General features: G+C 44.2%; 2 protein-coding genes and 2 pseudogenes across 2 annotated transcripts; 2 read left to right on the plus strand and 2 right to left on the minus strand.

The window, feature by feature from the left end:
- The first annotated feature begins 3,952 nt into the window (after positions 1–3,952).
- Positions 3,953–7,352, plus strand: LOC133366865 (vomeronasal type-2 receptor 26-like). The gene is made up of 2 exons (XM_061590403.1): positions 3,953–4,070; positions 6,451–7,352. Exon 2 carries the CDS (start codon positions 6,453–6,455, stop codon positions 7,350–7,352), a length of 900 nt encoding a protein of 299 aa, XP_061446387.1. The 5' UTR covers positions 3,953–4,070; positions 6,451–6,452.
- A 1,918-nt stretch (positions 7,353–9,270) lies between these two features.
- On the minus strand, positions 9,271–18,996 carry LOC133366866 (Ig heavy chain V region 914-like; annotated as a pseudogene).
- Positions 18,997–19,661: 665 nt separating this feature from the next.
- Positions 19,662–27,445, plus strand: LOC133367296 (vomeronasal type-2 receptor 26-like). Its single transcript, XM_061591396.1, has 4 exons — positions 19,662–20,471; positions 21,858–22,088; positions 23,258–23,384; positions 26,544–27,445. The coding sequence occupies exons 1-4, from the start codon at positions 19,662–19,664 to the stop codon at positions 27,443–27,445; spliced, it is 2,070 nt and encodes a 689-aa protein (XP_061447380.1).
- Positions 27,446–29,538: 2,093 nt separating this feature from the next.
- LOC133366867 (immunoglobulin heavy variable 4-38-2-like) lies at positions 29,539–32,905 on the minus strand (annotated as a pseudogene).
- Positions 32,906–72,089: the final 39,184 nt, after the last annotated feature.

Here is a 72,089-nt window from a genome sequence, read left to right on the forward strand (position 1 = left end):
AAATCCTGAAAATACAGAAAAGTCATCATTTAGAAAAGTGTGGATTATGACAACCCAGATTGACTTCCTATCAACAGGCATTCAAAGAGACTGGGATTTTCAGATGTTCCAAGGAGCCATTTCCTTCACGATTCACTCAAAAGAGGTTCCAGAGTTTGAGGAATTTCTTCATTTCATAAAACCTGACTGGGGAAAGGAAAATGATTTTCTCAAGGTCTTCTGGGAACAAGCATTTGACTGTTCATTTCCAGATCTGAAGGTGGCAGTGCAGGTCGATGGAACATGTAGTGGAGAGGAGAGGCTAGATAGTCTGCCAAGGCCTCTCTTTGAAATGGGCATGACCGGGCACAGCTACAGTATCTATAATGCCGTCTATGCTGTGGCTCATGCTTTGCATGACATTTACTCAACTAGATCCAAGCACAGAGCCGTGGTGGGCAGCACAAGATCTGAACTTCACGATCTCCACCCTTGGCAGGTAATGTCTGTACAACAAAATATGTGTATTGCTATTGTCATGTACAGATTACTACAAAGCAAAACTAAAATCCTTTATAAATATTGTAGCATGAAGTTGTACATTGTATTCATTGTCAAAGGTTTTTTCCCCTCCTTTAATTGGATCCCGGTGGAAAATTCAGTCTATCACTGCATAGAATGCTTCATTTTTCGATGACAAGATAGCTGAGTTTTAATGCTTGGCTTTATTTAAAGGCAAGTTGTAGTTTGACAAAGGAGCTTTTCTACAACATTTGTGCTGGATTGGACCGGGAGGCAAAAGCCTCAAGTGAAGTTGGAGATAGGGTGAATCTTTGGGGAGGGGAGGAATCTTTGGGGGGTGGATTAGCTGCATACAGTTTTGAAATGGCAAGGGTGTTTTTCTGATGGCACCATTAAAAAGCCAAGCTGCCAAGGCATGATAAAATGACGCCCCAGCTGCCATTTTGAAAATGGAGTGTGTGGAGAGGAAGGGAAAAGGGAGATATGCTATGTGATTATGACGCATCATTCTTGGAGCCCCAGTAGATGGGGAGGGAGGTTTGAGAAGAAAACCAAACCAGCACACTTTTCATTCCTTGACCACTGAAAGTTGCCAATATTCACACACAAACATTCAGAAGTCATCAGACCCTATGCAAAGTTTGCAGCAGAGTTCTTTGACCAGTCCTAGGCGAAACTACATGAACAATATTTGTGTGGGAAGGACTTTGCAGTCCTTAGTGTGAAATCTCCAAGATCTTGTATGATTTATTTATATACAGCATTTATAAGTAGCCCTGTTATAACCACAGCCTCAATCACAAAAGTCCTCTGGGTGGTTTATAGCTTCAAATAAAGCAGACAAGTTTTTTGTTTTTTTTAAAATCCTAACAGGAGTAAGGTGGGTCCTGAAAACATACATCTCAGTTGCAAATCGTAAATAAATTTATTTCGGTCGAGGACCAGCCAGTACAGATAGACGACGTAATCATAAAATACATTATTATAAAAACTTTTAAAATCTTTAGGCCCACTTTTTCCTGCGTGCAATGGCAGCTACACAGAACTTGGCCACCATATGAGTAACCTGTGGATCCTGATGCATCGCAGTTGCTGAAGGCCAGCGTAAAGAGGTGCGTCTTTAGCATTTACCAAAAACCATATAGCAGAGCTGCCAGACACACCTCTGTAGGGAGGGAATTCCACAGGAGCTGCCACAGAGGAAGCTTTCTCCTGGACTACCATCCCCCAAAATTCTGAGGGTGGTGGAATTACTACAAAGCCCCCCTCAGCTGATCTTAACACCTGAGAGGGTCTGTAGGAAGGAGATGGTCTTTGAGATAGTAGCTACCCAGACCATGTTGCTAATCTGGGTTTGCTCAATGCAGAGGAGGAACTTGGAAATTATCATCGTTCACATTTCACAGTACAAACGGAAGCACCAGCTGTCACAGCCAGAAAAGTCCCTTAGAGTTCTTTGGAATCGTTCTAAACCCATTGGGGTGGACAATTCTAGTATAATTACATTGGGGTGGACCATCCCTACAAAAGGATAAGACCACTGTAAGCCTAAACCTAAGTATGAAGTGATCCACTGGTGAGTATCATCACAAAAAATGTCCTGCTATTACTACTACTACTACTAATTGTAACAATAACAATAAAACCAAGACCAACTCCATCAACTCAAGCAGAGAGGTAAGTGGGATAGGTGGATCACCACAAATTTTCTAATGTATTCCCAGTGCCCAGAAGCCCAGCACTCAAATGGACAGGTAGCCTGGAGGGGGAGATGGATCTAGACCATAGTACCCCCTGTTCCCTGACCCTTAAAGGAGGACTTTCCCCACTAAGTTTTCTGTAATACAGGCCAGGTCAACCTCCTCATCCACATCATCCACAGTGAAACCAGGAATGAGGGAGATTATATAAAATAGGCTGCTATAAAATACCAAAACACTCACCCATATGTTTCAATGGATAGTGCTCAAGGCTGAAAAGAAATACATGACTTAGGCTGCAATCCTACACACAAGTACCTGGGAGTTAGCACCACTGAACTCAGTGGAACATACTTCTGAGTAGATATGTATAGGATTGTGCTATTACTTCTTAATGAGAGAGAATGGGCATAACTCCTCTTCCTTTTACCTGGCTTATAAAATCTCCAGTGTCATTTCTTCCACTACCCATGGATGTGTGTGTGTGTGTTCCCCCTGTTTCAAAACATTTTGTTCCTTGTCCTCTTTCAATCAGCTCCATCTGTTTCTTCAAAACATTTCTTTCAACAATTCAGCAGGAGAAATTGTGTCCTTTAATGGTAACAGAGAAGTGGGAGGTGGATTTGACATAATGAACTTGATCACATTTCCAAACAAGTCCTTCCAGAGAGTGAAAGTTGGAAGAGTGGAGGAAACCAACACTCTTGAAGGAAATGGATTCAGCCTTAATGAAGATATAATTGTGTGGCACAGAGGTTTTAACCAGGTGGGAGTTTTCATGTGTTCTTGGGAGGTGATGTTTTCTCTAGATAATTGGTATTCAACTGTTGGGCCAAGTCCACTACCACGTCATGGTCAAATCTAAACTGAGTTGCAACAGAAGCAATACTACCATACAAAAATATAGTTAAATAAATAAATGAAGAAATGGGTTCTCAAATGCATGTTTGAGTTAAAGGTGGGTCCCAGATTTGAGAAGGTTGAAAACTAGTATTACAGATGGATCATTCAGGTGAAAGGAATTTCCTTGTCTTCCTATTCAAAAGCTAATCTGATCAGACTCTGTAAAAGCATGTACTACTTGTTGTTGTTGCTGTTAAGTGCCTTCAAGTCGATTACGACTTATGGCGACCCTGTGAATCAGCGACCTCCAAGAGCATCTGTCATGAACCACCCTGTTCAGATCTTGTAAGTTCAGGTCTGTAGCTTCCTTTATGGAATCAATCCATCTCTTGTTTGGCCTGCCTCTTTTTCTACTCCCTGCTGTTTTTCCCAGCATGACTGTCTTTTCTAATGAATCATGTACTACTTAGCATATTCAAAAAGTAGATGTAAGTACTCAGTATTTCTCTTCCTATTTTGTACGTTGCATTTTCTGCACATGTGATAAATATTTACCATGCTTTGCTGCCCTGGACTCCTTTGGGAGGAAGGGTGGGATATAAATTTAAATAATAAATAATATTAAAGTACAGTAGAGCTATGGAATAATCCATATAAGATTTCTTCAAGAAACACACACACAATACATCTATATAAGTATCTATATCTACAGAGAGATATTTATCACAGTGACTAACACAACAGATATTAATTTTAATAGCAAAAATGTTTAATAGCAAAATGTTCCATCAACCTTCTTCAACTGCTCTGCTTTGAATCAAAAGACAGATAGAAAAGTAGATAGATGTGGTTGCACATATATTTGTTCCATCCAAAAATCCCTTCCTGTCTTTGGATAGGTGCTGCCTGTTTCTGTGTGTAATGAGCACTGCCACCCTGGCTATCAGAAGAAAAAGAGAGAAGGGGGAAAATTTTGCTGTTATGACTGTGCCCCATGCCCAGAAGGGAAGATTTCAAAACAGAATGGTAGGTGATGCAGAAATCGTCTCGTCCTCCCCATCCCCACAAGCATGATTCAGATGTTTGTACAAAATGATCTACTGCTAGTGATAAATTCCTATAGCATGCATGTGACCGCTTGGTCAGCATACTGTCATGAGACTGAAATCACCTGAATGACCTCTTTCTTGTAAATGCACACGATTGAGGGGTCTCATGCTTTCCTTTTAGCCCTGTGGCTGTTCAGAGTCCTTTTTTGACAGATGTTGAGCTCACCTAATCTTACATAGTCTCCAGCAGCAACTCATCTAAACAGGCAGGCCAAAGTGGAAATCCCACCGAAAACTTCCTTAGGACTTCCTGATACTTAGGGGATGTATCAGGAAAAATAGTGGGAGGTCCAAAGTGGAAGAATGTTGTACTCTTTGTTGACAACACATTTTTTTCTTGTATATACAAGTTGCACATAAGTCTCTGGCCATAGCCAGTGGATCAGAATTACCAACACAATATAATAATAAAGGCTATTACACAATACCTTATGTAATATAAACTATTCAGGATTTCAGTTGTGCTATCTAGATAACCAGGTATCTTAACACACACGTATAGAAAAGAATGAATATACTAATTTCTCCTCCACAGTGGCTAAGTCAAGCTTCAGATTTCCAGCAGCGAGCTAAGCAGAAATCTGTTGGACCAGTCTGAAAGACTGATGCTGGCTGCAGAAAATCCTCCTCCTTCCATAAGAATCTTGTCAAGTTCTTCTTCTTATCAGAGGCTGTCTCTCCATGCCACCTGCTAGAGACAGCAAGTGGGACTAGCCAACCAGTTCATCAACAACTAGTCGACTGAACCAGAAGCAGGTGTTCCGATGGTCCTTCCAGGATCTCCATATAAGGCAATGCTAACTGGACCCCATCCCAGACTGAGTTATCTCTAATAATTCAGACTAGAACCAGAAAGCTGCTGACCACCCAGACTTGCTGGAGGGGGAGAGTGGAGAGGAAACTTTTTAGCAAAACTCTTGTCTTTTACTTTTACTTAAGCAAACCCCTCTAAGACAGAGAAGAAATACCATATGATATACTTATACGGTATGCATACAATAACTCTGAATGCACAGGGACAGCCCACAACAGGATTTTACTCATGACACAACAACCTACAGAATATCACTGAGCAGAGACCTGAAAACAGTCATTTACTGCCATCACCCTAACACTGCGGAACACTCTTCCCTCTGCCAGAGATGATATTCTCAATATCAATATTTAATGTGGACATGCTGTGGACAACCTGGATGAATCTCCCAGAACACTGGTGGTTCACGGACCACAGTTTGGGAACCTCTCTCCTAGAGCATCCTGTTGGGTGGGGCGGCATTGGGGAAAGCCTAGTTGGAGCAGGGGATTTTCTCCTGCTTTCCTCTCTCTCCTAGAATCCTTGCTTTTGGCAGATCCCAAAGTCAGTTTCTGGGGAAAGTAGTGACATCAGAGATGGAGAGATCTGTTCTCCCCCTCCATTTTTACACCTCAACATTGTTTATAATTGACTATCGCCTCCTTGTACCTCATTCATTCATTGGTGATCACTCGTGGCTGAGTAAGGTTGTCTTCCAGAGTAACGTCTTTAACAGTGGGTCAGTAAGTGACTGTGGAGGCCAATTCTGGATCCACACAGCCTCCCACAGTGAGGACATAGGTTGCCAGATGGAAGATGGTCACGATGAGGATTTGCTTGACGTGCCTTCTGCTTAGCTCTTTGGTTCCTTTTGCCCTGTACTCGTGCTTCTTCAAAGTCCATAGCACCTTTGATAATGGTCAACCTCCAATTGGGACACTCATGGGCCAAGGCTTCCCAGTTCTCGATGCTCATGTTACATTTTTTTAGATTAGCTTTGAGAACATCTTTAAACCTCTTTTGCTGTCCACCAATATTCCATTTTCCATCCTTAAGTTGGGAGTAAGGTAGCTGCTTTGGAAGACTCCTTGTACCTAGGTTCATCCATCTACAAGGGGCAACACTAAGCCTGAAAATTCTGCCAAATAATAACAAAAGTTGTATGTGTTTCCTGATTTTCCCATTAGAGGAGCCACAAGTATTATTATTATTGTTATTATTGTTATTATTGTTATTATTGTTATTATTGTTGTTATTATTATTATTATTATTATTATTATTATTGATGGTGGTGGTGGTGGTGGTGGTAGTAGTGTCAGAATAATTATTTTGCACATCCCTAACTCAATCGGAATATATACAGCAGCCCAATAATGATAATGAACATATTTTTGATTGACATATTATTCAAATTCATTTTCACAGAAGCTTATGTGAGCAAGGTGAGGTAATAATTATTCAGAAATGAACTGGCATGGAAATGGAACCTCTTTTTATTTTTCAGATATGGATGACTGTTTCAAATGTGAAGAAGATCAATATCCAAATGATGACAGAGATAGCTGCATCCCCAAAATGAGAAACTTCCTTTCTTATGAAGAACCTTTAGGGATTGGTTTAGCCACAGTTGCTTTAGTGTTTTCCCTAATCACAGCTTTGGTGCTAGGAACTTTTATTAAGCACAATGATACCCCCATTGTCAAAGCCAACAACCGGGAACTCACCTACACTCTTCTCCTCTCCCTCCTCCTCTGCTTCCTCTCTTCCTTGCTCTTTCTTGGCCAGCCTGGGAAAGTGACCTGCCTTCTCCAACAGCCCACTTTCGGCATCATCTTCTCAGTGGCTGTTTCTTGTGTGTTGGCAAAAACCATTATTGTAGTTCTAGCTTTCATAGCCACAAAGCCAGGATCTAGGTTGACAAAATGGGTGGGTAAAAGACTGGCACAATCCATTGTCCTTTCATGCTCCCTTATCCAAGCAAGTATTTGTGTTGTGTGGCTGGTAATCTCTCCTCCATTCCCTCATTTGGACATGCATTCAGAAACTGAAGAAATCATTGTGAAATGTAATGAAGGCTCAGTCGCCATATTTTATTGTGTCCTGGGCTACATGGGCCTCCTGGCCATCATCTGCTTCATTGTGGCATTCCTAGCCCGGAAGTTACCAGACAGTTTTAATGAAGCCAAATTTATTACCTTCAGCATGTTGGCATTTTGCAGTGTATGGATCTCCTTTGTTCCAACCTACTTGAGCTCAAGAGGAAAAGACATGGTAGCTGTGGAGATCTTCTCCATCTTGGCCTCAAGTGCTGGGTTACTGGGTTGCATCTTTGCCCCTAAATGCTACATCATTGTGCTCAGACATGAGATGAACAATAGAGAACAACTAACAAGGAAAAAGAATTGAATAATCTGTTTGTTTCCTCCAATTAATTTAGGACATAGATATCTTCTCATCAAATTTCTCTTCTCACTCCAATTCCCCACCAGCCCACATTGCCAATTGCTATGATGGATCGTTAGAATTTAAGTGCTGCATTATTCTATGCTACAGGAGCCACTTTATAGTAAAATATAAGGAAACTATAGTATATTATAGCTTAGAATTAGATGAATGACAAAGAAATTAAACAAAGTAAAGGGATGGAGATGAAATGGAGCTCAACAGAAGGGAAGAATAATTTGGAGGAAAATCTATACAGCAGCTTCATGGATATCAGGCCCTTGAGAATAAGTTCCAAAGCAGCAATTCCTTCTGATGGATTATGCAAATGATTTAAGCCACATAATACAGAAAATGTTTATCCCCTCCTCTCCCCCCATCATTCAGGACCAAACTGGGCATCATGCTGATACGCAGTTGCCAGACACTCTTACCATCCTGTTTCATCCCAATAAATTCTGGTGATATCATTCATTTCAATGTTTCCTTCCTCTACATGACTGGTTGCTAACTGTGGTCTGATGGAGAAACTTTTACTGAAGTTGTTCCTAGGTTTCTTCTACAACTAGGTAATACTAAGTAGGTGTGAATCAATGGGACCCACTATGAGCCTGAGCAATATCTTGATTGGGCCTCAGACACTGCGCACCCAAAGCATAATATCTCAGGGATGACACCAATATTCCTGTCTCTAATTGTGGCAGAATTATGCCTTCTTCTGAGCCATCACACATGGGATGGTCTTCTCTGATCCTGTCCTCGTAATATGAAAATGTAGGAAATGTCCATACTGTTGTGACTTCCCACCTGAAAATTAGTGGCCCCACCCCGTTTCTGAAATATTGTATTTCCTTCACCTCAGTTCTCTCACACACGTACCCAACTAGTCATCTCATTATTTCCGTCATCTTCACCCTCAACTTCGGGGACATTTATTAGGAGTACACACCAATTCAGTGTTGAGGTTAAATAATATTCCCCATTCATGATGTACATAGTTTGGAGAAAGGAAGGATACTCAACACTGAGGGTATAATTTGAGTCAAGGGACTTCACAATTGAGTGTGAGATGCTATATTTAACCCCAGCCTTGCGATCTATCAAGTAAAAATGAGAGTGGTTCTGAGCTGGGACAGAGTGCTTTCCCCCATTCCCCTGAGTCAAACTGGACTGTGGAGTACCCTCGCAAAGGGAGCCCAGTTATCTCCTCCTTTTTTACTCTTTAGGCAAACAGTTAAGATATTCTTGTACCAGATTTTTACACCCTGCTGCCACTAATGGTTTTTACTGTTGCCTGGGTTTTGAACTCTGTATTTCATCGTGTTTTGATTGTGCACATTTATCCCAGGTTTAACTGTGCAGTCAGATATGGCTTTGGGACAGTGAGTATCTCTCAACTTAATCTACCGCACTGGGTCATTGTGAGGATTAAATAGGGTGTGTGTGTGTGTGAGAAAGAATCATGCATACCATCTTGAACCCCTTGGAAGAAAGGTGAGATATTAATGCAATCAAACAATAATAGTTCCATGTTAGCTGTAACTGTATACAATTTATTCTAAAATCCTAGAGAGCTGTTTCTTGCATTTTCATACACAAAGTGTGGCACACTGAGATGGGGTTAATCCACAATGGGGATGCAATCCTCCCTGTGGTCTCTCACTTCTTCAGGCATCATTAGGAACTCTTTTATTTCAGAGTGATTCCAGGTCTGGCTTCCAGGCATGTTTAATGCTTTAAATACAACAGTGCTGTAATATGGCATGACTTTCACTTACACTCTGCTGAGCTTCAAGCATCTAAGCTTCACAAATTTGTCTATGGTGTTCTTCTCATTTTAGTTATGTTTGCTGCCCCCTCGCCACAAGCAGGAGAAGTGCAATCAAGCCGATTCAAGTTTTTGTCCATTGACAGCTAGCTTTTCAGTCACTGTGTCTCTGGCACAGTAGTACAGGGCTGAGTCTTCAACCTTCAGGCCATTCATTTGCAAGAAAAGTGTGCTGATAGAATTATCCCTGTGTTGTCTCCCAAATGGGTCCATTGCCCGGTGCACAGTACAGCCAAATGACCACACCCAGGTTGAAGGGTCCAACAAGCTTTATTTCGTTCTGGCCAGAAAGAGGTGCAAGGCGATAATTCGCGAAACAAGCACACCCCTTATGGGGGTGCTGCACTTTTATACATTGCAAGCAAAAATTCATGGCACATTCTAATTGGCCCCTTAGTGCCAACCTGTCACATTTCCATTGGTCGATCTTCTGACTATGCCCACCATCTCTTATGCACACTGCACATTAATTTCTCCACCCATATCTGCATTCCAGGTTAGCCATTACAACAGCAGCTTCCAAGCACGTATTTTACTGATAAGCTTCAGCAAGCATGTAACTTCTCTAGGCCTTATAAAATTTAGTTTCTTCTTCTTCTTTTTGTTAAAAATGCTGGCCCTGAGTCATCATGTGGAAATGGTAAATCGACCCTTAACAGAGTCAGCATAGTGTGTAATAGTTGTAGCAATCTAGGCAATCCATTCCAGTCCCTTCCCAGGAGTCTGTCGCACCCAGTTCACTGAATAGCTGCTGAAAGTGAATCCAGAAGCTTGACAGGAGAGGTGGATGGACTCTCCAGGCCTTTTTACACTCCCTCTAGACTCAACCAGCTGGATCTCTGATTGGACACCTAGAAAGAAAGAGAGGTGACAAAGCTCATTTTCCCATTAACCCCTCAAATGTGATGTGCTCTCCAGCTATATCCCTGACAAAGAACAATTACCTTTGATGGCTACTGATTATAATAACAAAAATAGGAGCCAAAACATCATTTTCCCCCTTGGGACCTTTGAGAGATTTTGAGTGGCAAGTGGCACAGTGTACAAGTGCCGTGTCTGGGTGTAACTGTGGGCTGGGGGGAGCACATGTCCAATTTAAATAGGAGCTGTCCCTGCGTTTACATACATCTCTGGATAAAAGAGCCACACAGAAGAATGTAGACTGTAGTGGTAGTGGCATTTCTCTCATTCTGGAGTTTGCCTGATTTGGGGCAATCCATTTGGGGCACGCTTTGAAACAGGGAAGGAGGCATCTCAAAGTGCTCGGTGCCATTTCAGTGGGGAGGGGAGAGGGTGGACTATGGCACATGTGCATTTTAACATACAATACAATTTGCAATGTACATAACGTATACTGGGGGGAAATACAATGCACATGAAGTATACTGGGGAAAAGAAGACAGAGAAAGAGAGAGAGAGAGAGAGAGAGGAAGGGAGAAAAGGACAATAATGCATCAATATAGAGCGAGCATGTTTTAAAAAGGGGGAAATAAAATGAGATGGTCTTTATAGGACATAATTATATCTTAACTAACCCCAAAAGCAGACAAAAAAGGAGAGAAAAGAAAACAGGGAGGAAAAAATCCCCTTAATGTTCTTTTTATTATTTATTTATTAAATTTACATCCTGCCCTTCCTCCCAGAAGGAGCCAAGGAGTACAGGAAAAGGGTTGAGCTTTGTCCCCCCTCCTTGTTCCTAAAAAAGGTGTCCATTCTTGTTCAGATTTGTTATCCATTTCCCCCCCTTTCTGAGTGGGATGCCCCCCTTTTCCTTTTAAATAAACTTTTATAGGCTATCAGCTCTGTCATCATCTCTGGTGGATCTCTGGCTTTTCCCAAGTTAGCATCCTATCCAGAGGTTCTCTAGGAAGGAAAGGTGGGTTGCTGCAATGGCCAGAACTCTGCTCCTGATAAAGTGTTGCTGGAGCCGCTGCTTGCTTTTTAATGTATGATGAGGATGAGGATTACATTTCTATTCTACTTTTGCTCCAAGGAGCTGAAGGTGGCATACATGATTCTCCCCTTCCTCATTTCATCCCCCACAACAACCCTGTGAGGTAGGCTAGACTGAGAGATGGTAACTGGTTCAAGGTCACCTAGTGAGCTTCATGGTGGAGTGAGGATTGGAACCCTGGCAACTACACCATGGCGGTGTAGAGTTGTTGTTTTTGAGAGTGAAGAAGCTCCTCCCCACCACTGTAAGCCCATTATAAAGGCCTTCCCTCAAAACGGGTTCAACTGCCCAGGACCAGCAACAGAGGGTGACCCTGTTGGGCCCTGACTGAGGGCCCCTGGGTCCAAAGGGGCCCCTCCTTAGGGTGAGTGAAAAGAAAGAGTCAGGAGATTTGGCATCAACAATTGGTGCTGAGATAGCCCTTTGATCTTTCCAACAGCACCAGCAACCAGACATGGGCAATTCTGCCAAAAGCCAGCGTGTATTTCATTGCAGCCCAAGGCCACTGCCCCTGTCTTGTTACCAGTATATATTAGCTAATAAGTGGATCCTAAAGCAGCCTCTGACTCATAACCAGTCCTGGCACTCTTTTCTGAAGTAGAACTAGAAAGTCCACACAATCCAGGAAAAACAACAACAACCTGGCACTGAGATGCCATCATGTCCTTGTGCATCATTCCCAGGAGTGGAATAATGGAGACTGGCTGCAAGAAGTATGCAAGAAGAAGGCCCAGATCTCTTCTCAATCATCTCAGAGTGCAGGACATGGAATAATGGGCTCAAATTGCAGGAAGCTAGATTTCAACTGAACATCAGGAACAACTTCTTAACTGTTACAGTGATACAACAGTGAAACTAATTACCTAGAAAGATGGTGGACTCTCCAACACTGGAGGTATTCAAGAGGCAGCTGGACAGCCACCTGTGTGGTATGCTTTAAGTTGGATTCCTGCATTGAGCAGGGGATTGGACTAGATGGCCTTATAGGCCCCTTCCAACTCTACTGTTCTATGATTCTATGAAACAGAACATTTTCCTTCTTATGGCTCGCTAAGGTTTGTGGTTGGCATGTGTATCCCTCATGAAAGGCCTGCCCGACTTATGGTCTATCAGTTCCAGCACAGCCCTCTGACACATGTAAAAGCCCACCTGAGCTCCAGATGTTGTTGGGCTCCAACATTCTTCAACCACAGCCAGCATGGCCAATGGACAGGGATGATTAGAGATGGAGTCCATATCTAGAGCGTCACAAGATGATGAAGACGATCCAAGAGGATCTCTTCAGATTGGGGAAATGGATCTTAAGGTGGGAATTATGATGAAATGTCAGTGAAATGTTCAGTGTTAATGAATTTGAAGGTACGTGAGATCCCTAAAAGTTGGCCTTACTCCTTATATACCCAACTGATCACTGTGCTCTGCAGGAGAGGGTCTGCTGAGGATACCATCTCACCCGGAGGCCCATTCTATGGCTGCATTCACCCCATACGTTGAAAGCACTATTCTTCCACTTTAAACAGCCAGAGTGCTTTAACAATCAGCTATTCTTCCCAAGGAACTCTGGGAACTGGAACTCTGTGAGGAGAACAAGGGTTTCTTAACAACTCTCAGCACCCTTATCTATCTATCTATCTATCTATCTATCTATCTATCTATCTATCTATCTATCTATCTATCTATCTATCTATCTATCTATCTATCTATCTATCTATCTATCTATCTATCTATCTATCTATCTATCTATCTATCTATCTATTGATTGATATTCCACCCTTCCTCCCCCCAGCAGGAGCCCAGGGTGGCACAATCTACACTTTCCAGGATTCATTGGGGGAAACCATGGCTGTTTAAAATGGAATAACAGCACTTTAAACATATGGGGTGAATGTAGCACATATGCCACAGCAATTACACCTACTCCTTGGAACTCCCTCCCATTAAATATCCGACAGGTGCTGTCTTTATTATGTTTTCATTGCCTATTGAAGACCTTCCATTTCTAACATGCCTTTTAAGTGGGGATCTTTATATCCCAGTCTGTATTAGTACTGGACTTGAAATTGTTTTATTGTTCACATTTTCTATTGTTAATCCCTTTGGGATGTTTCATGGGAAGTAATTCATAAATGAAATAATAAATAAATAAATACAAGTGGGATTTAGTGCACCATGCACGTGCACACACACACACACACACACTCTCATCTTGATCCAGATAAGACTCCTTGTACCTGCAGTAATCTCCAGTTAAAAAGCTATTCATACTTTTTTAAAAAACTACATAAGGACCAGAGCTCAGTGACAGAGCATCTGCTTTGCATGCAGAAGGTCCCAAGTTCAGTCCCCAGCATCTTCAGATAGAGCTGGGAGATTCCTGCCTGAAGCCCTGGACAACTACTGCCAGTCAGTGTACGCAATACTGAGCTATGGACCAATGTTCTGACTCAGGATTTATTTATTTTATTTATTTTATTTAATTTATATACCGCCCTAAGCCCGAAGGCTCTCCGGGCAGTGTACATAAAAGATAAAACAAGCACAGTGTATAAGTACAATAAATACAATAAATCAAGAACCAAAAACAAACAATAAAAGAACCAAACAACGTCCAAAATACAAGATAATAGTGAAATACTGTTAAAATACACTTTAAAATGCCTGGGAATATAAAAAGGTTTTCACCTGGCGCCGGAAAGATAGTAGCGTCAGTGCCAGGTGCACCTCATCGGGGAAACTGTTCCACAGTTCAGGGGCCACCACTGAAAAGGCCCTAGTTCTAGTCACCACCCTCCGAGCTTCTCGATGGGATGGCACTCGGAGGAGGGCCTTAGATGTTGAGCGCAGTGTACGGGTAGGTTCATATTGGGAGAGGCGTTCCACCAGGTATTGCAGTCCCATGCCGTGTAGGGCTTTATAGGTCAAAACCAGCACTTTGAATCTAGCCCGGAAACAAATAGGAAGCCAGTGCAGACGGGCCAGAACAGGTGTTATATGAGCGGACCTTCTGGTCCACGTCAGCAATCTGGCCGCTGCATTCTGGACTATCTGTAGTTTCCGAACAGTCTTCAAGGGCAGCCCAACGTAGAGCGCATTGCAGTAGTCCAATCTAGAAGTTACCAGAGCATGAACAACTGAGGCGAGGTCGTCACTGTCCAGATAGGGACGTAGCTGGGCTACCAATCGAAGATGGTAAAAAGCATTCTGTGCCACCGAGGCCACCTGGGCCTCAAGAGACAAGGAAGGATCGAAAAGAACTCCCAAACTACGAACCCGTTCCTTCAAGGGGAGTGTAACCCCATCAAGAACAGGATGAACATCCACCATCTGGGCAGAGAAGGCACTCACCAACAGCGTCTCAGTCTTGTCTGGATTGAGCTTCAGTCTGTTAGCTCCCATCCAGTCCATTATCGCAGCCAGGCAACGGTTTAGCACGTTAACAGCCTCAACTGAAGAAGATGAAAAGGAGAAATAGAGCTGCGTGTCATCAGCGTACTGATGACAACGCACCCCAAAACTCCTGATGACCGCACCCAGCGGCTTCATGTAGATGTTAAAAAGCATGGGGGACAGTACCGATCCCTGCAGGACTCCACAATGGGGGGTCCAAGGTATCGAGCAATGTTCCCCAAGCACTACCTTCTGGTGGCGACCCACCAAGTAGGAGCGGAGCCACTGCCAAGCAGTACCCCCAACTCCCAACTCCGTGAGTCTTCCCAGAAGGATACCATGGTAGATGGTATCAAAAGCAGCTGAGAGATCAGAGTCACACTCCCCCTGTCCCTCTCCCGACAAAGGTCATCATACAGGGCGACCAAGGCTGTTTCAGTGCCAAAACCGGGCCTAAAACCGGATTGAAATGGATCAAGATAATCAGTGTCATCCAAGAGCCCCTGGAGCTGGCCGGCAACCACCCGTTCCAGCACCTTGCCCAAGAACGGAACATTCGCCACAGGTCTATAGTTGTTCAGGTTATCTGGGTCCAAAGAGGGTTTCTTCAGGAGCGGTCTCACTACCGCCTCTTTTAGGCAGTCAGGGACCACTCCCTCTCTCAAAAAGGCATTTATTATCTCCTTGGCCCAGCCGGCGGTTCCGGTCCTGCCGGCTTTCACCAGCCAAGAGGGGCAAGGGTCCAGCACAGACGTGGTCGCCTGCACCAGTCCAAGGATCCTGTCAACATCCTCAAGCTGCACAGACTGAAACTCATCCAATAAATAAGGACAAGACCGTGTTCTGGATGCTTCATTAGATCCCACTGCCATAATATTGGAGTCTAAGTCCCGGCGAATGCATGCGATCTTATCCTGGAAGTGCCTCGTGAACTCATCACAGCGGGCTACAGATGAATCTATGATGTCCCGAGGGCCAGAATGTAAAAGCCCTCGTACGATTTTAAAGAGCTCCGCCGGGCGGGAGAGAGATGCCTTAATTGTGGCAGCAAAATATCTCTTTTTTGCTGCCCTCACCGCTACTATATACCGCTTAGAAGAGGCACTCACCAAGGCATAATTGCATTCGTCAGGAGTTCGCCTCCATCTGCACTCAAGCCTCCTCCTCTCTTGCTTCATCACTCTCAGCTCCACGGTATACCATGGAGCTGTATGAGCTCTACATAGGAGGGGGCGCATGGGAGCGATCGTGTCAACCGCCCGGGTCATCTCCGTATTCCACAATACGACCAGGGCTTCGACAGGAGCGCCAGTCTTCTCAGTCGGGAAATCCCCCAGAGCCCTTTGGAAACCCTCAGGATCCATTAGTCTCCAGGGGCAGACCAATTTAATAGGTCCCCCACCCTTGCAGAGGGAAAGGGTCGCTGTGAGCCTAAACTTCAGCAAGTGGTGATCTGTCCATGACAATGGGGTAGATGAAAAAACCCCAACCACCAGATCACCATCTCCATGCCCAGTGGCGAAGATCAAATCAAGAGTATGTCCCGACACATGCGATGGGCCAGTAACAACCTGAGACAGCCCCATGGTTGTCATGGAGGCCATGAAGTCCTGAGCCGCCCCAGATAAAGCAGTCTCGGCATTTACGTTGAAGTCCCCCAGTACCAATAGTCTAGGGGACTGCAACAATATCTCCGAGACTACCTCTGTCAGCTCAGTTAGGGAATTTGTTGGGCAGCAGGGCGGGCGGTACACCAACAAAATTCCCAGTCTGTCTCTCTGGGCCAGCACAAGGTGGAGACACTCCAAACCAGTCGTCACCTGGACAGGGTGCTTGGTGAGTGAGAAAGAACTCCTATAGACCACAGCAACCCCACCTCCCTGTCCTTCGGTTCTACCATGATGCTGAACCACATACCCAGGTGGGCAGAGCTGGGAAAGAGCAACTCCTCCCTGATCGCCCACCCTAAGTTTATCTCCACACACACACCTCACCCAGGAAATAATTATTCTCTACAAACTCCTAGTTCTGCTGATCTGCTAGTTCTCCCAGCCCTGACTTTAGGTCCTAATTTTCCTACTGGTGATCATTCACCCTGAAATGCTGGAACCCATCTCACCCCACAAAGGAGCAAAGGAGACATCTGGCCAGGTTTGAAAAAGGGAGGAGGAGGAGGAGGAGGAGGAAAGACATGTTTGCTACTACAAATAATAATAGTCAGAGCTCCAGGTTTGCAGAGGTAATTTTCTCCCACTGCAATTATCCAAAGCACTGTAATTTGTCCACATGTCTCAAACCACCAGTGTTTTTTTTAAAAAAAACTAATTAGTGAGGATATAGTACACAGACATAAAATTCGTGCTGGGAGTAAAGACTGGACTGGGCTCTGTCAGTCTGATCCCTTTCAGTTCTCATCTCTCTCCTCCCCACATTTTATTTGGTAGAATTTGAGTGTGTGTTGACAATCTTGGCTAGCGTTCAAGGCATGTGTTTGTAGTACTGTATTGGCAGATCCAGGCACCATCCTTTGCAACCTCTTCAAGTCAGTCTCTTGTTGTGGATATACAAAGGGGAGCCTGGATCCAGATAGAATATCTGCTGCCAGGCAGAGTGTTGTGGGTAGTGATGTTCCTGCTTTTCCTGCTTTCTCTTCTGTACAAAGCAGATACCATAAATTGCCCTGAGATTGATCCCCTCCCTGTTCCACATGAATTGTACCAGCCAGGTGGCCTCCTTATTGGTGGGATTTTTTCTCAGGTCTTGTATGTTTCTCATCAGGTATCCTTTAAGGAGCATCCTTCTCAGAAGCTGTTCGATGTTCCAAAGTAAGGATACCCTTCATTTGCATCGTAGGAGCTGGCCAGATCACAAGCCTTAGGAACTGATAATACAAGTGACAGGATGTTCAAAGAAAGCAGAAGTAGGCATGTTTCACCCATGGGACACACCTTCTCAGTTGCTTTCTGAGTGTTATGCAATCATCTATGCTTACCTTAACTATGATCTTTGTTCTATTACAAGAGCTGCCCCTGTTTTGGAAGGCTGGGGGGAGAGATTTACTTAATTTATTTATTTTCACATTGCACCATATTTGCATGTAGATGCATTCTAGGTTTGTGGCGAGTGAATGAAAAAGGAAAATCTGACAGATGAAAGCCAATGTATTTTTTTTCTTTAAAAAAAAGTCAACAGTTTGAGAGTTTGCAAAAAAAAAAATATGAGAGCTTATAAAATTGAAATGGGGTGTGACCTGTGGGAAAAAAATAACATTAATGTTCCAAACAACATTGAAGTTGCGGAGAGAGAGTGAGAGATGTATGCTCCCACATTCTGACAGGACTCCAGGAAAGGGGGTGAACTTGACTGAAGCCCCATCTGCACTCAACATTTAAAGAGTGTCATACCACTTTAAACAGGCATGATGTTCCCCAAAGAATCCTGGGAACTGTAGTTTGTTAAGGGTGCTGAGAGGAGAAACTCCTATTCCCCTCACAGAGCTACAATTCTCAGAGTGGCTTAACTGCCATTTCCTTTTCCCAGGCAGCTATGGGAACTGTAGCTGTGTGAGGGAAATAGGGATCTCTTAACAATCTCAGTGCCCTTAACAAACTACAGTTCTCAGGAGACTTTGGAGGAAGCCATGAGTGTTTAAAGTGGTATGATACTGCTTTAAATGTATAGTGAGAGGAGAGTGCCAGACAGACCTGCAGAGTTTTCCACCTGGAGGAAAGGACTTTTCATCATGATCACTGCATCAAAGAAGGTGTTCTTTAGAGTAGAAGAATCAATAACAAATTTGAAAAAAAGATCTGTACTCTGAATTATTTTGTTACAGAAATTATCACGATTGCAGTTTGTGGTATAGCAGCTTCATGCTTTGCGCAGTTACATTCTGAAATAACTATTTGCAGTGTGGTGACAAAATTCTACCAGCACATTCTGGCCTTGGTGTTTGCAATTCATGAGGTCAATGAGAACTCCAAGATCTTGCCCAATGTCACACTCGGGTTCCACATCTATGACAGCTACCATGATGAAAGGATGACCTATCGGACCATTCTGGACCTGCTCTTCAAATTGGATAGATTTGTCCCAAACTACAAATGTGACACCCAGAAAAACCTCATAGCTGTTGTCGGGGGACTTAGCTCCACTACCTCCTTCCATATTGCAGACATCTTAGGTCTCTACAAGGTCCCCCAGGTAGGATTTGGGTATGGGCCTGGGAGGTTTCCACAGAATGAAACTCTTTGTGATTTTATGGTTCAAAAGGAGGAAGGGTTTTAACTGGCAGATAGATAGTTGGATAGAAAAAAAAATACCAGAGATTGCATTATTTTATTTTATTTTATTTATTTATATTTTAAAAAAACTATTACCTCCCACTTACACAAAATATCAAGGAGGTGCACAATAATATATGCAAACACAATAAAACATAAAATATTATTTGTTGTTATGTGCCTTCAAGTGGATCACGACTTATGGCGACCCTATGAATCAGCGACCTCCAATAGTATCTGTCATGAATGACCCTGTTCAGATCTTGTAAGTTCAGGTCTGTGGCTTCCTTTATGGAATCAATCCATCTCTTGCTTCACCTTCCTCTTTTTCTGCTTCCTTCCATTTTTCCCAGCATTATCATCTTTTCTAGGGAATCTTCTCATGATGTGTCCAAAGTATGATAACCTCAGTTTCACCATTTTAGCTTCTAGCGATAGTTCTGGTTTAATTTGTCCTAACACCCAATTATTTGTCTTTTTTGCAGTCCATGGTATGCGTAAAGCTCTCCTCCAACACCACATTTCAAATGAGTTGATTTTTCTCTTATCTGCTTTTTTCACTGTCCAACTTTTATTTATTTATTTATTTATTTATTATTAGATCTATATCCCGCCCTTCCTCCCAGCAGGAGCCCAGGGCGGCAAACAATTTTCATGTCCATATATAGAGATCGGGAATACCTTGGTCTGAATGATCCTGACTTTAGCATTAAGTGATAGATCAAAAGACTCTGCAAAACGTTCCCATTTTCTTTTAGTTCACATATGGCTCCTATGCGCCGCCAGAGGTCCATACGATTCACATCCCTTCTTTCTACCATATGGTGCCAAATGAAGGTCTCCAGTATGTGGCAATTGTACGTTTGCTTCGACATTTTGGATGGATGTGGGTTGGGCTCTTTGCTGTGGATGACGACAGTGGAGAACACTTTTTGAAGGCTCTGGAGCCACTGCTTTCCCAAAATAGAATATGTTCAGCCTTTGCAGAAAGAATCCCAGAACAAGCCCATTTGAATGTTCAGGATGTGAATAAAATTGACAATATAGTCTCAAAACTTTATGTACCTTTCACAGATAATAAAACCAAAACCTTTATCATCTATGGAGAACCTTTAGTCATGATATGGCTGAAAACATTCACTTTCCTAGGATTTCCTGAAAATAAGGACAATACATCATTTACAAAGGTGTGGATTATGACCAGTGAGATTGATTTCATAGAAACAGGCCTTCAAAGAGGCTGGGGTTTTCAGCTGTTTGAAGGTGCCATTTCTTTCACAATTCACTCAAAAGATCTTCCAGGGTTCAAGGAATTTCTTCAGGTCATAAAACCTGGTTGGATACAAGGAGATGACTTTTTCAAGGACTTCTGGGAGCAAGCATTTGACTGTTTTCTTTCAGATCCCCAAGAGCTGGCCAAGACTGATGATGGAACATGTACTAGGAAAGAGAGGCTTGAGAGCCTTCCTGCATCGGCTTTTGAAATGAGCATGACTGGCCACAGCTACAGTATATACAACGCAGTCTATGCTATAGCTCATGCTTTGCATGCCATGGACTCATCTAGAGCTAAACTCAGAGCAATGATGGTGGTTAAAAGCCTTGAACTTCTTGATCTCCTGCCTTGGCAGGTAATGTCTCCACAATACAATTTTTGGTTTTCTAGTGAACACATTAATACACGGTGCTACTACATCTACGGCTTTCTCATCCCATGAATTGGGTAAAAACTCATTGCAAACTCATTGTTAACATTTTGCAGGCTTACCTTTCCTTTTAGAACCGGACCATGAAAAGCATTGCAGTCTTCCACTACTGTATCTTCTGCTATGGGGTGGGGAGTCTTTTCAGCCTGAGGGTCACCTTCCTTTGAGGGCAACCATCTTGAGAGGCATAATTAGGTGGAACAGATGTGTCGATATAACAGGGCACATTCCGGTCATGCAAAAGTCAGAGGGTTCCACACACTTCCTCCAGGCTTGTAAGAGACATTGCCATAATTCAGGGAAATATTCTAGTAAGGCAAAAGCACTCAGGCATGGCATGAGGTAGGGTGATTGAGGGGTATGGCTTGGGGAGAGTCCCAACAGAGAGGATTGGAGGGCTGTATTTGGCCTCCAAAACTGAATCTCTCCATCCCTGTTTTATGATGTCAAAACAGCACAACTTCCATACTGAGTTTTTCTTAGATGCATATAAATAGGGACATAGGAAGCTGCCTTATACTGAGTCAGACCATTGGTCCACCGAGTTCAGTACTGTCTGCACTGACTGGCAGTGGCTCTCCAGAATTTCAGATAAGGGACATTTCCAGCCATACCAGGAGATGCTGGGGAGTAAACCTGGGATGTACCAACTGAACTACTTCCTTAGTTAATACATATTAGCAAAGAAATCTTCCAATAATTTGCTTTTTTTCCAGAAAACTCTGGATACCTTTTTTTTAACAAACCCTCCACTATGCCATTTGAAACCTGATTGAGCAAGTTTATTTGATTTATTTGTGGTTAAACAAAACAGAAGAAATATGCCAAGTTGATTTGATGTGCAGTATAAATATAGGGAGCCAGTGTAGTGCAGTGGTTTTGTTAGACTACGACCTGGGAGACCAGGGTTCGAATCCCCACACATCCATGAAGCTCACTGGGTGACCTGGGGCCAGTCCCTGCCTCTCAGCCTCAGAGGAAGGCAATGGTAAACCACTTCTGAATACCGTTTACCATGAAAACCCTATTTGTAGGGTCGCCATAAGTCGGGATCGACTTGAAGGCCGCCCATTTCCATTTCCTAAATAAATGTCACGAACTCCTCACACTGTGAGTACCCGAAATAGATGAACTGAAATATTTTTTAAAGGGCAAGAATCACTGTGTATTTTTAATTTGTTATATTCAGACATATGCAAAGTTTTATACAGAAATTATTTTTATTGGAATAAAATCAAATTGCATAGCACAATACCTTCAGCATTCCAATATGTTCTTTTGCCCTTTTGTATATTTCCCTCTTCCAACTAGCTCCACCTGTTTCTTCAGGTCATTTCATTTAACAACTCTGCTGGAGAAACAGTATCTTTTAATGATAAAAGGGAAATGGGAGGTGGATTTGACATCACGAACGTGGTCACATTTCCAAATAAATCCTTCCAGAGAGTAAAAATTGGAAGAGTGGAGGATCCCAACACCCTTGAAGGAAAAGGATTCTTCATCAACGAAGACATGATTGTGTGGCACACAGGATTCAACCAGGTATAGGGCCCAGAGGCATTCTGGGAAAATGAAGAATTTGGACAGCTGCATCTTTGCTCAGCACTTTGCTTTTGTGAGTTGTATCCAGTGTGGAGCACTGTTTTCCTGATAGGTGATGTACGTTCTGTAGATTTCTGTTTTATTTATAAACAGATCTCATTCTGCGTGTTCAGGCTTTATAATTAAGCCAATGCTAGCTAGTGCAGTCAAAAACTACAAGTAACATTGAACAGCAGTACTTTCTCGTTTCCTCACAACATTTCATTTTTTTGGGGGGGGGATGTATTTTCTATACATGAGTAGTTACTATTTATCATACATTGCTTAAATCAGAGGTAGTTAACCTGGAACCATCCAGATTTAACTCCCATCATAACTTACCATTAGTCATGATGGCTGGGGCTAAAATTTGGGGAGAAATTTCTTTCACTTTGCATTTAAAGGTGAGCCTACCAAATCTGCATTTTTTTTAAACAATATGCAAAATGAAACACAGCTGTCCTTTGAAATTTGCATTTCTCTGAATTTTAAAATGCAGCTCTCTAGACAAGAAATGTGTACAAAAGTGCATATACTAGGGTAAATAATGCGTAAAAACACATTAGTGAAAATGACATGGAAAAATGTATTAGGTGCAGTAAGTGAAAATAACATTCAGAGATGCATTAGATTAGTAAAAATTGCTTTGCAAAAATATGTATATCAGGCAAAATTGCATAAAATATGTTTATAGGGAAAAATCATACTAAAAGGCTGATGAATTTTCATGATTTTTTTTTTAAAAGCAAATTGCTGCATAAATGTGGGGAACTGAATTTAAAACAGAAAAATGAGAAACCTGAAGAGCTGGAATTAACAGTTCGATCCATCCCTCGGTGGGGCTGATAGCAGCTGAAGTCTAACAACATATAAAAGGTACCACATTGGGTACCACAGGCTTAAATATTGAAGGGATCTGCAGTAAACAGATCAGATTTCTTCACAGACCACCAGTTGACTATCCCTGTTCCTGTGGAATATGGTACTAGGCTGAGAAGTCAAGTTCTTTACTTACATATTAGCAATTCAAGAATAGGCATCAGTAACTAGATAGGTGAATAAATAGCTTATATAACAGAAGATGTATGTATTTCTCCCATAAAAAACACAATTTCCCTGGGTATGAATAGGTGCTTCCCGTTTCTGTGTGTAATGAACAGTGCTACCCTGGTCATCAGAAGAAAAGGAAGGAAGGAGAAAAATTTTGCTGCTATGATTGTGTTCCTTGCCCAGAAGGGAAAATTTCAAACCAGATGGGTAAGTGATATAGTACTCCAGTTTTTCCCTCACACAACTTTTGCATGTGCATGCATCTAATGACCATTTGCGAGTTGCCATGGTGTGCATGTGACCATTTGGCTAGCTTGTTAGGCTATCATGCCACTTTACTTGGAATCATGGCATGCAAAAAAGCTGATTTCCTTCCTTTCCAGTTACTTGCAAAAGGCAACCTTTATAAACGAAAAGTGCAGTTGCAAAGGCTTTGTGATATACTTAAAATAAATGAGGATGATGCAGCTAACACAAACACAGTGGGCAATATTAATAGTCATGGTGTGAGAATATTATAATGCATTTTCAACTGACCCCCTACACTTCTGGAACCAGCAGGTGGAAATCAGCATGAGAAACAACTTCAGGGTAAGATTTTTCCATAAATGAGATATGACTGGTCTAGAGTGCCTCCACCTTGTGCTGGGTCAAGGAGACAGAATGGGAATCCTGTTGGTGTACCGCCCACCTTGCTGCCCAACAGCTTCCCTAGCTGAGCTGACAGAGATAGTCTCGGAGGTATTGCTGAGGTCCCCCAAACTTGTGGTGTTGGGGGACATCAACATTCATGCCGAGACTGTTTTATCTGGGGCGGCTCAGGACTTCATGGCCTCCATGACAACCATGGGGCTGTCTCAATTTGTTACTGGCCCAACGCATGTATCGGGTCACACTCTTGATTTGATCTTCGCCACTGGTCATGGAAATGGTGATCTGGAGGTGGGGTGTTTTTCATCTACTCCATTGTCATGGACAGATCACCGCCTGCTGAGTTTTAGACTTACGACGACTCTTTCCCTCTGCAAGGGTGGGGGACCTATTAAGTTGGTCCACTCTCAGAGGCTTATGGATCCTATTGGTTTTCAGACGGCTCTGGGAGTTTTTCCAGCTGATAGTACTGGTGCTCCTGTCAAGGCCTTGGTAGAACTGTGGAATACGGAGATGGCCCGGGCTATTGACACGATTGCTCCCGCGCGCCCTCTTCGATGCAGAGCTCATACAGCTCCGTGGTATACCCCGGAGCTGAGAGTGATGAAGCAAGAGAGAAGGAGGCTGGAGTGCAGATGGAGACGAACTCCAGACGGATGCAGTTATGCTTTGGTAAGTGCCTCTACTAAGTCGTATATAAAAGCGGTAAGGGCGGCGAAGAAGTTTCACTTCGCTGCCTCTATCAGGACATCTTTCTGCCGCCCTGCAGAGTTTTTTAGGGTTGTACGAGGACTCTTACATTCTGGTCCTCGAGATACTATTGAAACATCTGAAGCTCGCTGTAACGACATCGCAGGGCACTTCCAAAATAAAATCGCATGCATCCGTAGGGACCTAGACTCCGATGTTATGACAGACGAATCCATTGAAGTGTCCAGAACACGGTCTTGTCTTTCATTATTGAATGAGTTTCAGTTGGTGCAGCTTGAGGAAGTGGACAAGGTACTTGGATTGGTGCGGGCGACCACGTCTGCTCTAGATCCTTGTCCATCTTGGCTAGTGAAGGCTAGCAGGACTACTACCACCGGCTGGGCCAAGGAAGTGATAAATGCCTCCTTGAGTGAGGGAGTAGTCCCTAGTAGCCTCAAGGAGGCAGTAGTAAGACCTCTCTTAAAGAAACCTTCCTTAGACCCAGATGACCTGAACAACTATAGACCGGTGGCGAATGTCCCCTTTTTGGGCAAGGTTCCGGAGCGGGTGGTTGCCGGTCAGCTCCAGGTGCTCTTGGATGAGACCGATTATCTGGATCTGTTTCAATCCGGTTTTAGGCCTGGTTTTGGCACTGAAACAGCCTTGGTCGCCCTGTATGATGACCTTTGTCGGGAGAGGGACAGAAGGAGTGTGACTCTGTTGATTCTCCTTGATCTCTCAGCGGCGTTTGATACCATCGACCATGGTATCCTTCTAGGGAGACTCGCGGAGTTGGGAGTTGGAGGCACTGCTTGGCAGTGGTTCCGCTCCTACTTGGCGGATCGTCACCAGAAGGTAGTACTTGGGGAACATTGCTCGACTCCTTGGACTCTCCATTGTGGAGTCCCTCAGGGGTCGGTTTTGTCCCCCATGCTTTTTAACATCTACATGCAGCCTCTGGGTGCCGTCATCAGGAGTTTTGGAGTGCGTTGCCACCAGTACGCTGATGACACGCAGCTCTATTTCTCCTTTTCATCTTCTACAGGTGAGTCTGTGGATGTGCTCAATCACTGCCTGACCGCGATAATGGACTGGATGAGAGCTAATAAACTGAGACTCAATCCAGACAAGACTGAGACACTGTTGGTGAATGCCTTCCCTGCCCAGATGGTGGATGCTTACGCTGTTCTAGATGGGGTTACACTCCCCTTGAAGGAACAGGTTCGTAGTCTTGTGGTTCTTTTCGATCCTTCCTTGTCTCTGGAGGCACAAGTGGCCACGGTGGCAAGGAATGCATTTTACCACCTTCGGTTGGTAGCCCAGCTACGCCCCTATCTGGACAGGGATGACCTCGCCTCAGTTGTTCATGCTCTGGTAACTTCTAGGTTGGATTACTGTAATGCGCTCTACGTAGGGCTGCCTTTGAAGACAGTTCGGAAGCTTCAGCTAGTGCAAAACGCAGCAGCCAGACTGCTGACGAGGACCAGCCGGTCAGCACATATAACACTTGTTCTGGCCCGTTTGCACTGGCTACCTATTTGCTTCTGAGCCAGATTCAAGGTGCTGGTTTTGACCTATAAAGCCTTACACGGCGTGGGACCGCAGTATCTTGTGGAACGCCTCTCCCGCTATGAACCGACCCGGTCAATTCGCTCAGCGTCTAAGGCCCTCCTCCGGGTACCAACCCATCGGGAAGCCCGGAGGACAGTTACTCGATCTAGGGCCTTTTCTGTAGTGGCCCCCGAATTGTGGAATAGCCTCCCCGAAGAAATACGCCTGGTGCCGACGCTTCTATCTTTTCGGCGCCAGGTTAAGACCTGGCTATGCTCCCAGGCATTTTAATGCGTTTAATGTTACAATTTTAAATCTCTTTGTTTCAGTTTATTTATTGTGATATTTTGTATTTCTGTACTTTTAATCTTTTGTACACCGCCCAGAGAGCTATTTGCTATGGGCGGTTTAAAAATGAAATAAAATAAATAAATAAATAAATGGACTGAAATGGAACTTATTTCAATTTCTCAGATATTGATGACTGTTTCAGATGCCCAGAAGATCATTTTCCAAACAAGAACAAAAATGGATGTATCCCCAAAACTGCAAATTTTCTGTCTTGTGAAGAACCTTTGGGAATCACTTTAGCCTCAGTTGCTTTTGCTTTTTCCCTGATCACAGCCTTGGTCCTGGGGATTTTTATTAAGCACAAAGAGACCCCCATTGTCAAAGCCAACAACCGGGACCTCACCTACACTCTTCTTGTTTCCCTCCTGCTCTGCTTCCTCTCATCTTTCCTATTTATTGGACAACCTGGGAAACTGACCTGCCTTCTCCGACAACCAATTTTTGGCATCATCTTCTCAATGGCTGTTTCTTGTGTGCTGGCAAAGACTATCACTGTGGTTGTAGCTTTCATGGTCACCAAACCAGAGTCCAGCATGAGGAAGTGGGTGGGGAAAAGACTGAGCAATTCCGTTGTCATTTCCTGCTCCATGATTCAAGTAGGCATGTGTGCAGTTTGGCTAGCAACCTCTCCCCCATTCCCTGAGTTAGATATGTACTTGGTAACAGAGGAAATCATTGTGCAATGTAATGAAGGGTCAGTCGCCATGTTCTACTGTGTCCTGGGCTACATGGGCCTCTTGGGCATAATGAGCTTCATTGTAGCATTCCTAGCCCGCAAATTACCAGATAGCTTTAATGAAGCCAAGTTCATTACCTTCAGCATGTTGCTCTTTTGCAGTGTGTGGGTCTCCTTTGTTCCAACCTATCTGAGCTCAAGAGGGAAATACATGGTGGCTGTGGAGGTCTTCTCCATCTTAGCCTCCAGTGCTGGGTTACTGGGTTGCATCTTTGCCCCTAAATGCTACATCATTTTGCTGAGGCCTGAGTTGAACAACAGGAAGCAACTAATATGGAAAAAGAAATAATAGATCTACCTGCTATATTGTCATGTGGGCATATCATGGATTTTAGAAGCAAGAGATTACTATAACACTCACTGCAAATATTTGTTTTAAATTCACCACATATCTACCCCCACAGTTTCTGTTGCTGGCCCAACTCTAATTTCAAATGCTTTGATTTGGATTCCTGCATTGCACAGGGGGTTGGACTTGATGGCCTTATAGGCCCCTTCCAACTCTACTATTCTATGATTCTATGATGCACCTCACCAACTGTCTCCCTCAGCTGCCATCAGTTCTGGGTCTTGCAATGGATTTGGGGGGCATTTAAGAACTTTTCTCCCAGGCATTCTAACAGCATGTGCTGAGCTCTGACCCCAGGTCTTTTAACTTGTCTATCTGTGCTTCAGGGTTTTAAGCTTTGCATGGTTTTAAAATTGTATATTTGCTTTAATGCTCAATGTTTTTAATTTTTGTAAACCGCCCAGAGAGCTTTGGCTATGGGGCGGTATATAAATGTATTAAATAAATAAATTTAAATTTGATAATCAGGGAAGATTACAGTATAATAGAGATGGCACAGGATGGAGTGAGCAAACAGTGAAACAAAAAAGGATGGTGAAGAGAAATGAGCTATTTATAATGGAGAACTGTCATGGTCCTAGAATCCTTGGCAACAGTCTAACAAGGATGGCAAGCCCTGCAGATGAGATGCACCCCTATTATGAACCATGTTGAGCTATAGAAGCTGGAACCTTCATCTCCTCCCTGAACTCTGAGGATACACTTTTTCCAAAGGACTTAAATGTTTGGTTCATAGGTTTCTCAGAGGATCAGGAGAGCCCTAAGGAGACATCCCCACAGTTTGAAATTCCAGGGGCTACAAAAGAAGGCACTGACCCTTTACCTGTCCAGATGCAGCATATAGGGTGTGGAGCCTCTAGTCCAGCCTTTCCCAGCTAGTGGGCCACCAGGTGTTGTTGGACCACAACTCCCATCAGCCTCAGCCAGCATTGCCAATGGTCAGGAAAGATGGGAATTTTGGTCCAACAACATCTGGTGGCCCACTAGTTGGGAAAGGCTGAGACAACTTGTACATTCTGCTTTACCTGCAGGATCACTAAATATAACCCACAACTTGATCCTTCTCAAAGGCTCGTACTGGATGTTATGAGAATGTATGGCTGCTATAGGCAGTGTTTCTTCTTGCTTCATCCCAATAAACTCTAGAGAAACAAAATGCATGATGTGACATCATTGCAAAAGGTGGGCCAAAACTTCATTCTTATTTCTGCAGGTCCATTCATGCGCTATGATGAATATGGGGCTTTCTGAAGCTTTCATAGGGGTGGGGAGAATTTCCCTGAATTACCCAGCCACCTTGGCTGTTCTGGCTGGGGCTGATGGGAGATATAGCTGAACCCAGAATACAGTTGCCAGGTTCAAGGCCTGAGACTGATCCTGTATCTTTAGGAGAAGAGAAAGTCAGCCAAGTGCAGGTGTTCTTGCAACACTGTAATGGGAAAAACCACAAGGTGAAATTCTCCCTTCCCCCTGCACAACTTTTAAAGATAGAAAAGACCTCTTGGAGGTTGGGCCTGGCAACCAAGAGGTCTTCTGTATCTTTAACAGTTGTGTAAGGGGAAGGGGGAATTCCACCTTGTGGTTTTTCCTGTTACAGTGTTGCAAGAACACCTGCACTTGGCTAACTTTCTCTTCTCCTAAAGATACAGGATCAGTCTCAGGCCATGAACCTGGCAACCCTAATAGGAACCCTTTGCTGCAATACAGAGCAGACTGGAGCTGAGCCAAAGAAACAAAGAAAAACTGGCAGATACTGACCACCAATAACAATTGTATAATTTGATTTCATTCCTCAGTACATCTCTTCCGCCTTTTATGCATCATTGAGATTATGCTGTGAGTTTCTAGTTTGTGGTTCTCTTCTGCCCCCTCTGGTGGCTTCTCACCAAATTTAATGCAGTGAAAGGTTTTTGTATGAGGTTTAGTTGGATCTCTCTCACTGTGTCTCTTGCACAGTAATACATGGCTGTGTCTTCAGTTTTCAGGCTGTTCATCTGCAGATAGAAGTTGGAGCTGTCCTTGGAAGCTGTGAATCACCCTTGGATTTCAGAGGAATAATATTCGCTCCCAGGGACATGGTAGTGAACAAGCCATTCCAATCCTTTGCCAGGTTTTTGCCGGATCCAGTCCATCCAGTGGCTGTTAACATTAAATCCAGTGACAGCACAGGTCAATTTATGGGATTCTCCAGGTGTCTTCACTACCGGATCTGACTGGGGCAAAACTATCTCTGTGAGAGAACCTGGAATAGGAAGAGGAAAAAATAGGAAGGGAAAAAATAGAAAAATAAACATCCCACAGTTATCATAAGGAATACCCATTTAGCAAGGGAAAGAATAAGGTATAAGGCTGAACGCACATGAGAAGGAGGCAGCCAGTGCAGTGATAATTGGCAAGAAAGACAACATAGTGTTGGAGTGGGCTGGATTTCAAAGAGACTTCAGGTGCTGTGCCAGGAAGTCTGTGCAAGGTAAGAAGGTTTGAGCATTTAAGTAGGAAGCGGAAGTGTTCATCACTTTGCATGAACACATCAGCATATGAGGTGGACAGTATTAATATGGAACGACAACCCTGGACAATCAAAAGAACCCCTCGTATCAGTTATGTTGCAAAGAGGAAGCTTTAGAATTTGTCCACAGCTTGTTTATTTATTTATTATTTTATTTAGACCGCACCCTTCCTTCCAGAAGGAGCCCAGGGTGGCAAACAGAAACACAAAAACGCTTTAAAACATCATAAAAAGACCTTAAAATACATTAAAACAAAACAACGTTAAAAACATTTAAAAAAAAAACTTTAAAAGCATCTTTTTTAAAAAAGGGTTAAAAACATATTAAAAGACATATTAAAAGCAATTCTAACACAGATGCAGACTGGGATAGGTCTCAACTTAAAAGGCTTGTTGGAAGAGGAAAGTCTTCAAAAGGAGCCGAAAAGATAGCAGAGAGAAGATAGCAAAGAGAGCCTAATATTTAACTTGTGACTTGGCAAATTGGCTTGCATCATCTGAAGCAACTGAGTGTGCCGATTCTGTTCTGGAGTCCTTTGGTTCGCCAGTGTGAAAGCTGCCTTGTACTGAGTCAGACTATTGGACGATCCACCTCAGTATTCTCTACACTGACTGGCAGTGAATGTCCAGAGCAGAGCTTGGAAAAGTTACTTTTTTGAACTACAACTCCCATCAGCCCCAGCCAGCATGGCCACTGGATTGGGCTGATGGGAGTTGTAGTTCAAAAAAGTAACTTTTCCAAGCTCTGGTCCAGAGTTTCAGACAGGGGTCTCTCCCAGACCTGCTTGGAGATGCTGGGGATTGAACCTTTTGCATGCAAAGCACATGCGCTACTACTGAGCTACACCCCTTTCCCTAAATTATACATTATACATCCAAGGGCAAAATCCAGACAATCCAGCCTTCCTAGTCAGTGGATGTTTTCTATGCAGATTTTTAAACCCCAGTTGATCTATATTTGGTGCTAACACTTTATATTTTCAAGTCCATATTTAAAATTTCTTAGTTGTGCACATAAAAAGAGATGTAACTAAATATTGTAGTCATGCCAGCCATTGCCCTTGACAAATAGGTTAAATATTTTTAAACAGGGAAAGGGAATAGGTTATGGACTAAAGATCAACATGAAGAACAAGGGTAACAGAATGGTCCAGGAAGAAGATGGGTTTGACAGCACTAGAATATTGCTTGTTCTTTCACTTTGAAGGCTTCCAACAGCTATTAACCATGATTGCTGAATTGAGCCTCCAGGTTCAAAGGCAGTATACCTTTGAATACTAGAAGATGGAAATGTACAATGGATTGTTCACTTCAGGCTGTTTGTTAGCTCCTGGTATCTTTCTGTCCAATGGTAGAAAGAAAACACTGGGCAAAGTGGGCCATCTGTCAGATCCAGCCAGGCTCTTATGTCTCTCCCCACCACCACCACAGAAAATAGCCAACCCATTTTGCCTTAACTTGCACCTTTGTCTTAGCTTAGAGGACTCCCCAGAGCTCCAAGACCATCTGGTATTAACCAAGGGGTCCTGTTGAGTCCCTTATGCTTCAACTAGGGACTCATCTACATGGGATCTTTTTCTTTTTCTTTTTGGTAGGAAATACACTGCATTTCCCTTCATAATATATTTGCAACATCCGCAGTTCTTGCTGAATGTTAGCTGCCAATCGGTTTTCTCCATTCACAGAAGTAGGCATTCCTCTGGGGAGGATTAGTCCCACTTTTTTACTTGTGGCCCCATCCTCTAATTATACATTTCCATTTTCTTTTAAATAAATAAATAAATAATAAGGAACTTAGGAAACCACCTTGTCCTGAGTCAGACCATTGGTCTACCGGGCTCCATATTGTCTACACTGACTGGCAGTTGTTCTCTAAGATTTCAGGCAGGAGCTTTCCCCAGCCCAACCTGGGGGTTCCAGGGACAGAACATGGGGCCTTCTGTGTGCAAACAAGATGCTCTGCCACTGAGTTTATGGCTCTTCCCCATGACTTTGAATAGAGCATCCATAGGTTTTACGAGAAAACGGTGGGCATCTTCTTGAGAAGTTAAACTGTTAGGAGGACAGGACACCCTTCGCTGTCTCAGACAACTGAGGAAATAATCAACCTCACAGCTGCAACCGTGCTAAGCTGTCCTTCATGTTCTGAAAATCAATGATGCCCCTTTGTGAGGAGCAGAAGGAGGGGAGTTTTATGAAGAGAGAAGTGCCATCTTTTTTTTGTAAACCACTTAGAGACTTTCTACAATCAAGCAATCTATAAATTTTGTTAAATTAAAACAAACAAACAAACAAATAAATAAATAAATAAATGTGTGTTCAGAGTCAGTTTCCACTTTTTGTACATAGTTCACGTTGTCCTCATCTCACTGTGCATTCTCGGGCACAGAAATACACAGCCGAGTCTGCAGCTGTCAGGGACTTCAGCTGCAGGAAGTACTCGTTCTTGGAGTTGTCTGAAGAAATGGTTGCCCGGCTCCTCAGAGAAGGGTTGTAAACTCTTCCTCCATCATAGGGGTATATTACTGCAATCCATTCTGTCTCTTTCCCAGGAACTTGGCGGATCCAGTGCCATTTATAATATTGAGTAGAGATGGAGAAACCCGTCACTTTACAGATCAGGTTGAGATTCTCTCCTGGCCTCATCATCCCTGGCCCAGATGATGCAAGCTGAACGTCTGAGAAGACCCCTTGGAAACAGAGAGTATTTCAAAGTGAATTTGACATCATTGAACCACCACATAAAATAAGCCAATATTTCTCCACTTGCTATAGAATATAGACTTACATTTTGGAAAGAGCATTGAAGAAAACAAGAAGAATAAGCACTTCATAGTTTTAATGAAGAAATGCTCTAGGTAGGCAGGAAAGAGAAGACTTTAGATTGGAAAGCAAGTGAAGATGTTATATTGAGGGAGTCTCTTTTGAAGAAGGCCCCTCAAGACAAATGACAGCCTTTTGATTTGTATGAGTCCTTCCTCCAGTGATGTAGAATATATAAAGAGTGAGACTGTGTAAGCTCCCACCCAGTCCAAATTGGGGCCCAGTTTGGTGATTTGGATCAGTCCTCAATTTGGTTTGGATTGCTCCAGACCCAATTTGACTCGATCCAGACACCAGATCCGAATCGAGATCCAGAAATCCTAATTTCCAGTCCTCCCATTCACTTGTATTGAGAAACCAAAATGGCCAAATCTTGTTTGTGTTTTTTTCCCCCACATGTGTGCCTGACGTTTGGAGACATAGGATCCCCTCCAGAGGGCATTAACTCTGCCACATTTTAGACAAGTAGGTCCAAGCTTTTTTCTTCTAGTCACCTTTTAATTTTTGCTCTCCAATTAAATTAGATGGTAAAAGACTGTGTCTTCCTTGTGTGCTAACTGTACACAGTGTACTCACAAAACTTACACAAACATACATAGAAATAAAATGCAAACCCTCAGAAACCAGGGCCATTTTTTTGTGTCTATAAGGGAAATGACACTGCAGAACTAAGTCACAGATGGCAAACTTTTAGTTGTATTTATTCATATTTCTTTTGGAATAAGTGTGGGACCAGGATTGGTTGGGAAAGGAAAGAAAGGAATTGGAAAACAAACAGGTATATAGAAAGGCTGGGTACTAGATAAGTTACAAAATGCCACCAAATTCTTTCTGAAGCTCAGAGAACTTACAAAAGAGTGAAGAAAGTGGAAAAGAACAGCAATGTTATTGGCTCATCGTCGTCGTCCCCAAACACTTGGATTGGGAGTGTTGGGTGAGATTCTAGCCCTGGATTGGAAGAGAGAACTGTCAATGAGCAAAGTCCAGCTCCCCTCCTCTCTCCACCCTGGTGCTCACATTACATGGTTATATTTGCATGTTTTGCAACAGTCTGGCTTTTTCAGAGAGCGTTTTGAGCTCTGGATCATTCCCAATCAATTTGTGTTGATCTGGCCCAATCTGCGGCTTTCTTGACACGATCTGGATGAAGCTTGAATTGTCCTAATTTGGTCCAGGATTTGTCCAGATCAGTTGCACCGCCATAATAAAGAGGCTGTTAGAAACTGGCTTGGGATCAGGATTCGCTGATTTTTTTTTTGTCTTCCAGATTAAAAAAAAAAAAACAGGATCAGAAGGAGCAAAGGTGTAAAATAAAACTCACCTGAAATGTTGGGGGGGGGAGCTTAGTGGGATTGATATGGTGGTGACAGATCTTTTTTCTTTCTTTCTTGTAGCTTAAAGATGCTACTTGTGACAGTGACCAAATCACAGCTGCCCCCGCCCCCGAAAAAACCATACACACTGAATTATGTTGTAGGTGTGATCATTCCAGAGGCAGTCTGTTGTGGGTGAGGATATGGGGGAAGCCATTTCCATAAGTGGTATTTTTAAAGTATGAAAAAAGAGAGAAACAATGCTTCTGCTGCTGCCAATAACACCCGAGGGCACCCTTCCTCACACATGAAATTAGCCAATTTTCAAACAACCACCAACCCACCCCTGCAAAGCCAGCCCACACCCCAATACACTCCCACTTTTTCAGGAATCTCTCATTCTCTCCTCAGTTCAAGTGAAAAGGAAATTCAAACACACATGGATGGAAAAGATGCTCTGCTACTGGGTTATGGCCCTTCCCTGTGACTTTGAATAGACCATCCTTGGGTTTTTATAGAGAACCATGGGGATTCTCTTGAGAAGTCGAACTGTTGGAGGAACAGTTCACCATTACCTGTCACAAACCACTCAGGAACTAATCTGCCTCACTACTGCAACTTTGCTGAGCTGCACATTTGCTTTCTTACATGGTCTTAAAAGTCAATCAATCAATCAATCAATCAATTATTTATTTATTTATATCCTACCCTTCCTCCCAGCAAGAGCCCAGGGCAGCAAACAAAAGCACTAAAAACACTTTAAAACATCACAAAAACAGACATTAAAATACATTAAAACAAAACAACTTTAAAAACATTTTTTTAAAAAAGCTTTGAAGACTTTTTTTAAAGCATATTAGAAAGCGATTCCAACACAGAAGCAGACTGGATAACGTCTCAACTTAAAAGTCTTGTTGAAAGAGGAAAGTCTTCAATAGGCACCAAAAAGATAACAGAGATGGCTCCTGTCTAATATTTCAGGGGAGGGAGTTCCACAGGGTAGGTGCTGCCACACTAAAGGTCTGTTTCCTATGTTGTGCAGAACGGACCTCCTGATAAGATGGTATCTGCAGGAGGCCCTCACCCACAGAGCGCAGTGATTGACTGGGTCTATAAGGGGTAAGACGCTCTTTCAGGTATCCTGGTACCAAGCTGTACACCAAAACTAGAACCTTGAACTTGGCCCTGTAGCAAATGGGCAGCCTGTGCAATTCTTTCAGCAGCGGGGTGACATGTTGGCGATATCCTGTTCCAGTGAGCAGTCTCGCTGCCACATTGCACCAGCTGCAACTTCCGGACCAACCTCAAGGGCAGTCCCACATAGAGTGCATTACAGTAATCCAGCCTGGAGGTTACCAGTGAATGGACAACAGTGGTCATGCTATCCTGGTCCAGAAATGGCTGCAGCTGTCTTACCAGCCGAAGCTGGTAGAAGGTACTCCTAGCCACGGAGGTCCCCTGGGCCTCTATCGACAAAGATGGATCCAGGAACACCTCATACTATGGATCTGCTCTTTCAGAGGAAGTACAACCCCATCCAAAGCAGGCAACTGACCAATTATCCGAACTCGGGAACCACCAACCCACAGCGCCTCCATCTTGCTAGGATTCAGACTCAGTTTATTGGCCCTCATTCAGCCCACCACCAAGTTCAGGCAGCAGTCCAGGGCTTGCATGGCCTCTCCCAATTCAGATGTTACAGAGAAATAGAGCTGGGTATTGTCAGCATACTGCTGACATCTGGCCCCATATCTCCTGATGACTGTTCCTGACCTGCAGAGTAGAGTGAATAACTGGACATATAAGGGGTAAGATGGTCTTTCAGGTATCATGGTCCCAAGTTGTATAGGGATTGGTACACCAAAACCACCATCTTGAATTTAGCCCGGTAGGTAATTGTTTCAGGGTAGTAAGTTGGTGATATCCTGCCCCAGTGACCAGTTGCACTGCCGCATTTTGCACCAGCTTCAGCTTCTGGACCAGCCTCAAGGGTAGCCCCAGGGAATTCTTGAAAGAAAAGAAATTTTGGGGGTATCTTGGAAGCCCCATGTGGAGAATATAGGAATTGGGGACGGTGGGATGGGGGAGAATTCACTGTGATCTGGCCTGGTGGGCTGGAACAGGATGATCCTGGGATAACTCCCAACAGGCTGGGCCTGGGCCAAAGACTAGATATTATTATTATTAATATCTATTCTATAACACATATCCTTGTTATGTCTGCTCTGCTCTGTCAGTTTCTGATTTGTGGTTCTCTTCTGCCCCCTCCTGTAACTCTTTGCTAAAGTTAATGCTATGAAGGGCTTTTGTTTGAAGTCTACTGGGATCTCTCTCACTATGTCTGTTGCACAGTAATACATGGCTGTTCATTTGCAGATAGAAACTGGTGCCGCCTTCAGAGGCTGAAAATTGGCCTCAGATTGCAGAGGAATAATAACTGTTCCCAGCATGAGTATCAAAATAGTTCACAAGCCATTCCAATCCTTTGCCAGGTTTCTGTCTGAGCCAGGCCATCCAGAAGATACTAAGATCATATCCCACAGTGGCATAGCTCAGTTTATGTGATTTTCCATTTTTTTTCCACCACTGGATCTGACTCAGTCACAAACAGGTGTGAGAAAGTATTATTAAAGCTAGATTAACTAAGCACATAGAAGAACAAGCCTTGCTGAAGCAGAGCCAGCATGGCTTCTGCAAGGGAAAGTCCTGTCTCAGTAACCTATTAGAATTCTTTGAGAGTGTCAACAAGCATATAGATAGAGGTGATCCAGTGGACATAGTGTACTTAGACTTTCAAAAAGCGTTTGACAAGGTACCTCACCAAAGGCTTCTGAGGAAGCTTAGCAGTCATGGAATAAGAGGAGAGGTCCTCTTGTGGATCAGGAATTGGTTAAGAAGCAGAAAGCAGAGAGTAGGAATCAACGGACAGTTCTCCCAATGGAGGGCTGTAGAAAGTGGAGTCCCTCAAGGATCGGTATTGGGACCTGTACTTTTCAACTTGTTCATTAATGACCTAGAATTAGGAGTGAGCAGTGAAGTGGCCAAGTTTGCTGACGACACTAAATTGTTCAGGGTTGTTAAAACAAAAAGGGATTGCGAAGAGCTCCAAAAAGACCTCTCCAAACTGAGTGAATGGGCAGAAAAATGGCAAATATAATTCAATATAAATAAGTGTAAAATTATGCATATTGGAGCAAAAAATCTTCATTTCACATATACGCTCATGGGGTCTGAACTGGCGGTGACTGACCAGGAGAGAGACCTCGGGGTTGTAGTGGACAGCACGATGAAAATGTCGACCCAGTGTGCGGCAGCTGTGAAAAAGGCAAATTCCATGCTAGCGATAATTAGGAAAGGTATTGAAAATAAAACAGCTGATATCATAATGCCGTTGTATAAATCTATGGTGCGGCCGCATTTGGAATACTGTGTACAGTTCTGGTCGCCTCATCTCAAAAAGGATATTATAGAGTTGGAAAAGGTTCAGAAGAGGGCAACCAGAATGATCAAGGGGATGGACCGACTCCCTTACGAGGAAAGGTTGCAGCATTTGGGGCTTTTTAGTTTAGAGAAAAGGCGGGTCAGAGGAGACATGATAGAAGTGTATAAAATTATGCATGGCATTGAGAAAGTGGATAGAGAAAAGTTCTTCTCCCTCTCTCATAATACTAGAACTCGTGGACATTCAAAGAAGCTGAATGTTGGAAGATTCAGGACAGACAAAAGGAAGTACTTCTTTACTCAGCGCATAGTTAAACTATGGAATTTTCTCCCACAAGATGCAGTAATGGCCACCAGCTTGGATGGCTTTAAAAGAAGATTAGACAAATTCATGGAGGACAGGGCTATCAATGGCTACTAGCCATGATGGCTGTGCTCTGTCACCCTAGTCAGAGGCAGCATGCTTCTGAAAACCAGTTGCCGGAAGCCTCAGGAGGGGAGAGTGTTCTTGCACTCGGGTCCTGCTTGCGGGCTTCCCCCAGGCACCTGGTTGGCCACTGTGAGAACAGGATGCTGGACTAGATGGGCCACTGGCCTGATCCAGCAGGCTCTTCTTATGTTCTTATGTTCTAGAGCATACCTAGTAGGAGAAGAGAAACAACAACCAGAAATTGGTAACACTATTTAACACATGGACATTAAATACAATGTCAGAAGGAATTAAATTATAATACCCAGCACACATGAGGAGGAGAGAGCCAGTGCAATGTTTATTGGCCATAAGGATGGCATAGTGGAGGGTGGTCTGGATCTCTAAGAAACTCTGTGTGCCATGCCAGGAAGTCTGTGCGAGATGAGAAGTTTGAGGGCTTAAGTAGGAAGCAGAAGGGATCATGACTTTGCATGAATAAATCAGCACATGAGTGGGATGGTATAAATACAAAATGAAAACCCTGGAAAATTAAAAAAAAAAATCCCACATGCCAGCTATTTTGCAAAGAGGAAGCTTTAGAATTTGCCCATGACTTGTGGCTTGGCTAATTGATTTGCATCATCTGGAACAATTGGTTGTGCAGATTCTGTTCTGTGATCCAATGTGTTTTGGAACATGTTGCTTTATCATGGGCTCCTCTAAATTACAGAATCTGCCTATCCCTTGCTCAATGCAGGAATCCAAAGTAAAACATAAACTAAAGCATAGATGACCCATTTAGTTAGCACTCATCCTGATTAGTTTGCACAGTACTGACACAGAGGTTATATGATGTCTGCTCTTTATTGAGAATTCATCCAGATTTGTTTGCAGGGATGTTATACATCTCATGTCAGGTGATCCACACTTTTAAACTGCATTTCTCCATCACTTTCCTAACTGTAAAGTGTTCTTTTAAAAAGTAGATTTGTTGCGACAGAGCACTTTAATCGTACAAGCATCAATTTCTGGTATGCAAATTAATCCTTCCTACAAAACAGTGACATTCTGGAGGCTAAAGGTTTTCATGGAGAGAGAGAAGTGACCCTGTTTCCTTCCACTTTATATATTCCAAAATGCCTCTTCAGGCACATTACAGATTGTCAAACATTATACACCCAACGATGAAATCCAGACAATTCAGCCTTCCTAGTCAGTAGGTATCTCATATGCAGATATTTCTCCCATGTTAATCCATACTTTGCATAAACATTTTACATCATAAAGTCCCTTTTTACAATATGTTAAGTTTGCATGTAAAACAGAATTGTGCTAAATATTGAAGCCATAATAGACATTGTCCTCAATGGAGAGGTGAGGCATTTTTAAACAGGGGAAGAGTATATGGAGCCAATGTGATATAACTGCATTCATTTTACAGCTAGGAAAAAGGTTTAAAGCTGCCTCAGCTTCTCAGAAACAATTCTGGGAAAGTTGCATGAAGGATCCAAATGCTAGAGTGCACTTTGCCAACCTGGTGCCCTCCAGATGTTTTGGAATACAACTCTCACTAGCCCGACACCACAGTTCTGTTGGCTAGGACTAATGGGAGTTGTTTTCCAAAACATCTGGAGGGCACCAGGTTGGTGAAGACTGCTCCAGAAGAAGATATGGACTGTCATTCCATTTTCATGCAAACAGATTATGAAATAGTCCACCATGCAGCAGAAACCACAGAAAGGGCCAACCACTGTGATTTCTCTTATGGCTAAATGACACTGCTGCCCCCTGCAGATGACCCTAGGGAGCTCTAAGATCTCATTTTGCTTCTGTGTTGGAATTGCTTTTAATAAGTTATTAAAGCTTTTTAAAATATGTTTTTAAGGATGTTTTGTTATAACATATTTTAAAGTCAGTTTTTATGATGTTTTAGAGTGTTTTTAGTGCTTTTGTTTGCCGCCTTGGGCTCCTGCCGGGAGGAAGTGCAGGATAGAAATCTAATAATGGATGGATGGATGGATCTTATTTCTCTTAAACTGGCTTTTCATTAAAAACAAACCAACCTTAAAATGGCACATTGCAATTAAAATTCAGTACAAAGTCACAATCAAGGAGCACCAGATACCAATTACAAATCAGACACGCTTACAAACCAAAAGACAAGACAGACAAAGAAAGGAAAACAGAATAGTCCAAGAAGCAGACAGGTTTAACAGTGCTAGGATGTTTCTGGTTCTCCACATGAAGGCTAAGACTTCCAACAGCTGTTGGCCATTATTGTTGGATGGACCCTCCATACTCTGAGGCAGTATACTTCTGACTATTAGAATACAGGGATGTATGATGGGGGAGGGCTGTTGACTTCAGGCTGTTTGTTGGCTTCTGGAGGCTTTTTGTCTAATGTGAGAAAGAAGCCTCTGGAGAAGATGGGCCACCTACACGAACCAGCAGAGCTCATATGTTTCCCCCCACTGCTTCACCACCATAAAAATCCAACCTATTTTGCCTTTCCTCACAACTCTCTCTTAGTTCAGAGGAACTCCCTCCCAGAATCAAGACCCTCTGCTATTAACTGGGGTTCCTTTTGGTGACCTTATTCCTGAACTAGGAAATTCAGGACTGTTCTCGTCACAGAGCTTATTTGAATGCTCATAGAATGCATCTAGGTATCTTTCCTTTGCAATCCTCTACCCAATGCAGAGAGTTAGCTCCACTCCTTGTATCAAGTAAAGGAACTGGAAGTCCCAGGTTTTCACCTCTCTCCCTTTTTTACCCTACCAGGATAACTGAGTTCTGATTGCTCTTTGAAGTAGTTGTTTCCTGTACCAATAAGCATGTAGCTTGTGCCTCCCCTGAACTGAGCTAGCCCTTCCCCATCAATTACACCTCTTTATATGCTGACAAAGAAGGGAAGAGTCTGTACACCAGTTCACTACCCATGGCTGACCCTGACCCTGAGCAGCGTGAGTTTTCTTCTGGATAGGGGAGAGAAATTTGATTCTGTTCACCTTTAAAGGTGAAACTATCAGATCTGCACTTTCCAAAACGATATGACAGAAGCACAGCCATCCTTTGAAATCCACACATATCTGACTTTTGTGATGTCCTTCTCCAACCAAAGAATGTTTACAAAAATGCATATATTAGGGGAAAGGATTCATAAAATGAATATGTTCATCAACGTAGTATGCAAAACAAATTGCTTGAAAAATATGTACATTAGCCAAAACTGCAGGTAAAATGTATTTATTGGGAGACCTTCTCACTAAAACCCTGAAGAATTTTCATGAGGATTTAAAAAAAAAAGCATGTTGCTGTGGCAAAGTGGGTTGGAGTCAAGATTTGTTGTTGCTGCAGCTGCTGTGTATGTGTGTTGTAATGGTGTGTGCATGGGTAGAAAGTAAAGCTGATGTGTAATTTTGGTGATGGGGGAAGCTTAGTAGCGTTAATGTGGTGGTGATGTGTCTTTTTCCTCTTTTTTCATACTTTAAAAAATTATGCTTATGGCATTGGCCAAGTCACAGTTCCCATCCTATAATGATGATGCTGGTGTGATGCCTTGGTTGCACATAGATCCTTTTCTTGTGATTGATGATGCGTCTGTACACAGCTTTCAAGAAAACATAGGTTTGTAGCATGGAAGCTTCTTGAGCAGGTAGTAATGTGCATTCTTTGCTGCCTCATTTCTGCCAATGAAACAAAACCATTAACACCGATGATTGGGTGCACACAAAGCATTTCAGAGGTGGAATTTGCCTCCAGGGTCATCTAGTCCAACCCCTGAACAGTGTTTGGGTGTATGCCTTATGGAAGGAACAGAGGAAGCTGTGTCAGATCATTAGTCTATCAAGCTCAGTATTGTCTACACTGACTGGCAGTGGCTCTCTAGGGTTTCAGACAGGGGACATTCCCATTCCTAACTGGTGATGGCAGGGATAGAACCTGGGACCTTCTGCATGCAAAGCACATGCTCTACTACTCAGGTACGAAACTTCACACATGACAACTGAGGAGTGCCTTGGATCAATTCTTAAGTTTCCGTTTATTTTGCCGATTCCATTGTCCTTTCACATGATATTTATTTATTTGCATTATCTGGAACTGAAAACAGTACCTTCTGAAATGCAGTGGTATTCAGTGGTAGTCGGCTATCCATAGTTTATTAATTTTTATGAGTCTAAGCAGGAGTTAGTTGAATACAACCCATGGTTTCTTCTGTTTGTACACAGCCCCAGTTGTTCTTGTCTCACTGTGTGTTCTCGGGCACAGAAATACCCTGCTAAGTCAGCTGTCAGGGAGCTCAGCTGGAAAAAAAACTCATTCCTGGAGGCATCTGAAGAGATGGTTGCCCTGCTCTTCAGAGAAGGGGCATACCATTTACCCCCTGTGTTGTGGTTTGTATTTGCAATCCATTCTGGATCTTTTCCAGGAGACTGGCGGATCCAGTTCCATGCATAAGATGTAGAAGCAGAGATAGAGAAACCTGTCACTTTACAGACTAAGTGGAGATTATCTCCAGGTCTCATAATTCCTGGTCCAGATGATGCAAGCTGAACATCTGAAAAAGCCCCTTGGGGAAAAAAAGGAGATTGCAATAAGTATAGCACATCACCTAATTGACGCATTAACTGAACGTTCTTTCTTGACCTGCCCTGTAATACATCCTTACATCTTGGAACTGTTGCCAAAGAACACAAAAACAGCAAGAACATAATGAGGAAAATGTCCTAATTAGGCAATAAAGAAGACTGTGGACTTGAGAGAAAGAAAGAATGTTGGGGTCCTTAATGCAATGAATTTCAATTTGAAGAACCTTCTCCACGCTGAGAGTCTCCTGCAGGGATTTGCATAAGTCCACCCTCCAGTGATATATGAAATATGAAGTGTTTTTTTTAGAAACAAAGTTTTGTATAGGGCTTCTTCATGACATCTTTCTTTCTTGTCATCTGCCACAATTGGAACTGAGTATGTTTCTGTAGCGGGGTGGGGACCTTGTTTAATCTGGCTCCAGCTCTTTCCTAATTTGTGTGTTTCTTAAGGCTGGCCTGTATAAGTCGTGTCCTGCCAAAGTGATTGCAGACTACGCATGCCGGTCCACGGAGGGCTCCACCTTAAACTTCTTTCTGCTGCCTACTGGAGCTACATAAAGCGCAGACAGCCAACAAGTTGCCCACCAGATGTGGCAGGATTCCAGCTTCCACCATCCCTGACTGTCGGAAGGCAGAGCTGGGGTCCCAATCCCGGGGAGCTGGATCCCGGAGAGTTGGGAGAAGAGTATTCAGATGGATGGCAGAGGGAAGGGGGAGGAACTTCCCCCCTTTGGAGCGAAGACGAAACAGAGGAACTGCCAGTGATAAGGTCGCTTAGCAACGGGGAGCCTGAGCCCTCCCTGGACATTCTCACGCCTCCCCCTCTTTCAGGCTCAGAGCAAGAGGGGAAAGAGGGAGGGCTGCTCACAGCCGAAAAGCGGGGAGGCAGTTTACCATCAGCCCCTCCCCTATCCCCCATCCTGGAATCGGAAACTTCAGAAGAGGAGGGGGTGATGCTTCCCCCCTCACCGCGCACACGCAGACAGCTGAAAAGACAGGAGAGAAGGGGGGAAGGCGGGCAGTACCTTAGGGGCAGTTAAGGAGGAGCGAAAGATTGCGCGCCCGTTTGGCCCCTTCTTAAAGAACAGGCGGGAAGAAGTCCCTTGCTCTGTCAACTTTCTCCCAATGCCGCAGGACCTGTATCCCTGTATTGCTTCATGAGAAAACGCAGTCTTTGTTTGGACATTACCCTAATAAAACACGAATTAACTACAGCCGTTGGTCTGGTTCCTGAGTCACATCCTGGGCCTGACAGCTTGACAGAGCCACCTAAATCACCCTCAACGCTCTCTTCACTTGACTGGGACAAGATGTCAAAGGGAGCAGCGGGGGGGACGAACCCCACTTCTGAGACGGAAGAAGTGGAACTCTTGAGGACTAAGGTAGCTGATTTGCAGACGGATGTTCAAGCCCTGCTAGCAGCAGTCAAGGCGCTGAAGACGGATAATCAAACCTTGAAGGCCACGATAGACCAGATGCGAACAGCCCCTCCAGCTGCCGTAGTAAAGGTTCCCATTGGATTGCCCCCAAAATACGCGGGACAAAGTGATCAGTTGGCAACCTTCGTGGCTCAATGTGAGTTATATCTGGATGTCAGGCACACGGAATTTCCAGACGATGGGGCTAAAGTAGCTTTCGTGATTAGCCTCCTGGAGGGAGAAGCTGCAAAATGGGTGACTCCGTATCTCGTGAGAAAGGATACTGTCTTAGGAAGGTACAGAGGATTTATACAGGAGATGACCGAGATGTTTCAAGACCCGCAAAGGGCTGAAACAGTAGCGCAGCAACTAGGCGCTCTGAAGCAAGCTAAAGGGACTGTTTCCGAGTACACTAACGCTTTTAAAATTCTGTCCCAGGAAACTGGTTACAATGACGCCGCCCTGATGTTTATGTACCAGAGTGGATTAAATGCTGAAATCCTGGATGAGTTGGCCAGGACCTCCCCCCCCACTGACCTACCAGGGCTCATCCGGCTATGCCTACAGATAGATCACCGGATGGAAGGAAGGCGCCTGGAAAGGAAGCAGGAGGTCCCGAGATACTCAGCCTCGGCATCCCGCAACAAGACCCTTCCCACTGCAGGGATGGCAGGTAATGCAACTGAGGGACAGGGAGGGGCTAGGCCAAGACTGTCAGAAGAAGAAAAGGAAAGACGATGCCGGGAACATTTATGCTTTTATTGTTCAAAGCCGGGCCATGTGGCCAGAGACTGTGGACTGAAAGGGGGGAAAGCCGAGCCGTCGGGAAACTAGAACACCCAGTCCACGTGCAGGCCGGTGGACTGGGGGCAGCATTGTATAAAGGCCCCCCAACAATCCAACCTCCCTCAAAGGGGGTGTTGGTCTTGCCTATTTGGATTACAACTTCCAGAGGAGTGGTGTTTAATTCCACTGCCCTAATTGACAGTGGAGCCTCCACAAATTTTATTGATGCAAAGTTAGTCAAGCGTCATGGAATTTTCCGGTGGAAACTGGACGCTCCCCTAGCTGTGGAGACTATCGATGGGAGACCGCTGAAGTCAGGAGGGGTGACACAAGCCACGGAGGAAGTGAAACTTCAAATCCCTGGGCACGAAGAGTTCATTTCGCTATACGTGTCAGATCTCTCGAACTTTGAGGTGATTCTGGGAATGCCCTGGCTAGCAAAGCATGAACCCAAAATAAGTTGGAAGGAGGCGGTGGTGTGGTTCACCTCACAGTATTGCCAGGAGAACTGTCAACCTGAAGGAATCGAGAACACCCTAGCGGGGGCAGTGCAAGAGATCGAGCAAGTGACCCTGCCGCCAAAGTATGAAGAATTCAAAGATGTGTTTGATGAAAAAGAGGCAGAGACTTTACCCCCCCACCGCCCTTACGACTGTGTGATTGATCTAGTGCCAGGAGCCAGCATCCCATCAGGGAGAATCTACTCTCTCACAGAGAATGAGAGGGAGGCCCTGAAGGAATTCCTGGATAAAAACCTGAGGCGAGGATTCATACGCCCCTCACAATCCCCTGCTGGAGCGCCACTATTGTTTGTGAAAAAGAAGGGGGGGACTCAGACCCTGTAACGACTATCACGCATTGAACCAGATCACCATCCCCAACAGCTACCCGCTGCCCCTGATCTCAGAGTTGCTGGACCGACTGCGCTCTGCAAAAATCTTCACGAAGTTGGATTTGAGAGGAGCGTACAATCTGATCAGAATGAAGGAGGGAGATGAATGGAAAACAGGATTCTTGACCGCTTACGGACAGTATGAATACCTGGTCATGCCGTTCGGGCTTTGTGGAAGTCCAGGAATTTTTCAAAAATTCATGAACGACGTGTTTAGAGACTTGTTGGACACGTATGTAATCTGTTACTTAGATGATATCCTGGTGTTCTCAAAGAACCAGGAAGACCACGACCAGCATGTGAAGACGGTGTTGAAGAGACTGAGAGAAAATCACCTGTATGCTAAAGTAGAGAAATGTGGATTTGACCTCAAGTCTCTAGACTTCCTTGGATATCGAATCTCAGCGGAAGGCGTGGAGATGGACCCAGGGAAAGTAACCTGCATATTGGACTGGGGCCAACCTGTAACCAAAAAGGATGTACAACGGTTTTTGGGGTTTGCCAATTATTACAGAAAGTTCATTCCAGGGTTTTCCAAATCAACGGCTCCTCTGACTGACTGTTTAAGGGGGAAGAAGAAGTTTCAATGGACAGAGAACGCCACCGAGGCCTTTGAGGAGCTGAAGAGAAGGTTTGCTACTGAGCCCATTCTGCGCTTTGCTGATCCGAACCGCCCTTTCGTAGTGGAAGCAGATGCTTCAGATTTTGCCATTGGGGGGGTCCTGCTACAATTAGACCAAGAAGGGAAGGAGGTGCACCCCTGTGCGTACTTCTCTCGGAAGTTAAAGCCTGCAGAGAAGAACTACACAGTTTGGGAGAAGGAGCTGCTGGCCATCAAGGACTCTTTTGAAAACTGGAGAAAATACCTAGAGGGGACCTCTCATTGAATTGAAGTGTGCTCCGACCACAAGAATCTTGAAAGCCTCCAAACCGCCAGAAAGCTGAACCAGAGACAGATAAGATGGTCCCAGTTCTTCACTAGGTTTAACTTCCAGATTACTTACCATGCCCAAGCCAAAAACCAGAGAGCGGATGCCTTATCCAGACAGCCACAATACAAAGAAAGTGAATCCGAGGACCAGCCTCAGTACGTAATCCCGCCAGAGAAATTAACGTTGGGAGTATGCCAGCCTTCATGGGAAGAGGAACTCAAAAAGGCACAAAAAGAAGATGCAGACATGCTAAAATATCAGCAGGAGACGGGACAAGGTCAAGACTCAGAAGTAACCTTTCACTGGAGAAATGGACTGTTATGGTTCAAAACCGCCAGATATGTGCCAGAAGGGGAATTAAGGCTCAGAATCCTACGCCAGTGTCATGATTCCATCACAGCGGGACACTTTGGGATTTACAAGACCATTCAGAACGTGGCCAAGGACTTCTGGTGGCCTAAAATGCGTCGGGATATTGAGAGTTATGTAAAGTCCTGCTCTGTCTGTCTGCGGACAAAAACACAAACAGGGACACCAGCAGGACTGTTACAACTGTTGCCTGTCCCACACGAACCCTGGAAGGACCTCTCCATGGATTTTATAACTGATCTACCCAAGTCCCAAGGAATGACAGCCATCTTAGTAGTGGTGGATCTACTTACCAAAATGGCACACTTTCTTCCTTGTGCAGGGGCCTTAGAGTCAAAAGAAACGGCCAAGTTATTCATAAAAGAAGTCTACCGGCTGCATGGATTGCCAAACAGCGTAGTCTCAGACCGAGGAACTCAGTTCACAGCCAAATTTTGGAGAGCAATGTGGAAACAGTTGCAGACGGAATTAAAACTCTCCTCCGCCCATCACCCCCAGACAGATGGGCAGACGGAACGCTTGAATGCCATTTTGGAAAGATATTTACGAAGTTATGTGTCCTATCAACAGACTGACTGGGTATCATATTTGCATTTTGCAGAGTTCGCCTACAACAATTCTCTGCACTCCAGCACTCAACAAACCCCATTCTTCGCTAATTATGGATTCCATCCTAAAGTCTTTCCAAGCAGCTCAGAAGGAATGCTGGTACCGGCAGCTGAGAACTTCCTTAAGGAATTGCAAGTGGCGCAACAGACACTGAAACAGCAGTTAAACGAAGCCAAAACGGAGTACAAGCGAGTTGCTGACCTGCACAGGAAGGAGGGCCCCCCCCTTCAACCGGGAGACCAGGTATGGCTGTCCACCCACTTCCTCCAGATGCCGGGCAAATGTAGAAAATTACAAGACAAGAGGGTGGGTCCTTTCGAAATAGAAACTCAAATCAATCCCGTGGCGTACCGACTGAAGCTGCCTGACACGTTTAAAATACATCCTGTGTTCCATCGATCCCTCTTAACGAAAGCCGCCCCTCCCAGTGAGTTACGGCCGGAGGAACCTCCCGGAGCTCCACTCCTGGTAAATGAGCAGCTTGAGTTTGAAGTTGAGGAGATCTTAGATTCCAGGATCAGACGCCACAAGCTGCAGTACTTGATTCACTGGAAAGGCTATGGGGTGGCTGACAGATCATGGGAAGATGCAGCTGATGTGCATGCTCCAGAATTGGTAAAACTTTTCCATCAACGTTTTCCCCACCGTCCCAAGCCAGACAAGGGGAGGGGGGCACAGCCTGGGAGGGGGGATGGTGTCGGAAGGCAGAGCTGGGGTCCCAATCCCGGGGAGCTGGATCCCGGAGAGTTGGGAGAAGAGTATTCGGATGGATGGCAGAGGGAAGGGGGAGGAACTTCCCCCCTTTGGAGCGAAGACGAAACAGAGGAACTGCCAGTGATAAGGTCGCTTAGCAACGGGGAGCCTGAGCCCTCCCTGGACATTCTCACGCCTCCCCCTCTTTCAGGCTCAGAGCAAGAGGGGAAAGAGGGAGGGCTGCTCACAGCCGAAAAGCGGGGAGGCAGTTTACCATCAGCCCCTCCCCTATCCCCCATCCTGGAATCGGAAACTTCAGAAGAGGAGGGGGTGATGCTTCCCCCCTCACCGCACACACGCAGACAGCTGAAAAGACAGGAGAGAAGGGGGGGAAGGCGGGCAGTACCTGAGGGGCAGTTAAGGAGGAGCAAAAGATTGCGCGCCCATTTGGCCCCTTCTTAAAGAACAGGTGGGAAGAAGTCCCTTGCTCTGTCAACTTTCTCCCAATGCCGCAGGACCTGTATCCCTGTATTGCTTCATGAGAAAACGCAGTCTTTGTTTGGACATTACCCTAATAAAACACGAATTAACTACAGCCGTCGGTCTGGTTCCTGAGTCACATCCTGGGCCTGACACTGACCATTGGCCATGCTAACTGGGGCCAACTGGAATTGGAGGCCAACAACATCTGGAGACCGTCACATTGGCTATCCCCTGACATCAAGGGAGGCAGAGGGTCAAGGTCCTGCCAGCCTAGATTACATTTCTGGAGGGCTGTCTTTAGCCTTCTGGGGCAGGAGTTGGTGCTGGTGGTGGTGCTGCTGTTGTTATTTATATTTGATAGTCACTTATATATATAAAGACTCCAAAGCAACTTAACAAGATAAAATGCAACAAATGGAAACAATTTAAATGATACACATACACACTACAAAGTACCTAAAATATCCATCCAATAACATAATGGAATAAGGATCTACCCTACTAACAGATGAGCAGTGTGAGGCGTCCTTCCCTGGCTCTCCCTGTCAGGTTCCTACCTGCTCGTGGTTACTGCCTGTCTCTAGGCACCACCAGGGACTCCACCAGTCCGGACCGCACTCTCTTATGATTTGCCTATCCGCTCTAGCACAGATCTCAACAGATCCCCCTGCTAGGCAACCACCAGTAACGTCCCAATACTAGTATTCCCAGAGACTCTGAATACTGGTATTGTTATTCTCTTCACCGCTGCCACCATTTGTTACAGTTCCCCTTCAGCCTTGGTCATTACCTTACCCTCCCTTCTGGTCTGTGAAACCCCAGCCAAGGATCAGGCCTTTGGTAAACCAAATTAAGTATTTATTACAGATAACAAAACTAACAAGATTAACAGAATTTCTTCTTAAGGCACATAAGCATATGGTTTTACTCAATACTAATCCGAACTCCACCTCCCTCCTTCTTCACTCTCTCCTGGCAAACAATTCTCTAAACCCCACCAAGCAATCCACTCTTTCTCTTCTCCCCCCCTTGATTCCACTCTCACTCTTCCTTTTATACATTCAGCCATTTTAAACACTCAGCCAATCATCTCGCATTCTACTGCCCATTCACTCCCCCTCTTTCACTCCACTTACCATGTATCTTCTAAAACAACAACACTTACCATATATACATTAATATAGGAACATCACATTTCCCCCCCCCCTTAAACAACAGCAGAATATTATTCCTGTTCCAAGATTTATATGTCGCGTTAACAAATAAAAGTCTCTATGGGGAAAATGTCTTTCTTTGTTCCTCTGTCTGGTCACGTCACTGCAGTCCCAGCCACTTGCCTGGAAAGTCCATCAGCCAGTACATTGTCCTTGCCTTTTATGAACTGGAAGTCCACTTGATAGTCCTGTAGGGCCCAGGACCACCTCTGCAGCATAGTGTTATGGTTTTTCATAGTCTGCAACCATAACAAGGTCCGATGATCCGTAGTCACTGTGAATCTTCGTCCCCACACGTATGGGCGCAACTTGTTCAGTCCCCACACGACCGCTAGGCACTCCTTCTGGACCGACGAATAGTTTTTCTCCCTCGGCGTCAGCTTGCGACTCAGGTACGCCACTGGATGTCTGGTGCCTTCTCTCTCCTGTAGCAAGACGACTCCCAGCGCCAGGTCCGACGCATCTGTAGCCACGATGAATGGTTTTTCATAGTCTGGTGCTATTAATATGGGTCCTTGACACAAGGCTTGCTTCAGTAGATCAAAAGCCTTCTGACATTCATCCGTCCATACCACACGCTCAGAACACTTCTTCTTTGTTAATTCATGCAAGGGGGTTGCTATTTCCCCAAAATTTCTCACAAACTTCCTATAAAATCCAGCCACACCCAGAAATGCCCTTACTTGTTTTTTGGTTAAGGGGATCGGCCACGCTTGTATTGCCTCCACCTTGCTCCATAAGGGGGTGATTTTCCCACTCCCCACCTTATATCCTAAATAGATTACTTCCTTTAGTCCAAACTGGCATTTCTTAGCTTTTATTGTGAGACCTGCTTTTCTTAAGGCCTCCAATACTGTTGTCAGGTGTTGGACATGCTCAGGCACCGACTTGCTAAAAATGGCCACGTCATCGATATAGGCCACTGCAAAATCTGACATGCCTCGCAACACAATATTGATTAGCCTCTGAAATGAACTTGGTGAGTTCCTTAGTCCCATGGGTAAGGTCACAAACTCATATAACCCATCTGGTGTACTGAAGGCAGTTTTGGCTCTGGATTGCTCGTCTAGTTCCATTTGCCAAAATCCTTTACAGAGATCTAGTGTAGAGATAATGGTTGCTGCCCCCAATAACTCTAACATTGCGTCTACCCTAGGCATAGGATACGCATCTGGGACAGTAATTTTATTGATTAGCCAATAATCAATGCAAAACCTTGTCGTTCCATCTTTTTTCGGAACCAGGACAATACTTGAGGCCCAGGGACTGATGGATTCCCTGATCACTCCTAATTCCAGCATATCTTCCACCTCCTTTTTGATCTCATTCAAAACTTTCCCATTCACACGGTACGGAACAGATCTGATTGGGGCATGATCTCCAGTATCAATGGAATGTATAACTATACTGGTTCGGCCAGGTTTGTTGCTAAAGAGATTCCTATAGGTTTTCAACACTCTCAGAATCTCTTCTTTTACTTCCTCCTTCACCTCCTCTGACCATTCCACTTGATCTACCCCTCCTTTGTCTTTGCTTTCCTGTACCAAATCTGGAAGTTCAGGCCCACTTCCCTCAGGGAATAAGGTAACTTGCAACACCTTTGCATCCCTGGTATGGTAAGGCTTTAACATATTTACATGAACCACTTTGCTTTTGTTTAATTGGTCTGCGGTGATTACATATGTCACTGTGTCAAGCCTTTCTCTGATGGTATATGGTCCTTCCCAGTTAGCCTGTAATTTGTCATGTTTCCTGGGTATGAACGCCATAACCATATCTCCCACATCATACACACGTTCCCTGGCTGTTCTGTCATACCAGTAACTTTGCTTCTGCTGTGCTTGACCCAAATTCTTTTTCACCACCTCCATCATTGATGTTAATTTATTGCGGAATTCCAATACAAAATCTACTACTGAAGTTTTGTACTCTCCCAGAGTTCCTTCCCATGAATTTTTTAGCAGTTCCAAAGGTCCCCTCACTTTTCTAGTAAACATTAGTTCAAAGGGTGAGAAGCCTGTTGACTCCTGAGGGACTTCTCTGTATGCAAATAAGAAGCATCCCAAACGTTCATCCCAGTCTTGTTGGTGATCTTGAACATAGCTTCTGATCATGCCCTTCAAAACTCCATTGAATCTCTCAGTTAGCCCATTAGTGGCAGGATGGTAAGTAGTGGTCTTTAGATGTTTTAGACCATGTGAACATTTTCACATACATTGCATCACTTCTCCCATGAATACACTGCCTTGATCTGTCAGCACTTCATGAGGGAAACCCAGCCTCATAAAGATTTTTAATAAAGCCTCTGCCACTACAGGGGCTTCTACAGATCTCAGTGCTTCTGCGTCTGGGTACCTGGTGGCAAAATCCACCACCACCACTAGATATTTCTTGCCATGCCTTGTGGGTTTGGAAAAAGGGCCCACCAAATCTATTCCCACTCTATAAAAGGGTTGTCCAATTATAGGAAGGGGCTTTAAGGGTGCCTTGGTCTTTACTCCACTCTTTCCCACCTTTTGGCATATTCCACAAGATAGACAATGTTGTTTTACATCCTTGGAGATATTTGGCCAATAATAATGTGCAGCCAATCTCCTCTTGGTCTTTTTTATTCCCAGATGTCCTGCACATGGGACATCGTGGGCTACCTCTAGCAATCTGGTTCTGTATTTGCTAGGTACTATCAATTGCTTCACTGGTTCACATTCATCCTTTCTCTCAGCAGGCATCCACAGTCTATATAAAATCCCATTCTCACTCACAACTTGATTCCTCTGTTTGTCAGTGAAAGGAATCTGTTGGGTCAGCGCTTGTTCCTTTATCTGCTTCAGACTTATATCTTTATGCAGCTCTTCCCTGAATTGATCTGCTTCTTCCCCAGAGACCACTTGATACAGTTTGTCTTCTTCAGCAGGCCTGCTAGTGGTTGTTATGGTGACCTGAGGCTGGTTAACAGTTTCCACCCTGTTTGTTTCAGCCCCCCTTAATATGGCTTCTTTTTCTCTGCCAATTTGCTGTCTGGTCATTACATAGATCTTTCCTTGGGCGTCCATTACATCCCTTCCCAGTATTACTGGTTCTTGTTGCTGGGCATTAATGCCTACTTTATATCGGCCCTCTCGGCCTCTCCAAGTCATATCCACCAGGGCCACAGGCAAACTTTCTGGTTGACCTCTCACTCCTTGGATAGTCACAGTTTCCTGAGGTAATATTACCTCAGATTTTATTAAATCTGGCCTCAGTAATGTCTGAGTGGCACCAGTATCAAGCAATGCCCAATAATTTGCCCCTTGTATCCTCTCTCAGACTTGAATCAAGGTCTGTTACTTCTGTCCAGTTTATCTGGCAGAACTGAACCTTTTTCGCTGTTTCTAAAGCCTTGGGCTCTGTTTTCACTGCCCTTGTCTGAGCAGGATTACTAATGGGGTTGGCAACCTCACATTGAAAACGTAGGTGCCCCGGTCTACCACATTTGTAGCATAATTTCTCCTCACTTTTAGGGTACACAGATCCACTCTGGGGTGTCCTGTGCCCTTCAGATTTTACTGGAGGACTCACCCGCTGTGGTACCACATCCCTTCTGCCAGCGTTATATGGTCTGGGTTTAAACTCTCTTGATGTTTTCCCCACCCAGCCAGTTCTATTGGAGGCGAAGTGATCCGCCATCTCGGCGGCCTCCTGCACAGATGTAGGGGAACGGTCTTTGACCAGGAGCCTTATTTCTGGTGGTAACTGATGGTATAATTGATCCAGTATCATGAGGCTTTTCACCTCTTCCACTGACTGAGCTTTGGCACTACTCATCCACTTTCCAAATATATCCATCAACTTTGCTCCCAGTTCCACAAAAGACCTCCCTGTCTGTATCTGGCAATTTCTGAAAAGCTTTCTAAAATAATCAGGCCCCAGTCTGAATCTTTTAAACACTGCTTCTTTGAATTCAGCATAGGTGACGGGCCTGTCTGAGGGGAAATATTGGTATACCTCAGCCAATTCCCCTTTAATCAGATTTGATAAATACTGCATGTATTTATCTTCAGGTAGCCCCCACAACTGAGCTGCTTTTTCAAAGGTGCTGAGGTAAATTTGAGGATCTTGACCAGGCTCATAGACAGCAAAGTCCTTTGGAGTAATTTTTATTTTTGCTCCATCTCTGTCTTTCCTTGTCTCCTCAGAGTGAAATTTCTCTCTATCAAATTTTAACTTTTCTACTTGTAATTCAGCATCCACTGCTCGTTGCTTCTCCCTCTCCTCAAACCCCAATCTCATTTTCTCCGCTTCCATCCTCAATCTCTCAGCTTCCAACTCCCTCTGCTTGTCTTTTTCTTCAGCTTCCATCCTCAATCTCTCAGCTTCCATCTTCAATCTCTCAGCTTCCAACTCCCTCTGCTTGTCTTTTTCCTCAGCCTCCCTCTTCAATCTCTCAGCTTCCAACTCCCTCTGCTTGTCTTTTTCCTCAGCCTCCCATCTTAACTTCTCTCTCAAGTACTCTATATAAGCGGGATTGCTTAAATATCCTTCTGGGGTCTCTTCCCTGACAGGTTGTTTTTGCTGGGCAGTTGCAAATCCTATAAGTGCTACCCTCAATTCATCTACCCCTTTACCCTCGTGAGGTAAATTGAATGTTATGCACTTCTCCACCAGCTCCTCTCTTTTCATTTTTATGTATTCAGCCATGGTCACTCACTCTTTGCCACACACTCTTTGCCAGTCACTCTCACAAGAAATCTTGTTTTGTTATTTCTGTTTGCCACACCACTGTATCTGGATTCTCTGTTGTTCGTATCTGGATTCTCTGTTGTTCGTATCCCACCGCTACTGACACCACATGTGATGCGTCCTTCCCTGGCTCTCCCTGTCAGGTTCCTACCTGCTCGTGGTTACTGCCTGTCTCTAGGCACCACCAGGGACTCCACCAGTCCGGACCGCACTCTCTTATGGTTTACCTATCCGCTCTAGCACATATCTCAACAGATCCCCCTGCTAGGCAACCACCAGTAACGTCCCAATACTAGTATTCCCAGAGACTCTGAATACTGGTATCGTTATTCTCTTCACCGCTGCCACCATTTGTTACAGTTCCCCTTCAGCCTTGGTCATTACCTTACCCTCCCTTCTGGTCTGTGAAACCCCAGCCAAGGATCAGGCCTTTGGTAAACCAAATTAAGTATTTATTACAGATAACAAAACTAACAAGATTAACAGGATCTCTTCTTAAGGCACATAAGCATATGGTTTTACTCAATACTAATCCGAACTCCACCTCCCTCCTTCTTCACTCTCTCCTGACAAACAACTCTCTCAAACCCCACCAAGCAATCCACTCTTTCTCTTCTCCCCCCCTTGATTCCACTCTCACTCTTCCTTTTATACATTCAGCCATTTTAAACACTCAGCCAATCATCTCGCATTCTACTGCCCATTCACTCCCCCTCCTCTTTCACTCCACTTACCATGTATCTTCTAAAACAACAACACTTACCATATATACATTAATATAGGAACATCACAAGCAGCACCACAGAGGCCACCGTAGTAGTTAGCAAAGGCCTGAGTAAGTAATAAGGTCTTAACTGGGCACCTAAAACTAATTATGATGATACCAGGATTTCCCTAGGGAGAGCATTCCACCTATGGGAGGGAGCACTGAAAAGACCCATTCTCAAGTGCACCTCTGCACCTCCCTTGGCTGAGGCACATGGAAAAGGCCCTCTTCTGATGAAGATGGCTCATCCACTGCCACACCTGCAGATGTAAAGAATAAATACTGCTGAGTGTCATCAGCATATTGATGACAAAACACTCCAGGTCTCCAGATGAACCCATTCAGCAGTTTCGTATAGAAGTTAAACAGCAAGTGGTGGGATACAATCAACCCCTATTAAAGCCCATTTTGAAAGCTTTACAGGGCCAATCACCACCCTCTTGAATCTGCCATCCAAATAAAACTGGAACCCCACAAAGCAGTGCCATACACTCCCAATTCTGACAACCATTCCAGGAGGATGCAGTGGTCAATGGTAGCAAAAACCACTGAGAGATTAAGGAGAATCAACAGAGCCACACTCCTCTTGCCTCTGTGCCAACAGGGATCATCATAATACAGAACAACTAAGACATTTTCTATGCTAAAACCAAGCCCAAGTTCCCACTGAAATGGATCTAGACAATAAATCTCATCTGAGGGAACCTGGAGATAGTTAGTGACCACTCACTCAAGAACTTTTCACAGGACGTTCTGTAGGACTTCCTTAAGGGATCCTTGATTTCCCTCTGTTCATGACCAAAGGAGGCAAGTGTTCATCTTCAGAGTTGGACAGCAAGTTCATCTGGGAAATTATGAAGAACACTGGTGGACCAGTCATGAGGGATCACCACAATACAATATGAAAAGGAAACAATTCACACTAAAGATGGGAGAATTCACTAAGTAGCAGCAAAATGACAAGGAGAAAAAAGTTTTATCTTATTATTTATTATTGATTAAAATTATATCTTACCGTTCCTCCTAGAAGGAAGAATCAGAATAGCATGAGAAATCAAGCATTGTTCATGGAAAGAAAAATATAGTGATTGGTAATCGCTTTCCCCAATGGGTGAGAGTAGAGACAGAACACATTTCCCCTATCTTAGGTTGCTGTCTTAAACATATTGTGTTGTTTCCAGTGTTGGTCATACTGAGGGTAGGCCCACTGAACTCTGGCAATGGCTGTCCTCAGTTTCAGGCAAACAGGAGTTTTTAAATTTTTACATGTGTTACATGATGTACTCTACCACTGATCCCCATAATCAGCATAATTATCCCGAATTAATACCCTGACATTTGTAAGATTTGAGAAATTCTGAGGACATACCTATCAGTACATGGAATACAAGAAGACTGAATTGATCAGGAGTTCATGCTGAGTGGGCCTAAATATTCAAGAGATGTGTTTTCTCCACTTTCTTGGTTAGTATAATGTGAAGGGCGCTACTGAGTAGTCAGAAATGTGTATTCAGAATCAATTTCCTCTTTTTGTACACAGCCCCAATTAGCTTTGTGTCACTGTGTGTCTCTGGCACAGAAATACACAGCTGAGTCTGCAGCTGTCAGGGAGTTCAGCTGGAGGGAGAATTCGTTCTTGGAGGTGTCTGAAGAAATGGTTGTACGACTCTTAAGGGAAGGGGAATACCACGTTCTCCCATCATAGGGATATATTCGTGCTATCCATTCTAGACCTTTCCCAGGAGGCTGACGGATCCAGTTCCACAAATAATGCTGACTAGAGATGGAGAAACCCGTCACTTTACAGAGCAGGCTGAGGTTCTCTCCTGGCCTCACCGTTCCCGGGCCAGACGACACAAGCTGAACGTCTGAGAAGACCCCTTGGAAAGAGAAGATTTCAATGAATATTTGAACATCATCTAATGACTGGATAAAATAGACCAATATTTCTGATCTTCCCACAGAATGTGCACTTACATTTTTGCAAGGCCATCAAAGAAAACAAGAACAGCAAGAACTGCATAATGCTAATGCAGTGATGTCCTAGAGAGGCAGGAAAAAGAAGGCTGTGGACTGGTGGGAAAGTGAAGATGCTATATTGAGGGAACAAATTATATTGAATAGGGTCCTCCAAGGCAACCCACAGCCTCCTCGGGTGATTTGCATGAGTCCTTCCTCCAGCAGAGTATGATATATAAAGGGGCGGTGAGAAACTACTTTGAGATCAGGGTTTGCCTTCTCAGTGTGCTTTATTTACATATTTACCCTCAAGTCAGTCCTATAGATTATGGGGAGCTTAAAGTTCAAGTAATCATGATTTGGATTACAGACTTATTTTGACATCTCTGATTTGGTTATATTTTTAATGTGAAATGTGTCTTTCCTTCAGTGAGAGGGGTCTGGCCAGTCAGTGCTAGAGCTTAATATAGAATGGGCTGTATGATATCTTTTCCCAGGCGACCAGTCCAAGGTCCAGGCAGAATGGATTGCAAGGATAAGCCTGTTGTATCCAGCATATGTTTCCACTGGTAAAGCTGTACCAGAACTTGGAAAAGTTACTTTTTTTGAACTACAATTCCCATCAGCCCAATACAGTGGCCATGCTGGTTGGGGCTGATGGGAGTCGTAGTTCAAAAAAGTAACTTTTCCAAGCTCTGAGCTGTACCCAGTCAGAGCATTAGAGGAATTCTCCAGACTTCCTGATGCTTCCTCCAAATTCCGTCACCTGACCCTGCATCTGGACACCTGGAATTCATAATGGACAGATAAGGTTATTTCCAGACTGTCTCAGTTTCATAAAACTGGTCCAAAACTGCACAAAACATCACATTCAAATTGTTTGCATTTCCCTAAACATTCCCCATAGGATATTCAGTTTTGTATGCCTTTCCCTCTAACATTCTTGGTTTGCACACATTTTTGAGCTGAGAATTGCACAGGAAGCAAAACCCTTAATACTATTGTTTAGCAGAGCTTGGAAAAGTTACTTTTTTGAACTACAACTCCCATCAGCCCCAGCCAGCATGGCCACTGGTTTGGGCTGATGGGAGTTGTAGTTCAAAAAAGTAACTTTTCCAAGCTCTGTTTTAGGTGCATGCTTTATGGCGCATAGGAAGTAGTGTTACACCGAACCAGACCATTGGTCCCTCTAGCTCAGTAGTAACAGGAAGTGGTTCTCCAAGGTTTCAGGAAGCAGCTTTCCCTAACCCTGCCTGGAGACATCAGGAATTGAACCTGTAACCTTCTGCATCTTTCCCAGATGACAACCAGCCACTGTGTAATGACTTCCTTCCATTTGCCAGGTCCCTGTTATTTGAGTCATTTCGTTTCCTTTCACATTGAATTTACTGACTTATTTGTTGTAAATCAATAGACCTAGGACTGCCTGTCCTGAAACAGTTTCCTCTTTTTGTACACATCTGCAATTGGCTTCATCTCACTGTGCATATCGGGCACAAAAATACACAGCTGAGTTGGCAGATGTCAGGGAGTTCAGTTGGAGGGAGAATTCATTATTGGAGGCATCTGAAGAAATGGTTGCACGGCTCTTCAGAGAGGGGGTATACCATGTGCTTCCTGTGTTGGCATTTGTACCTGCAATCCATGCTAGAGCTTTCCCAGGAGGCTGGTGGATCCAATTCCAGGAATAATAAGAAGTAGAATAAGAGAGTGATAAACCTGTCACTTTACAGACTAAGTGGAGATTGTCTCCAGGTCTCACTGTTCCTGGCCCCGACAATGAAAGCTGAATGTCTGAATAGGCCCCTTGGGAAAGAGAAATTACAATGAATATAGCACATTGTTTAATTGACTCGCTAAACATTTATTTCTTATTCTTCAAAAAACCCTGAATACTTACATCTTGGAACAGCTACCAAAGAAAACAAGTATAGCAAGAACATCGTAATGGGATGTCTGATTAAGAAAGGGGAGACTTTGGGCTGGAAAGAAACAGAAAATGTCCGGACTTTAAATTTGATGGATTTCCTTTGGAAGCAGGACTCTCTCCACCCCTGTTTCCTGGAGAGATTTGCATAAGTCTCTCCTCTTGTGATATACGAAATATAAAGCAGCTTTTAAAATCAGAGTTTGGTACAGGGTTTATTCCTAGCTTCTTTCTTCTTTGTCATCTGCCACATGGATGGAGATTGTAATTGAGGCTGCTTGGATAGAGAAGAAAAACTTGTTTTCTTGGTCTCCAGCTATTTGCTAGTGCGTGTGTCTCTGAGGGTGGGCTTGTATACGCTGTGAAGTGCCATACTGATTGCTGCTCATGTGTGCTGACCCACTGGGCGCACCACCATCTTTCTGCTGTCTGCTATGGTTGTATAATGCAGGAATAGCCAACATGGTGACCTGTACAAGTTGTGTCCTGCCAAAGTGATTGCAGACTATGAGGGCTCCACATTCATCTTCTTTCTGCTGCCTGCTGGAACTACATAAAGGGCAGACAGCCAACAAGGTGCCCACCAGATGTGGCAGGATTCCAGCTTCCATCATCCCTGACCATTGGCCATGCTAACTGGGGCCAATGGGAATTGGAGGCCAACATCATCTGCAGGGTGTCACATTGGCTATCCCCTGACATCAAGGGAGGCAGAGGATCAAAGTCCTGCCGGCCTAGATTAAGTTTCTGGAGGGCTGTGTTTAGCCTTCTGGGGCAGAAGTTGTTGCTGGTGCTGCTGTTGTGATTTACATTTGTTAGTCACTTTATATTAAAAAAAGACTGCAAAGCAACTTAAGATAAAATGCAACAAATAAAAATAATTTAACCCCACACACACACTACAAAGTACCTAAAAGGTCCATCCAATAACACAATAATAAGGATCTACCCTACTTACAGATGAGCACCACCGTAGAAGCAAGCTTAGTAGTTAACAAAGGGCTGAGTAAGTAATAAGGGCAACTAAAAAGTAATTATGATGGAGCCAGGAATGTTTCCCTAGGGAGAGTATTCCACCTATGGGCGGGGGAACACTGAACAGACCCATTCTCATGTGCACCTTGGCTGTGGCACATAGAAAAGGTTCTCTTCTAATGGAAATGGCCCATCCACCGCTACTCTTGCAGATGTAAAGAATAAATACATCTGCATGTCATCAACATATTGATGTCAACACACTCCAAATCTCCAGATGACCCCTCTCAGAAGTTTCATATACATGTTAAACAGTAAGGAGAGATAAGATTGACCCCTATGGAACCCCATTTCGAAGTCTTTACAGGATCAATCAGCACCACCCTCTTGAATCTGCCATCCAAATAAAACTGGAGCCACACAAAGCAATGCCACACACTCCCAATTCAGACAACCATTCCAGGAGGATACCATGGTCAATGGTACCATAAATGAGGTCATCATACAGCGCAACGAAGACAGCTTCTTATGCTAAAACCAAGCCTAAGTTCCCATTGAAATGGATCTAGAAAATCAGTTTCATCTGAGAGAGCCTGGAGCTAGTTAGTGACCACCCAGTCAAGAACTTTTCACAGGACGTTCTGTAGGACTTTCTTAAAGGATCCTTCATTTCCCTCTGTTCATGAGCAAAGGAAGCAAGTGTTCATCTTCAGAGTTGGACAGCTAGTTGATCTGGGAGATTATGAAGAACATTGGTGGACCAGTCAAGAGGGATCACTACAATATAATATGAAAAGGAAACAAACATAAAAATGAGAAAATTCACTAAGTAGCAACAAAATGACAAGGTGAAACAAGCATTATTTTATTTTTTTATTCAGTTTTTATCTCATATTTCCTCCCATAATGAGGAACCAGAACAAGATGAAAAATCAAGCATCGTTCATGGAAAGGAAAAATTGTAGTTATAATTATTAATGATATTTGTTAGTTGCTTTTTACAATGAAACTCAAAGTGACGTACAAATATATCTCAAATACATATACAGAATTCACTAATAGGCAAAAAACCTTGTGGTTTAAGAATGTACCTGTAGCCAACAGATATTTCTATCAAACTTCAAAAAGCAGTGGAATTGGGCAGCTATAGTGAATGTATCAGGGGAGCAGGAGATCTGACCTCCTTTCTGAGATATTGTACTGCCCTACAAATTTGAAAATATGTATACACAATTTGGGTTGGTCTTTCACAGTCCAATCCACTTCCCGTGTAGCTTGGAAGAATTTGGTAACATGCACCAAACATTTACACTTTAAACATTTAAAGTCTGATAGAAATATCTGTTGGATATAGCTACTTTCTTAAACCGCAAGGTTTTTTTTCCTGTTAGTGAATCTATCTGCTTTTTAATCTGGGAGGTAAGAAATGGGATCCTGTGCAAGTTTGCTGAGAATGGATTGATCATTGGCATGCTTATTGAGTTCAGTGGGATTTATTCCACTGCAATCATGCTTAGGATAGGTGAAACTGACCACAGAGGATGGGGAGGGGAGGAGGGCGAGGGGAGCAGGCAGGAGGGGGAGGAGGAGGGTAGGTTTGATCTTGTTCATGTTTATCGGGTTCAGTGGGATTTAGTCCTTTGCAATCAAGCTTAGGACAGGTAAAACTGACCATGGGGAGGGGAGGGGAGGGGAGGGGAGGAGGAAGGGAGGGCTGGAGTTCGCAGGGAAGGAGGAAGAGGGGAGGGAAGAAAGAAGGGATGAGGAAGGAAAGGAAAGGGGAAGGAGGGGAAAGGCAGGTCTGATCATTTGCATGCTTTTTGAGTTCAGTGGGGTTTACTCCTGTGCAATCATGGCTAGGATAGGTAAAACTGACCAGGGGGGAGGAAAGTGGGGAGTAGAGGGAAGGAGGAAGGTGAGTAGAGATGAGCAGAAGGGGGAGGGGGAGGAAGGGAGAGGGAAGGGGCAAGAGGGAGGGGATAGGAGGGAGGAGGAGGGGAGGGCAGGGCTGGTTTGATCATATGTATGCTTATTGAGTTCAATGGGATTTACTCCTGTGCAATCATGCTTTGGATAGATGAAACTGGCCTGGGGGAGGGGCAGGGAGGGGGAGGGATGGAGGAAGGGGGAGGAGGGGGAGGAGAGGAGATTGGATTGGTGGGCAGGCACTGGGCAGAGGGGAAGCCACTTTTCTTTCCAAAAGGAAAACATCGTGAACAGTATCACTGTTTTTCAGGGGTTTCCCCAATGTTTTATTCTACAGCAGGCACATGTAATATCTCACCCAAATTTAAACCAAAGCTGTCCCTAGCTACATCCACAGCAGACCTTTATTTCACTTTGGACAGTCATGGCTTCTCCCAAAGAATCCTGGGAAGTGTAATTAGTGAAGGGTGCTGAGAATTGCTAGAAGACACCCAGTTCCCCTCACAGAGCCTCAATCAGAGTGGCTGACTGTTAAACCAGTCTGGCCACTAGAGCTCTGTCAGTGGAATAGGAGTCTCCTCTCAGCACCCTTCACAAACTACATTTCCCAGGATTCTTTGAGGGAAGCCATGACTGCCTCAAGTGAAATTGAAGTCTGGTGTGGGTGTGGCTCCCTGATTAGGCAGGCCCAGCAGCTGGGAGTCTGGCTGTTAGAACACTGACAGTTGGTTCTTACTGAGCATGTCCAGCCTTATCATTAAGTTCAATGCTAAATTTCTTTAATTAAAAAAATCAGCCAGGCATCTTTTTTAACTTTTAAACTGCAGAAGATGAAGGTCAGCTTATGGGGCAAGATCAGTAACAGGGTAACTCTGTAACTCTGAATTCTCTCTGAGCGTTTTGTGTATCACCATGAAAATTGAGAGGGTTGTTAAGCAAGCGTTCCTGAATTCAAGACTATAAGTTTGGTAAGGTTTTGTTTGAAATGAGCTTATGGGAAGCATCAGAATGGCATAAGGGCATTTTCAATTTAACATTGCGGAATACGAAAAGTCCGTGCTGGCTATAGTATACAGCCACTCTTGTGACTGTATAATAAAGATTACAGAAAGAAAATAAAAATATGCCAAGCAAAACTTTAAAAAATACAATAAATAAGTGAATCACAACACAATGTACAATACAACATACTATTTAGAGTCATCTTGCCAGCCAAAGTAGATAAAAAATAATTAGATAAACAAACATCCTCATAAATACGCTTATAATTGCCATGGTACAACAATACAAAACAAAAACTGAAATGAGGTATAATTCTAAAGTACTTTTTTACATATAATAAAAAAATGTTTTAAAATCTTTAAAAATGTATAGAAGACCCACCACTGACCACACCCCCAAGTCCTTGAAGAAAAAACCTACTATACTTCCAACCACATCTCCTATAAAACTTCAGGATTCTGAGTGGAGGCTTGTTTAGAAGTAGCAGCAACACAATCTTTGTAGGCAAAGGTGTGGACTCCTCCCCTGCAGCACTTTGGGAGTAGCCTGACATTTGGAGTGAAAGGGGCAGGGCAGGTCTCCTCGCAAGCTGGCAGAGATTTTGCAGAGAACTCCTTACCCACTAGAAAACATTGTGATTGGTAATTACTTTCTCCTCTGGGTGAGAGTAAAGAAAGAGCATGTTTTCCCTATGTGTGGTTGCCATCCTAAACATATTGGGCTGTCTGTATTCAGTGTTGGTCATACTCAGAATAGGCCCATTGAACTCTGTCTTGGCAATGGCTATCCTCGGTCTCAGGCAAACAGCGGGTTTTAATACACCTCCCGTTAGATAGTGTGTTCTACCACTGATCTGTGTTCCATACCTATAATCAGCATCATTAGCCTGAATTAATAGCCTGACATTTGTAAGCTTTGAGAAATGCTGAGGACATACCTATCAGGACATGGATCACGCTGATTGTGGTTATGACAAGAAGACTGAATAAATCAGGAGGTTATGCTGATGTTGATGGTGGCGGTTCTTGCGTGACACAGCATACGTTACTTTGGAGTTAAGTTGAGCAAGAAACTTCTCAGATGCATTAGATCAGGTTAAGAGTCTTTATTAAGACATTAGGGCCACCAGGCTTAAGAGTAAATACATGTAGAGTTTCTTCAGTCACCCCCCCCTTCTGAGGGTAAACACAGAAGACAACCTCTCAGTTCAGAGGCAATATACAGAAGACCAGCCTCTCAGTTCAGAGGCAATATGCAGAAGACCAGCCTCTCAGTTCAGAGGCAATATGCAGAAGACCAGCCTCTCAGTTCAGAGGCAATATGCAGAAGACACAACTTACAGACTCTGTTAGAACTTTCCCAGTTGCTATCTCATGTTACCATGACAACGGCTGGCCTTGGATGTCTGCTCACTCTCAGGCCAGGAGATAACAGTTACTTCTCCAAACTTGCAGGCTTTATGGAAAACAACTAGAGACAGTAATGCCTATGGGTCACAGCCCGACAGAGTGGGCCTAAATATTCAAGAGATGTGCCTTCTCCACTGTAATGTTAAGGGTGCTACTGAGTCTTCAGAAATATGTATTCAGAATTAGTTTCCTCTTTTTGTACTTAGACCCAATTAGCCTTCCATCACTGTGCTTTGTCGGACACAGAAATACACAGCTGAGTCTGCAGCTGTCAGGGAGCTCAGCTGGAGGGAGAATTCGTTCTTGGAGCTGTCTGAAGAAATGGTTGTACGACTCTTAAGGGAAGGGGAATACCACGTTCTCCCATCGGAGGGATATATTTCTGCTATCCACTCTAGACCTTTCCCAGGAGGCTGACGGATCCAGTGGCAGGCATATTGCTGACTAGAGATGGAGAAACCCGTCACTTTACAGAGCAGGCTGAGGTTCTCTCCTGGCCTCACCGTTCCCGGGCCAGACGACACAAGCTGAACGTCTGAGAAGACCCCTTGGAAAGAGAAGATTTCAATGAATATGTGAACATCATCTAATGACTGGATAAAATAGACCAATATTTCTGATCTTCCCACAGAATGTGCACTTACATTTTTGCAAGGCCATCAAAGAAAACAAGAACAGCAAGAACTGCATAATGCTAATGCAGTGATGTCCTAGAGAGGCAGGAAAAAGAAGGCTGTGGACTGGTGGGAAAGTGAAGCTGCTATATTGAGGGAACAAATTATATTGAATAGGGTCCTCCAAGGCAACCCACAGCCTCCTCGGGTGATTTGCATGAGTCCTTCCTCCAGCAGAGTATGATATATAAAGGGGCGGTGAGAAACTACTTTGAGATCAGGGTTTGCCTTCTCAGTGTGCTTTATTTACATATTTACCCTCAAGTCAGTCCTATAGATTATGGGGAGCTTAAAGTTCAAGTAATCATGATTTGGATTACAGACTTATTTTGACATCTCTGATTTGGTTATATTTTTAATGTGAAATGTGTCTTTCCTTCAGTGAGAGGGGTCTGGCCAGTCAGTGCTAGAGCTTAATATAGAATGGGCTGTATGATATCTTTTCCCAGGCGACCAGTCCAAGGTCCAGGCAGAATGGATTGCAAGGATAAGCCTGTTGTATCCAGCATATGTTTCCACTGGTAAAGCTGTACCCAGTCAGAACTTTTACAGGAGCATTAGAGGGATTCTCAGACTTCCTGACGCTTCCTCCAAATTCAGTCACCTGAGCCTGCATCTGGACACCTGCAATTCATAATGGACAGATGGGGTTATTTCCAGACTGTCACAGCACATACATAACAACACATACATAAAATCAATTTAAATATGATACAGATACTAACTAAGATCTCCATTTGGAAGGTTTGTTGAAAGCAGAGTGTCTTTAGCCGGGCAGAAAGACAACAGCAAATGTGCCTGTCTGATATGTGATGGGGAAGAAATTCTCCTTACCTGGATGAAGAGGTACAGGTACAGAATGACAAGAATCAGGCAGGCGGAGGACAAAAGAAAAAAAAACTATTTTACATGCACGAACACACATACACAAGTTGTTGAAGAGAAGTGACAAGTAGGAAATCCATGTTTAATTACATATAGTGAGCACTTGGTTGCCATAACCATATGTAATTTACTCTAGTCTGATTGCTATAGATCTTTCCAGTGTTGGAACAAACAAAAAAGAAAGCTTTGAGTTCCTATTTATACATGCCATATAATGTGGTTGACATATAAGCTGGCATATATGCATACTCTTCAGTTCCTACTTTCTGAGCTCTTTCTGCTGTTTTCTAGGCTCTATGGGGATACGTTGCTTCTACTATAATAATAATACCTTGTCCATATTGACAATATTTTCACCCAGTTTCTGTGTGCTGGTTTGGTTTGGTACCAACAGAGTGCTTTCTATTGGACACAGACTGGTTGTGTATTAATAAAGAAGGATGTAGACATAAGTCAGTGCATTCTAAGCAACTCTTGTTCATTCTCCATGTTGGGAAGTGAAGGGTGATTACCAGGGTGAATTGTAGGAAAATCTTTGGGGAGTCAAATTCCCAAGATATTGCACTAATTCATTTAAATTTTTGAGCAAAGGACTGTGGAAACAATCAGCTTTACATTTGAAACCACAAACCAGCACAGGCAGATCCCCCTATCGTTCCCCTCATGGCCAATGACATTTTGAACTTGTGGGGGCCCCAATAGGCGTAGTGACGGGTAGAGGGAGATATCACGTTGTGTGGAAGACTGGCCAGGTGAGGGGAACTCGGCCCAGGAAGTTGACAGCTGTGCTGTGTTCCGGTCCTCCACATATCCACAGGTATGCGGGATGTCCTGTCAGCCAGCTCTCTGGCTTCTTAATGCCAGATCGGTACACAATAAGATCTCCCCCATTCACGATTTAATTGTGGATGAGGCAGCCGATCTGGCATGCATAACTGAGACCTGGGTGGGTGAGCAGGGAGGAGTTGGGCTCTCCCAGCTGTGCCCACCGGGATACTCAGTTCAGCATCACGGTAGATCTGAGGGCCGGGGAAGGGGGGTTTGCTGTGGTCTATAGGAGTTCTATCCCTGTCTTCAGGCACCATGTCCATGTAATTACTGGCCTTGAGTGTTTGCACCTTGAGTTGGGACAGAGGGACAGACTGGGGATTCTGTTAGTGTACCGCCCACCCTGCTGCCTAACAGACTCCCTGACTGAGATGACGGAGGTGGTCTCGGAGGTTTTGTTGAGATCCCCTAGACTACTAGTACTGGGCGATGTCAACATTCATGCCGAGGCCGTCTTATCTGGGGCAGCTCAGGACTTCATGGTCTCCATGACGACCATGGGGCTCTCCAAATATACCACTGGCCCAACCCATGTGGCAGGACACACCCTGGACCTGATTTTCACAACTGGACATGGTGATAGTGATCTGTATATAGGGAGCCTTACATCAGCTCCTTTGTCATGGACAGATCACTGCTTGTTGAAGTTTAGACTCACAATGACTTTCCCCCTCTGCAAGGGTGGGGGACCTATTAAGATGGTCCGCCCCCAGAGGCTGCTGGATCCTGATGGTTTTCAAAAGGCTCTGGGGAGTTTTCCGGCTGACAAGGCTGGCGCTCCTGTAGACACCCTGGTCGAGCTGTGGAATACGGAAATGACCCGGGCAGCTGACATGATCGTTCCTGTGCGCCCTCTCCTTTGTAGAGCTCATACAGCTCCATGGTATACTCCAGAGCTGAGGGCGATGAAACAACATAGGAGAAGGCTCGAGTGCAGATGGAGACGGACTCCTGATGAATGCAACTTTGCACTGGTGAGTGCCTATAATAAGACATATTTTGGGGCAGTGCAGGCAGCAAAGAAACAACATTTCATTGCCTCTATTCAATCTTCTATCTGCCGTCCAGCGGAGCTCTTTCAAACTGTCAAGGGGCTATTACACTCTGGCCCTAGGGATGTGATTGAATTTTCTAAAGCATGCTGTGACGAATTTGCTAGGCACTTCCAGGACAAAATTTCTTGCATCCGTCAGGACTTAGACTCCAATATTATAGCAGCTGAATCAAATGAGGTCTCCGGAGCACAGTCTAGTCATGTTCTTTTGGATGAGTTTCAATCGGTACAGCTTGAGGACATTGGCAAGGTGCTTGGACAGGTGCGTGCAACCACTTCTGTGTTAGATCCTTGCCCCTCTTGGCTAATAAAAGCTAGCAGGGATGGCACTGCCGGCTGGGCTAGGGAAGTGATTAATGCTTCACTATATGAGGGAGTGTCCCGAACTGCCTTAAGGCGGCGGTAGTGAGACCACTTCTGAAGAAATCTTCCCTGGACCCTGAAAATCTGAATAACTACAGGCCGGTAGCAAATGTTCCATTTCTGGGCAAGGTTCTGGAAAGGGTGGTTGCATCCCAGCTCCAGGCACTCTTGGATGAGACCGATTATCTGGACCCATTTCAATTGGGTTTCAGGCCCGGTTTTGGCACGGAGACGGCCTTGGTTGCCCTATATGATGACTTGTGTCGGGAGAAAGACAGAGGGAGTGTAACCCTGTTGATTCTCCTTGACCTCTCAGCGGCTTTCGATACCATCAACCATGGTATCCTTCTGGGGAGGCTTGAGGATTTGGGAGTTGGAGGTACTGCTTGGCAGTGGTTCCGCTCCTATCTGGCAGGTCGTCTCCAGAAAGTAGTGCTTGGGGAGCACTACTCGACGCCCTGGGCTCTCCAATATGGAGTTCCGCAGGGATCAGTTCTGTCCCCCATGCTCTTTAACATCTATATGAAGCCGCTGGGTGCTGTCATCAGGAGTTTTGGAGTGCGTTCTCATCAGTATGCTGATGATACGCAGCTCTACTTCTCCTTTTCATCTTCTTCAGGTGAGGCCGTCAAGGTGCCAAACCGATGCCTGGCCGCGATAATGGACTGGATGAGAGTGAACAAATTGATGCTCAATCCAGACAAGACTGAGGTGCTGTTAGTAAATGGATCCCCTGACCAGATGATGGATGTTCGACCTGCTCTGGATGGGGTTACACTCCCCCTGAAGGAGCAAGTGCGCAGCTTGGGAGTCCTTTTGGACCCATCCTTGTCACTTGAGGCGCAGGTGGCCTCGGTGGCAGGGAGTGCTTTTTACCAGCTTAGACTGGTGGCCCAGCTACGCCCATATCTGGACAGGGAACATCTTGCTTCAGTCTTTCATGCTCTGGTAACCTCAAAATTGGACTACTGCAATGCACTCTACGTGGGGCTGCCCTTGAAGACGGTTCGGAAACTGCAGCTCATGCAGAATGCAGCGGCCAGATTGATAACTAGGACCAAGCGGTCAGAACATGTAACACCGATTCTGGCCCGCCTGCACTGGCTGCCTATATGTTTCCAGGCCCGATTCAAGGTGTTGGTTTTAACCTATAAAGCCTTACATGGCACGGGCCCGCAATACCTGATGAAACGTCTCTCCCGATATGAACCTACCCGTACACTGCGCTCAACATCGAAGGCCCTCCTCTGGGTGCCTACTCAGAGAGACGCCCGGAAGGCGACTACAAGAAAGAGGGCCTTCTCGGTAGTGGCCCCCGAACTATGGAACACCCTTCCTGACGAGGTACGCCTGGCGCCTACATTACTATCTTTTCGGCGCCAGGTGAAAACCTTCCTCTTTTCCCAGGCATTTTAGTATTTGTAGTATTTGTAGTATTTGTATTTTAATAAAATACAGTTTGTATGCCGCACTCTTTTTGTAACTATCTATTGACTTGCATTTCTCTATGGGTTTAATTCTGTTTTAACTTTTTTACTGATGTATATCTACATTGTTGATTATGATGACTAGGTGGTTTTAAATTGTATTTGAAATGCTTTCTCTGTTGTACACCGCCCAGAGAGCCTTGGCTATGGGCGGTATAAAAATTTAATTAAATAAATAAATTGTATTCTGTTTATACTCTGCTGCCCTCTTGTGAGAAGCAGCAGGAGGAGAGTTTTCGAGATCTGGGTTCATGAAGGGCTGCTTCTGCTGTAATAAGTAGAGTGATTCCTGAGAAAGATCTATAGCTCTACACTGTATGTCGCTTGGGGCGTGCTAGAATCTCACTATGTTAGAAATTCATGTCCTTTAAATTTTAAAGTAAGATTGAGACAAACAAAACAATGGAAAACTGTCCATTGGTGTAGTAAGTGGAGATTGTCTCCAGGTCTCACCATTCCTGGCCCAGACAATGAAAGCTGAATGTCTGAAAAGCCTCCTTTAGAAACAGTGAGGACTGCAATAACCATAAGACACCATATAATCCATGCATTAACTAAACAAAGATTTCTTCCATAGAATACATGCTTATATCTTGGAACCACCACCAAAAAAGCCAAGAACAGCAAGAATGTGTGTTTGTGTATGTGTGTCCTATTTAGGAAAGAAATAAGAGCTTTTGGATGAATGTCAGGTTGTCTAATTTGGTGAGTGTCCCTTTGAAAAGGAACTCTCTCCACCCCCAGATTTGCATGTGCTTGTCCTGCAGATTCATATGAAATATAAGGCAGGTCATACAAGCAGAGTTTAGTGCAGGGTTTGTTCCTGGCTTCCTTCTTATTTGCTATCCACCATGTGGATAGGTTTTGTAATTGAGGATGCACCACCCCTCTGGCACATTGTTGAGGGGTGTCTCTGTTCAGGCAGATAGAATGCAGCCCATGTGTCTTGGCCCACCAAGGGAGGGGGGCAGAAGTTTCAAATGCTCTTGGAACAGTCACTAAAGGAAACAAGAACAGCAAGAACTTACTATTTGTGATGAACAACAGTTGTTGTTATATGCCTTCGTCAATTACTTATGGCGACCCTATGAATCAGCGACCTCCAATAGCATCTGTCCTGAACCACCCTGTTCAGATCTTGTAAGTTCAGGTCTGTGGCTTCCTTTATGGAGTCAATCCATCTCTTGTTTGGCCTTCCTCTTTTTCTACTCCCCTCAATTTTTCCCAGCATTATTCTCTTTTCTAGTGAATCATGTTTTCTCATTATGTGTCGAAAGTATGATAACCTCCGTTTGATCATTTTAGCTTCTAGTGATAGTTCTGGTTTAATTTGTTCTAACACCCAATTATTTGTCTTTTTCACAGTCCGTGGTATGCACATGAATCCTGCCGTCAGGAGTCTAGACCAAGAGGCTAGAGTGATTTGCGTGAGCCCTTTCTCCAACAATAAACAATATTTAAAGAAGCTGTTAGAAGCCGGTTTGGCGTCAGGGTGAGCTCCTGCATTTCTGCATTTTTAGGGCTCTGCACAGCCCCCCTGATTTGACCTGGGCCCCTGATCCGAGACCCTGGACTGGCCCCAACCTGACACAGACAGAATCAGGAAACATCCAACCCAGCCCAGATCTGGCCCCAAATCAATTCCGGAGCAGGTCTAATATTTTTTAAACCCTAATTAAACATTAGCCCCAAATTGAGAGGGTGATTGGGAGGGAGCAGGAGAAGGAGGAGATGCTGCAATTTGGGTTGGCTTTGCTCATTGGGGCAAAAGTGTTCATCACATGGTCCCTGCCCTTTATTTATTCTTATCTGAATGTGTATGTGTATCAGTGTACAACATTATAATAGCATCAGTGCAAACATCAATAACTTATCAATGAAAACTGGTTTTAAAAGAAATCACATGTCAAAGGCCGCCCAAACAGGGCATTCATCTGAAAGAAAACAGGGATAACTGCGGAAGATTTAATGGCAAGGAGTTCCACAGGACAGGGCCTGCTACACAAGAAGTGTGGGCTCTGGTGAAGGCCGGCAAGACCTCAGGGACACAGGGGGCCACCAAAAGTGCCCTATCAGAAAAAAAATATATCTGACTGAGGTGGAACATAAGGAATCCGGTGGCTCTTA

The sequence above is a fragment of the Rhineura floridana genome, chromosome 11 (assembly GCF_030035675.1).
Source record: "Rhineura floridana isolate rRhiFlo1 chromosome 11, rRhiFlo1.hap2, whole genome shotgun sequence".
NCBI lineage: Eukaryota > Metazoa > Chordata > Lepidosauria > Squamata > Rhineuridae > Rhineura > Rhineura floridana.

Bases quoted from the DNA above. Each gene is read 5' to 3' on its own strand.
- LOC133366865 (XM_061590403.1), top strand. From the start codon at position 6,453: ATGGATGACTGTTTCAAATGTGAAGAAGATCAATATCCAAATGATGAC.
- LOC133367296 (XM_061591396.1), top strand. From the start codon at position 19,662: ATGGTGCCAAATGAAGGTCTCCAGTATGTGGCAATTGTACGTTTGCTT. The intron at 22,089-23,257 runs GTATAGGGCCCA...GGGTATGAATAG, and splicing joins GGCACACAGGATTCAACCAG to GTGCTTCCCGTTTCTGTGTG. The intron at 23,385-26,543 runs GTAAGTGATATA...TCAATTTCTCAG, and splicing joins GAAAATTTCAAACCAGATGG to ATATTGATGACTGTTTCAGA.